This window comes from Taudactylus pleione, unplaced genomic scaffold (assembly GCF_031769625.1).
Source record: "Taudactylus pleione unplaced genomic scaffold, aTauple2 ptg000093l, whole genome shotgun sequence".
NCBI lineage: Eukaryota > Metazoa > Chordata > Amphibia > Anura > Myobatrachidae > Taudactylus > Taudactylus pleione.
In genome coordinates this window covers 15328256-15400344 of record NW_028284495.1, presented here as the reverse complement: position 1 = coordinate 15400344, position 72089 = coordinate 15328256, and the positions used below count along the sequence as shown (strand labels likewise).

Genomic DNA, 72089 nt, shown 5'->3' with positions numbered 1-72089 from the left:
ATTACGATTATGGTTAGTCTAGAATTAGGGTTAAGCTACAATTGAGCTTATGGTTAGGCTGCCATTATTGTTAGGGTTAGGTTACAGTTCGGTTAGGGTTATTTTTATGCTAAAATAGTACTGTCAATAGTCTGACTCTCAACAGTCTGAAAATGTTGAACTTTTGTCCATGTTGAGATTGTGGATCTCGTGTCAACATGCCATCTGTCAATTTTTTGAACATGTGAACCTGACTGAGCTTGAGATTAGAATTTTGGATTGGCAGTTTTTGGAACAAACACAGATGTTTTGGCATTTTCATTATTTTTCTAAAGGTGCATACACATGTAACGATTTTTTGAACGATTTAACTATAACAACGTCGTTATCGTTCAAAAAATCATTCAGTTTTTGAGTTATAACGATGAACGAAAATCGTTCAAGCACGCTCCCGTTTGTAGTTTGTAGTTAATTTCAGACTGTCCAACATAACGATTTTCATTAAGGGAAGGAACATTTTTCGTTCATCGTTGTAAAAATCGTTCATTACACTTCAAAAAATTGTTCACTTTTTCAAGGGAAAATCTGACAGAAAATTTGACAGTTAATCATTGGTTACAAAATCGTTATGTGTGTATGCACCTTAAGTCATAACTTTGATTTAGAAGTATTGATTTTATTATGGCTGTTTGCAGAAGATGTTTCTTTATACAAAGAAATCATATATAATTGTAATAACAATACCAAGGTACTGCATTTTATCTTATTAACTTTGTATAATATAAATTATAGCTAATTTTAGATTAGTGAGGATTGAAGACTCTTGAGCGGAGATTCAATTAGTTTTTGCACATCCAAATGTAATTGGCGCCTGGCAGAGCTATTCAATTGTAGTTCCAGCGGGCACGAGTGCCATAAGCGCCCATTACTTATCGTACTTGTTGCACCCAAATGCATTGGGTTCAGCTGCGTAAAATGGCAATACCCGTCTAAACTACTGGTCGCAGTGCCAAAATTGCCGACTCTTTGCATATTTATTTTTACCACCTCAGGAGGGTTATATAAAATAGTTAATCTGACTCAATAACCAGGCTGTAAGTGTAAGGCCCCTGAGATAATTCCTCTGTGTTTATCTGTATTGAACCAGTACTTACACCAAGAGACTTTGTCAGACAGTGTCAACTCATCTAGTAAGGAGGATTTATTTCAAGCTGGTATTCTTGTAATTATGCATAACATAGTAGGTGAAAAGATGATAGTTTACCAGAGCTCAACAGGTACGACTGCAAGCTAAAATGGCAGACACACACTGAGCTAGAGACATGAAGAAATGAGGGATGATGACATCAGATCCTAGCTACAGAGAACCAGGAAGGACAAAATCAACAAGATGCTAAGCCTAGCAATATTAACATGACAGAAACTAACAGCATATGAAACATATATATCATGGGACATGACATTCCCTGTCTGAAATCTTTAGATTTCACAATAAATCAAACATTATAATAATGTCCTTAAGTGATGTCCAGAATTGAACTCGGGACCTGTAACCTATAACAGAAGGGAAATATTAGATCAAGTTCCAAGTAATAACCCATCTTCGGATTGTGGAAGTCGCAACTTGCAAACACTTCCACCAACCCACAGTATAATCCAAATAATAAAGTGTCAATGGTATATCATAGCTGGAAGTTTGTGGTAGAATACTCTAATGATGAGCTGAATCTGGTGGCCAAGTCTTTTTTTACGTGATATCTTCTTTTGGAAGAAAAAGCACTAACTCTGTGATTGGATGGAGGAAAACTTCGGCAGAAACTCCTTTGGTCACTTTGACCTCCACCTTACAAACCTTTCCATCGTCACTAGGAGCAAGCTTGGTGATAAGACCCATTGGCCATTAATTGTGATGGGCCTCCTTATCTCTAAAAGAACGAGGTCACCGATCTGGAGGTTTGGTTTTGACATCTGACATTTGTGACAACTTTGAAGCATGTGTTAATACTCTGTCTTCCAGCAATGCCAGAGCACATTGGACAGGTGTTGAACCTGTTTCCACTGACGCCTGTAAATGTCACTGTGGTCTAGGATTTCAGGAGGAATTGAAGCAGGTCCAATCTTCTGGGTAAGAAGAGTGGCTAGAGTAAGAATGTTTGGAGAAGCAGGGTCTGAGGATACCGGGACCAGTGGTCTTGCATTGATTATGGCAGATACTTCTGCAAGAAAGGTAACTAAAACTTCATGGGTGAGAGATGACTTGTGGTCCAGCAACATGAAATCAAGAATGGTGACTGGGGCTACAAACCCAAGAGGATCATAGATATTGTTTATGACAGCTAAAATTCCTTGTTTGGTGAAAGGTTTGTCATAGGCTGATTGGAATGTAAATATGTCCTGTTTGATGTCCTAGAGTAAGCCTAGGCTGCGTTGTATGTGATGAACATCAGAACCAAGATTAAGATCCTTCAAGTTGGTGGCATGATCATCTGAGGGAAATGCTTCCATTACCCTATGGCTGTTGGAGATAATCTTGTGAAGCCTGAGGTTTGCTACAGAAAGCATTTCTTGTGCTCTGGTGAGGAGATCAATTACCTCTTTTGTCATCAACGTGGAAGTTCTTTTCAACAAAATGATGAGTGTCAGAGCCATAGTCCTTCTCACCCTCCTGGGCTGTTCTCCTGAGTCCATAGATTGCTACCGCAGGAGAAGGGCTGTTGCTAAATACATGCCCTTTCATCCGATAATCTTTTACTTCATTGTTGTCCTTGTGCCATAAGAACCTCAGATAGTTCTGATTGTTTTCCCTGACTATGAAGCAATGGAACATTTGCTGTATGTCAGCTACTACTGCAACAGGTTCATGTCTAAAATAAATTAGCACTCCTATGAGGCTGTTGTTTAGGTTTGGCCCAGTAAGGAGCAGGTTGTTGAGGGAGACACCTTCATACTGAGCGCTGGAATAAAAAACTACTCTAATTTGGTTGGGTTTCCATGGGTGATACACTCCAAAGGGTGGAAGGTACCAGCATTCTTCTTCTTCCTTTACTGGTGGTGCGGTTATGCATGATCTCTGTCAAATATGTTTTGCATGAAATCCACAAAATGTTTCTCCATCTCTGGTTTCTTCTTTAGGGTTCGTTTTAAAGAGGAAAATCTAGCAACCGCTTGCTGTAGATTGTTTGATAGTTTCACTTTTGGAGAGTGAAAGGGTAAAGGTGCTACCCAACTGTTGGAATTGTCTTGGGTGAAATCTTTATCCATTACCTTGAGAAATTCTTTATCTTCTCTTGCAGATGCTAACTTGTTGTCATCACTCGTTGAATTGAACACTGTCGATCCAAGACTGTTGTCCCAAGACAGGACTATGTTCATCTTATCTTGACGGTCATGCTGCAATTTACTGCTGTCCAGCCTTTCTTTCACCCAGTAATGATGTGGGCATGGCTGAAAATGAGTGCTGCGACCATTAGGGAAGATGTTTGTCTTAAATGAGGATATCCTGGTGGGGTTCTTCATCTTGTCTATACAGACATTGCCTATGGTAACCCAGCCTAGATCAAGACGTTGGGCAAATGGAGCTTCATTTGGTCCATTGATCTGCTGGCATACTTTGTGTACCCTGAGGATGTCTCTACTGAGCAGAAGTAAGATCTTTGCATTTTTGTCAAGGGCTGGTATTTCATTGGATATAGGCCTTAGGTGAGTGTGATGAAGAGCAACCTCTGGTGTAGGAATCTCCTCTTTGTTGGATGGTATCTGGTTACACTGAACAAGTGTGGGTAAGGGTATCTCAAGGTTGTCCTTGAGAGAAGCTACAACCAGTCCACTGGCTCTTCTTCCAGAGACCTCTGTAATTCCACTACAGGTACCCAAGGTGTAAGGGTAAGCATCTCCCTTTAAGTTAAACAGATCAAAGAGTTCTGGTCTTGTGAGTGATCGGTTGCTCTGGTCATCCAAGATGGTGTACACCTTTAGAATCCTTTCTGGCTGTCCCTTGGGGTATACATTGACAATACATATCTTTGCACAAGACTTGTCACAAAGATCTTCCACACAAACTTTAGAGTATGAAGAAGATACAATAATAGGACTTGCTGTTTGATCTGCATTCTCCCCGCCATGCCTTGGTGCAGAAGGGAAATGTGCAGGCGGTGTAGGATTGTATTGAGATGGGTGAAGCGCCTCCACGTGGTCCTCACAGCCGCACTCTATTCACTTAATAGTGGGTTTACAGTCCTTGTTAAGTAGAGGCACAACATCTGAAACATACCCCAAATTTCCTTAGAAGTTCCCTGTGTTCCTGGAGAGGTTTCTTTCTGAAACCAATGCATTTCTTGAGGGGATGAGGCTTCTTATGAATGGGACACAGGCGATTGGGGTTTTCAATCCTTTCACCTTGGCTGCTCTTGTCAGGAGCTGATGTTGGAGTGTGAAGGATTTCAGTATTTTTTTTACTGACACAGGACCTTTGTGGTTCTTGTTCCTGACAAACTCACAGAAATAGGAAAAGGGAGGAAAGGAGACTATATTTCCCCTTTTTGTATCTTGAACCAAGTGTAGTCCACTTTTCTTGAATACCATGGCAACTTGGAAACTATTGGGTTTACCCCATGAGCTGTGTTCAGGTAACTAAGGCCAGGTAAGTGAGTATCCATTTTGGCCAGCTGGAGCTCAAAGAATAGGTCACTGAGCTCTTGCAATTTCTCATTGTCCTTGCCAGATACTTTTGGAAAATCTCGCAGCTGTTTGAACAGAGCATTCTCTATGGCTTCAGGACTTCCAAAGCTTCGTTATAACCTTTCCCAAGCAGCAATGAGGCCTGCCGCAGCATTATCAATGTGAATGGATCTGAGTCTCTTTACACGTTCTATAGACTGTGGGCCGAGCCACGTGATCAGCAGATTTAGTTCTTCAGCAGCAGTATTCCAAGATCAATAATTGCAGTTCTGAAGGCACATTTCCAACCTCTGTAGTTCTGAGGCTGGTCGTCGAACCTAGTGAGGCCGGTCTTAGTAAGTTCACAGCAAACCATATATCTTGCAAAGCCTGACATGTCTGTTTTCTCTGACTTTGGGCAAGGAATTGCTGGCTGAGTAGTGCTGTTCATAATATTTGTGGTGTTCTGGGTAAGAGACAAAGGGAGGTATGGTGCTGCGTAGGCATTCAGCCTAAGAGCTGGTTTAAAGTCCATAGGTCTCACTGCATGTGGGACTGTGTGGTTGCCAGGTACCTGGTGACTTTCTGGCATATTGGTTTGCGACCAGGTGTTTGTATATTGGGCTTGCTGAGGTGTTGGGTCTTGGTGCACTGTGGTGTGTGAAAATGGGTCAGGATGATGAAATGGTTGTGCATTGTACTGACTTGGATGTGGCATATTGCATAGGGATCTGAGTCCCTTTGTTCTGGGAAAATGTCCGCACTGTTAGGAATGTCTGCAGCAACCAGGGGTTCACTGTTTTGGCTTAGAAGGTGGTCTCTTGTGCGCTTAAGAGGTCCTCTGTATCCACTTCACTTAAACTGATGCTGTCCCTTTCACTTCCACTGGCAGCTTGTTCCGAAACCTTTAACCATACCATTGCTGTGGCGTGCTCACATTGTTTCTCTAAAGCTTCTATTTCTGCCTTTTCGCACGCTGCACTGGCTTCAATTTCTGCCTTTTATTGTGCAAAGTCGGCTTGTATTTTGGCAGTCTCTGCATCTGCACACGCCTTTATAAGTTGCTCGCTGAGCATGGAATATTTTGAACATCATGACTTAGATGATCGTTTAGACCGCCTGGTGGACACAGAAATATGTGCAATAATTGTGCGATTCTTGCCACTGTCCTAGACTTAACTTCACGTAATAAACTGTCTCAATCCAAATTAAGATGATTAAAGTTTTGCAATTCTTCTAACGAATCCTGAGTATTAAGTTTTATCAGGATGCTTACATATTCCTGGCCTTTGACTGTGTAAAGCTCATATACTGAACAAAGCTGTCCTTGGGCTGCCTCTAGTGGTGACACATCAGAAACATAGAGAGGGTGTACATATGATTTAGCAACTTTTGCCACAAGTTTAGAACATTGGAAGAAAATTCATGCTTCCTACCTTCAAGATCCTCTTTAACATTCCATGTAGGCTTAGCAGGGCATTTAGACTGCAGGTTGGGATCCAGTACTTCTCCTTGTTCTGATTGCGGATATTGTTCATCTTCAACAAGCTGTGCAGTGTTCGCTTCAGCCATGATATCACACGGGTAGAATGGATCTGAATAATGCTGGAGTGAGTTTGTAGCTTGCTATAAGAATCTATGCTGTAATGTGTAGCTGCACACACTGATGATTTCTTCTTACACTGTATGCAAGCTTGTTATTGCCTTTGTATCTGCAGAAGCTGCTACTGGCTTACTGGTGTATATAACAGTTTTTAGCAACCATCTTTTCACTATTCTGACTCAATAACCAGGCTGTAAGTGTAAGGCCCCTGAGATAATTCCTCTGTGTTTATCTGTATTGAACCAGTACTTACACCAAGAGACTTTGTCAGACAGTGTCAACTCATCTAGTAAGGAGGATTTATTTCAAGCTGGTATTCTTGTAATTATACATAACATAGTAGGTGAAAAGATGATAGTTTATCAGAGCTCAACAGGTACGACTGCAAGCTAAAATGGCAGACACACACTGAGCTAGAGACATGAAGAAATGAGGGATGATGACATCAGATCCTAGCTACAGAGAATCAGGAAGGACAAAATTAACAAGATGCTAAGCCTAGCAATAATAACATGACAGAAACTAACAGTATATGAAACATATATATCATGGGACATGACAATAGTGGCTGCTCAGATCAACTTAATGGTCTTACACAGGTGCTTGAAAGGGAGGAGTTTACTCTAGACTTTTGCAAATATATGCAGCAAAGATCTCTGGATTTCTATTATCATGTAGTATTCCAATTGTATTGCTTGTCTTTTGCAGTGTACTAGGGGGGGAAATGTTTTTATTTTTTTCCACCTCAGGAGGGTGCAAGTAGATATAATTGGTACTCATAGCACTTTCGCCAGATCGGAGCAACAATTGAATAGCTCCATCGGATGCCCACAAAATAATTGAATCTCCCCAATAGATGGTAACTTGACCAAATTAAAGTAGTTTAAAATATTTTCCTTCTCTATTTTCAAATATCACGTCCCAATGGTCTTTAATTCCAAGGCCCCTGATGCTACAGAGGGGATGTGGCCAAGCACAGGGGTATGGCCAAGGCCAGATTTCCAACTAGCCAACCTAGGTGCCTGCCTAGGGCCCAATGGGCCCCTTTGTTCCATGAAATCCAGCCTGTCCAAAACTTTCTCATTGGAGCACTGTGTGACTACCACTTGATGTCATGGTCACCTATTTGTTTATGTACTTTGTAATGCGCTGCAGAACACTTGTGGCACCATATAAATAAATGATAATAATAATAATTAGTGATCACTGTATATATCTGTGTGTGTATGTCCCTCACTGATTGTAGCAGGCAATGGTCACTAATGGCCCTGGCCCCTGGGTGTAACAATAAGTACTAAGGGCTGGGCACCACTGCCGGCTCCCCCCCACACACACACACACACACACATATAGGAGCAGGCCCCATCTTCTATACAGTATTTAATACCAGCTAGGAAATCATTGACATCCAGTCACCTCTCCCCCTTTCCCCTATATAGTACCAGTCCCCCATCTCCTATACAGCAGCCTCCTGCACTCACACTCACTCTGCTGCTCATCATTCACTGTGCGTCATGATGTCACAGGCACACACACAGACTAGTGTGCGCACCTGGAGCCAGCACCTGGCACGGCAGGCTATCAGTGTAGCTGCTGGAGTATTCAGCCAGCCAGCGCAACTCACCCATTGACATTTTCAGTGGAGTTCGCGATCTGCTGGAAATGCCCTGCATATAGCTCTGGCCATGGGCCCCTAGGACCCACCGGGCCCTAGATGGGTGCCTTTATTGCTTAGTGGGCAATCTGCCTCTGCCCTCATGTTTCTCCATTTACATTTACACCCTCCATGTCTCTATATTTGCCCCTCCCTATGCCTCCCTTACTTACTATCGATACCTCATAAAAACCTCTGTACAATCCTGCCTATACCTTCTACACCTTTATATGATCCTGCCTATACCTTCTAAAATTATCGCAATTAGCGTAATGAGTCATACAGTAAATAAATGCCTTCAGACTTTGAATGTGTTTCCAACGCACAAAAGGTTATTATTCAACATAAAAACAGTAGGTTACACGCTGTGATCTATAGACAATTTAGCGCAAATAAATCATACAGACCCAAGGTACAGTTGTTACATATGCACGCGCTCTGGGATCAGATACCGGCATCAGCAAGAAACCTCCGTCAACAGCATCAGCAAGAAGACTCCCGATTCGGGTCGGAGATCGCACAATTATACTTTTACAGGGATAGGCAATACAATAGGCAAGTTTGGCATGATTCCATTGGTTCTCCGTCACGATGCTTCCGTTACAGGACAGTTAACAGGTAAATTTAAATGGGCACAGGTCAGCCTCCAACAGCCTTTTGTCTACTTTTTCCTGCTGCATGCAAATCTAAGCTGCTAATATTACATAGTACATTTTAGTGTTTTAACTCTCTACAGTCCATAAGTTGTGGACGCATGTTGCGATCTTCTCGCCGATGACACCAGAAAGCTGTTGAGACAGAGTAGATCAGTACAACACCAAACATGGTCCGCTTATCATGTACTAAACCTTAGATACCAAATAGTCTTTATTTCACAACATTAGTAATAAATGAATAAACCTTGAATATTACACTTTGAAGCTATGGAACCTTTTATGTAAGTGTGCAGTGTGTAAGTATTAGGGGTTTGGGAAAGGACGCTAGTTAGAGTTCACCATGGTAAGTGACTATCTGTATTTATGTAGTAAGGACTTTTAACTTGGGGAAGATGCGTATGCATGAAACTAATAAACAGCGTTCGTACGCGGGGTTTTATGCATTCGCAAGATGGCGCCGCTCCAATCCAATTTTTAACTGATCCTGTCTCAGCCAATTATCTGGCTTCGACATTACCTTTAGTTGTGATGGTCAGCGCCGATCTGCAGCATCGCTCCTCAGATCAGATGAGACACTTCATGTCTGTTCTCCCACAACTCGCTGCATTGTAGGACTCCATTCAGCAACAGGCAGCCTCAAGATTCACTGTCTGTTGATTTACAGTGACAGCTCTCCCTTTGATCATCTCATCTCCCCCCCCACTCTACTCCTATCCTCTCCCACCCATGCAGAAAAAAAGGCCACTGGCCGCCATGACACCCCAATGACAGCATTGTGGCACCCCAGGGAGCCACAGCACACAGTTTAGGAACCACTGGGTCAAGGATTCAGGGTTAGTTTTAGGGTTTGGTTTAAGGTATTAGGGATAGGGTATTAGGGTTGGTGTAGAGGTTGGGTTAGGATATTAGGGATGGGGAATTACGGTTGGTGTAGCAAATTGGGTAGGGGTATTAGGGTTAGTTTAGAGATTTGTTTTAGGGTATTAGGGTTGGTGTAGCAGTTTGGGTTAAGGTATTATGGTTAGTTTAGGGGTTTGAGTTAGGGTATTAGGTATATAGGTAATTGTTAGGGTGAGGTTTGGGGTTAGGTTTGAGTTACTGTCAGGATTAGGGTAGTGTTAGGAATTGAGGCATAGTCCGGGAAGGTTAGTCCTGCAACAGCCTTGAGGGCTGGTAATGCTTGGCTTGTTGCGGTCGTGGAGCAGCTTTGAGAGCTGGAAGAGCTTGGCTGGTTGTGGCCTGTGGGCCGTGGAACAAGATGCGGCCTTTTGGCCGTGTAGCAGCCTTGAGGGCTGGTAAGCCTTGGCTGGTTGTGGCCTGTGGGCCGTAGAACAAGATGCCACCTTTGGGCCATGTATCAGCCTTGAGGGCTGGTAAGCCTTGGGTGGTTGTTGCTGATGAAAGACTTGTGCCACCAAATTGACACAAGTGACGGTACACTGGATTGCGGCCTGTGCCACTGGGTTGACACAAGCGGTGGTACGCTGAGTTGTGTACTTAGGATGCTGGATTACGACCTGTGCCACCGGGTAGACACAAGCGGTGGTACGCTGAGTTGCGTACTTTGGACGCTGGAGTGTGGCCTGTGCCACCAGGTTGACACAAATGGCATGAAGCAGGTATGCGAATCATGCCGCCTAGATGACACAAACGGCAGGTAGATGTTATGCGGACCGTGCCGCCTAGATGGTACAAGTGGCAGGCAAGAAACAAAGCTGACAGGATAACTGGGTTCTCGACTGGAAAACAGGAGACTTTGGGCCTGATTCAGAGCCGCTCGTAAGCGGCCGCTCGTTCACTCCGAGCGATGTTTGCCCAACTGCGCATGCATACGGATCGTTATACGCATGCGCGAACCAGTCAATGCGGTCGAAATTCATGTGCTCGCAAAATAGCGAATGCCTGAAAATTTGAGTGACAGAAAGAGGCGTATGTGGGTGGTAACAGGGGAAGGTGCTTGAAAACGGGGAGTGGAGATTCGAACGCAAGCGTGCTTAAAGGTCAAAACGGGCGTTTTATGGGTGTGCATAATTAATACAGCAGCGTCATTGACCACGTCACTGGGTTATTTTATAGCCAGAACTGCTCGCAAAATTGTGGTAGCAAAAACCAACCACAAGAATAGCGACCCTGGTCGATGTACTCGATTAATCTAATAAATAGCGGACATGACGTAGGATGCGAGCGGCCAGGGGGCGTAGTTTTCCAAGAAACGACTGCAAGTTTTGTTCGCTCGTTCAGACATAGAGGCGTGAACAGACCGCAAAGAGGAAACGGTTCATTTGAATAGCCACCCCTATTTTCTGAACGAGCGAGCGCAAATAGCGTCCGGCTCTGAATCAGGCCCCTAGCCAGAACCGGAAACACGTGAAACGCTATCAGGGGCATCGGAACAGCGTTCGCACCATAAGGAAATAGATGCATGAGCCAATCCAGAACAATCACGGAATGAAGGACAGGAGGTAGGAGGAGTTCCAGCGAACACTCGCCCGGTGTTCATCTCGTCCTGCTTTCGCAGTGTGGTGGCTTGTGACAGGTAGGAATAAGAAAATAGTGCTATGGATTGTTTCAGGGAGGGAGGCCCCAAACCGGTATCTTGTCTAGAGCCCCATGAGGTTTAAAGTTGGGTACACACTACGATATGTCGTCCTACCCCACGGATCAGAGCAACATATCAGGTACATCATCTAGTGTGCACCCATGATATGCCTGCTCCAGCGGGTTGTTAGCGACATCCCCAACTGGCCTTACTGCAGAACTGATGGGGAATGTCGCAGCATGGCTCGTCCCTCCTCCCATTGGACCCGACATCAGAAGTGTGTATGCACTTGATGCATGCCGGGTCCTGTTGCTCGTGACATCAGGCTGGGTACACATCACCTGATGTGTGCCCAGCTTAAAGCTGGCTCTGGGCATGGCCATGCCTGCTTGGAAAACTATTGACTGAGAAAATTGTGCATTGCGATGGGACGGGCCAATGGGGGGTATTGCTCTGCCTCCATGGTTCGCTCAAACCCTCGCCGAGCACCTGAGATAAATCTGGACCAAAGTAATCTTTCCAACACAACCCTGCCCCCCCTCCCCCGGCATCCCTGTTCGATTCCTACTTATACAGTAGTGTTATTTATATTGTTCTTTCATAGCAAGGATTATATTGGGATAGATACAATGCTGCAACTATATTTTATACTGGATGATAACAGGGCTTATCAGCGCCTTGTGCCAGCCACACTCCCTTTGTGCATGACATTGTGCATAGAGGGCTGGGCCGAGAGCACTTGAAAGTGCAGCAATGCCTGGAGCATCTTCAAGATGCTTCAGGAAGCTGTACTTTTGGCAGGGCGGTAGGGAGCCTTGTGGGTCCCTTGCAATTGCCCCACAAGGTGTTGCCACACCTCCTTTAATAGAAAAAAAATAGTATATGCTGACCCCGACAGCGGGTCACCATTTGCCCCTTAAGAAGGAGCAAATGCAGGGGGGGCATGAACAGTCTGATTGCTCACCCTCTCCCGCCTCCTGCTTAGCCAGAGGAGTCTGCTGCTGCCAATCAGCATCCGCGGCCTCCTTGATCCCACTGTAGCCCAGTATACAACAGTGTATGCTGAGCCAGAGAGACACAGGCTACTGCAGCTGACAGATAAGGGAGAGGGGTGGGTGGAAGACCCAGGCCCCCACTAGGCCCCTTTATCAAGCCTGGGCCATGTCCCGTTCAGTTTTCCTGAAATATGAACACACCCAGGCCCGCGAAGAGCCGTGGCGGGCCCGAGTAACAGGAGGCGTGGCCTACTCCCCTTTCCTAAAAAAAAGCTTTGCAGCGTGAAGGGAGGGGGGGGCGCTCTGAGCCCCCTCAGCCCTGCTCAAAGCCAGGGGGGCGCGATCAGTGTGATCGCTCCCCCCCACAGGCATAGGAAACTGCTGTGGATGCTGCTCAGCAGCCACAGCAGTCTCCCACTGCAGCTCAGCACACGCTGTGTGCTGGGCTGCTGTGAGGGAGGGGGGGGAGTGGCGCCGGGTCCCTCAGGAAGCCCGGGCCCAAGTAATCTGTACCCGCCCCCCCCTCTCGGCGCCCCTGAACACACCCGAACTTAGGGACTCAGAGTCAAATCGAGTCCCAGTTCGAAATCACTTTGGGGTTTTGAGTGGAATCGAATCCCAGCTCGGGTCCACTGTCAGTTCAGAACCGAGATTTAAAAAACAAGCTCGGGTTTTAGATTGCATATACACAGGTCCAAATTACATGATTTTATCTGTTTTTATTAAAAAAACTGACCCAAAACCAAATGCGAACCAAAACACTTGAGGGTGATTTTGCTAAAATCAAAACTCGATGATAAACTAGAACCAAAAACAAAACTTGGGGGTCCCCGCACATCCCTAATAATTAGAACCCCCTCCCTCCCCTTCTCAGCACCCCTGACTGCTGCAGCGATACTGGCTGCAGGGTGCCATTCCAGAAGCAAGGGCCGTGGGTTAGCTGTAGTGCCACCTACAGAGCCCTGAGCTCTGTGGGCACCTCTGGTTGCAAAGCCCTAGTTACAACCCTGAATGTACATAATAATTGTTATGCTTTTTCTGTCCTTAATATAAAGGGAGTTGTAGGTCTAGTCCTCATTTTCTGTTATTTGTCACTACTGTTTTCTATTATTTGTTATTATTATAATTTGGATTACCACAGGTATGTGCGCTCCTGATACCGGCGATATTCAATAACAAAAGGGTCTCGGGTTTTCAGCTCTGAAAACCTGAAAATCCTGTGCTACATAAAAATATAAATTAAAAAAATGTCACTTACCTGCCCGGGGGTCTCTGGTAGTCTCCGCGGCTCCCGGTGGCCAACCCCACCATCTTATCACTGGGGAGGGGGCTGCTGGGAGTCCCAGGGGCTGCTCGGAGGCTCCTAGGGCTGGTGAGAGGAGCAAGAGCTGCTGGGAGATGTAGTTCTCCCAGTGCCCATTACAGGGGGGCACACTGACACTGTGGGGGGCACTCACCAGGGGTCACACACACAACACTCATACACACACACACTCATACACACCTACAAACAAACACTCACACACACACTGCATACTCACAGCAGTTGCAGACCCGACCCTGGATGCAGAAGACAGCGCTGTAGAAGATAAGTAATTAAGGACTTAATGACCCCCCAATTGTTTTTTTGACTCTCTGGGTTGATAATGAAGGGAACTTCTGATCTCCTTTTTATGAGGGTGTAAGGAGGGGAGTCCAGCCGACTGCGTCCGGGGAGAGTACTTTCTTTTTATATATAAACCATGTTATTATATGTCTGATTGCTATATATTATATGCGACATCAGTTTGAATTGTGATATGTTCGTTTATGCTCTGATGAATGAAGAAAGGTTGAAGAAAATTAAGGACTAATTAAGCTAATTGGAAACATCCATTTGCTTAATTAGTCCTCGTTGGGTGTGTCGCCGCGGTCTCAGAGCAAGTCCCACTGATTTGTCATAAAATTAACAATTTTTTGAAAAATCGGACTTACTCTGGAGGTGCTCAACAAAAAACCTCCCGGTGGGCAAAACCTGAAAAACTGTGAACCTAATCGAATAGCAAAAATCTTGTACCTGCAGGAAGAACCTTGCAGATGTGGGATTTTTGCTATTCTCACCCCCAATTGAATATGCCCCAAAATGTAGCACTAAGATAAAGAAAAAAGCAGTGTACCCTTATCCACCCGTTCTACCTGGATAGACGATCTTTATACTCAGCAGGCATTTTCAGCCAGGCAAACCACTTCAAACTCCTGCTGTCTTTTCTGACTGGATAGAGATTAATCTTCCATATCTATATCTATTCTGTAAAGCCAAGCAGATATCGGGGGCGGGCTCCAATCAATCGGAATTGCGGCTTTTGCTGCACTGACAAAGTGTTAGACTTACCTATCTCTAGATATAAGAAGTCAATTAGGTTAAGCATCCAGGAACCAGGATCAGATGGCGCCCACTCTCCAACAACAACCTTGGTGATCCGAATAATTGTATTCCAGAACTCCTGGAGCTTAGGCCAAGTCCACCAAATTAGAAGGGGGACCTTGGTGTATGTCCACAGCATCAACAGGAATTAGGAAGACCAAGGAACATTTTACACATAATGCATTCTCTTATAGTAAGGACTAACTTGGAATGGATGCAATACTGCTGTCCTCTGTAATCTTAAACATCCTGCAGTTTTATTTCACTAGTTATTACACTATTTAAACAAAAGTGATTGGACACTGACAGCAGATACTTTAGCAAGATTTTATTGACGTCAGTACCTTGTAGGTCCACCACGTGCAGTGATTACTGCAGACACCCTTCTTAGCAAACTGCCCACAAGTTCCTGGACAACAGCAGGCGGTGTGTTTAGCCAATCAGCCTTAAGTCAGTGACCAACTGTGACACTGGAGAAGGTCGAGTCAGCCTAGAATGCACCCATTGCTCCAATTCGTCCCAGAGGTTCTCCGTGGAGTTAACAACCGGACTCTGAGTTGGCCAGTCCATCCGTGTTACAGAATTTTCTGTATACCAGTCCAGCGTCGCTCTGGAAACATGACAGGTGGCATTGTCATCCTGAATAAAACAATTGTTTCCGTAGAACTGCAAGTGCATTGCAAATTGTGTCCAATGGTATGCATGGTATGCTTTTCGCTTCACAGGGGAGTCCAATCACTTTTGTCTACATATTGTATTTTCAGGCAGGTCACAGACTATTCCATTCACTTAATTAAATACAATGCATTAATACTAATTCTCATAAGTGACAGTTTTTCACATTCGCTTCTCCTTTACATGCAAAGAGTTTGATCTACACTAACCGTACACATCACTAATCCATATAAATACTTTAAATAGACCTCATATTCCTAGTATTGCACAAGTATACACAGAACTATGAACCCACACAGCTGGGTTCATGGTCTGTTGTCTAGTTAACCACCCATTCTACAAATCAGGGAGCTTAGTGAGCAACAGCATTGTGTACATCTGATAATTCTTTGTTTGATTAAAATCCAAGTTATCATGAAGATCATAAACTTTAATGGCAATGCCCTAGAAAGACTGACCTTATACTCCCATCTGTATGCAGTCACTAAGGTTTATAAAGTTCTGCTCACATGAATATGTGCTCACAGTGTCCTATATCTATTGGTTACATTGCTTCATTCTAAAATTCTTGCAAATGATGACATCCCCCAGCTGCTGGGTGCTATGCCATGCTCCTATGAGTGGGTGCATCTCACATGCTAGACCCACTCACAAATGGGTGCAGCCATGCCCAACATGATGTGGTCCCACAGGATGTTGCAGTACCCGGGCCCAGAATTTCTCTTGGCAGCCCTGAAGGTGACAGGCAGAACCAGGAGGGCATAGTGTTGGGGTAACAAGGCCATGGAGGGAGGGAGTTGGTTGAGAGTGGAGGGACAGGAAAGGTGAGGGAAAGAAGCAGATATCGTGCTGATCGCATAGTGTGTATGCTGGATCCCGTGTGCCCTCGGTAGTTCATCGCATCCTCTAATCTGCTGCACTGCTCAGCAAATGGGACATGCGAAGATTGATACCATGACGCTATATGCAGCATGGAATGATTCATTGCTCCTTCGTACATTGCATCAGGCAGTCCAGACGGCGCAATGTATTGTTACATCAGACCATCCCATCGGCTGGGTACAACATCATGTAGTGTGTACCCAGCTTAACAGCCTATGGGGAGATTTAATAAAGCTGGGATAGAGATAAAATTGGAGATAAATAGCACCAACCAATCAGCTCCTAACTGTCACTTTACAGGATGTTTTTGAAAAATGCCAGTTAGGAGGTGATTGGTTGGTGCTATTTATCTCCAATTTTATCTCTCTCCAAGCTTTATTAACGTAAGACCAAATCCAGATAAAGTGTCTGACATTTGTAAATTGCATGTTGGGGTACAAAAGTTAGTTTTTTCATGCAGTGAAAGTACTGACTACTTTGCATGTAGCACACAAATCTTGGGCAGCGATTCAGAGTATTTAGTAATGTGTTCCTCACCCAACTCTAAATCTGTCGGCACATTTTACACTGTCACCTGCAGTCAACATTGTTTTGCCAAGGAGCAAATTTTCTTTAAAAAAAAATAATGTGCCATGGTTGTCCATGTATAACTGTATGTTCCTGCTGCTATCACTTACCAGAGTTGCCAGAAGCAATGAAATCCATGATATGACATCCTGACTCACTATGCATCTTGAGGAAATAGTCAGACTCCTAGTAATTCTATACATTCATCCGTGTCAATCACTTGATCAGTACATCCCCCCACCGACATCAAAACTGGTGAGACACAGGCATGCATGTAATGCGATGATTGATGCCATAATAAGTTGTTTTGACCCTAGTAAAATCAGGAACAGATTGAATATTATTTAAGTAGGGCTTTGTTCTAAGAGACACATGCTCAACAGCTTGGAAACAGAAATCTTGGGATCTGGTATGCTGTCTTTGCCCCCCCTCCCTGATCTCCCAACCCCCACATATTCGATCACCACCAACATCCTTGACCCCACCATTCTTGACCTCCGCACTTACACATCCTGGACAAGTTAAGGTTCACATGGGCTTGGAGTTCAACTGGGGGTGTGTTCAATGCCACAGGGGTGTGACTAGTGATGCTGGGGGGCATGACCAATGCTGAGGGGGTGTGATATGTACCATAGGGCGTGGCTAGTACTATGGAAGGCATAGCTATCACCTCCCTCCAACCAACTCAATCTCCTTCCCCTCTTTATCAATGGTGTAATGTGAGAGTCTACAATTTAACAAATTCAAACACCCCTTGTTCACATGACCCTGATATTACAAAAAAGAAAAATGGCAGCAACCTTGACCACTAGTCATGATGTCTCTCCCATAGTTCAAAGGACTCAGAGCAGCCAGGCAGACTGGAAGCACGCCGGAGCGGGGCTTAATGTAAGTATTCTTTTTTTTGTGTGTAAGCAGCACTATAGAGGGCATAACGTCTGGGTGCACTACTACAGGGGGCATTACTATTGGGGGCATTACTACAGGGGGCACCACTCCTGGGGCACTGCATAAGGGGCACCACTCCTGGGGGCACTGCATAAGGGGCACTACCACTACTGTGGGCTCTGTATAAACGGCACCACTACTGGGAGCACTGAATAAGGGGCACCACTACTGGGGTCACTAAATAAGGGACAATACCACTGTTGGCACTGCATAAGGGGCACCATTACTGGGGTCACTGAATAAGGGACAATACCACTGTTGGCACTGCGTAAGGGGCACCATTACTGAGGTCACTGAATAAGGGACACTACTACTGTGGGTACTGCAAAAGGGGCACTACCACTACTAGGGGCACTGCATAAGGGGCACCACTCCTGGGGGCACTGCATAAGGGGCAACACCACTACTGTGGGCTCTGCATAAAGGGCACCACTACTTGGAGTACTGAATAAGGGGCACTGCATAAGGGGCACCACTACTGGGGTCACTGAATAAGGGACACTACCACTGTGGGCACTGCATAAGGGGCACTACCACTACTAGGGGCACCACTACTGGGGGCACTGCATAAGGGACACCATTATTGGGGGCACTGAATAAGGAGCACTACCACTACTAGGGGCACCACTACTGGGGGCACTGCATAAGGGACACCATTATTGGGGGCACTGAATAAGGAGCACTACCACTGTGGGTACTGCATAAGGGGCACTACCAGTACTGGGGGCACTGCATAAGGGGCACCTCTACTGAGGGCACTGCATAAGGGGCACTACTACTACTACTGGGGCCACAGAATAAGGGGCACTACCACTACTGGGGGCACTGCATAAGGGGCACCACTGCTGGAGGCACTGCATAAGAGGTACCACTACTAGAGCACAGCATCAGGGGCACCACTATAATGGGCACTGCATTTGTATAAGGGGCACTACTACTGTGGGCATTATGTGTAAGGGGTACTACTGCTGTGGGCATTGTATAAGGGGCACTACTACTGTGGGCATTGTATATAAGGGACACAAATGTGGGCATTGAGTAAAAGGGGTACTGCTGTGTGTCATACATGAATAAGGGACACTACTATGTGGTGTAATGTGAATCGGGTGAATCAAGATTGTGCTACTGTGTGGTGTAATTTGAATTGGGAATACCATTGTGTGACCACGCTCCTTTCTTTTGAGACCACGCCCCTTCTTACAGCAAGCGTCCCTATTTTTTAAAAGCGCTGGGAGGGTGAGTTCCACCACTTCTATAGGACCACTTTAAGCACTGCCCCCAATAATGGGGTCCCCCTCTCCAGGGCACCCCAGGCCTAGGCTAATAGCCCGGGGCTATCCCCGGCACCCCTGGTGTGGTGGGTGCCGGGTTGATTTGTATAAAAATGTGGTGCAAGTAAAGAGTTAAAATATTGTCTTTAGCAGTAGAACTACAGGTCCCAGCATCTACCCCCCCCCACATGCTAGTACTTGGAGAACCACAAATATCAGTAAGCGGGGCCTTACGGGCTCGCTGGTACCTGTAGTTCCACTTCAAAAGAAATATAAAAAAAGACAGGACGCACACACCGTGAAAGTAAAACTTTATTAGAAAGAACATATATGAACACACACATGCACACATACTCACCTATGTATCCAGGGCCAGTCTGGGACTAAAAATAGGCCCTGGCATTTAAATCACACAGGCCCACCTCACGTCAGAATCTGGCTCCTGATATAGACTCCTCCCCTTACTACTCCTGACTCCTCCCACTTAGCTTATGCCATTACAAATATAATTAATATTAGAACATACAAGTGTACATAGTGTTCACTCTAGGTCTGGCGGCAGGCAGGGCGCCAGACCTAGAGCTAGGGCACTTTTGTGCGCGCCGAAGGTGCGCCTGAAAAGGGGACATGGCCAATGAAAAGGGGGCGTGTCTTTATGACGTGTCCCCTGTTAGTCACTCTTGGGGGCGTACCAGGCACTTACGGACAGTCCCCAAGTGCAGCAGTCACTGTGAATGGATGCGCCCGGCATCTACCTGTATTCAGCGACGGTGACTGCTGCTCTGCCGTTTTCCCCACCTGTGGGCCACAGTGGACAGAACCCGCAGGCTGTTTCAGCGGGTAGAAATGCTGGAGGGCAGGGTGCTTTCTGCCCTTCAGAAATAGGGCAGAGTGCGGTGCCCAGCTGAAACAGCCTAGCGGGAACACTATGTACATCAATCTCTATTAAAATACACATACAGAGCGGAGAGCTCACCCTGCAGGGGATTCAAACATGTCCCATAGTCAGACATTTAGTTGGTTCTGTTAGGTAAAACTGGCACTTCATTGGTGTAAGTCACTGGTTCTCAAACTCGGTCCTCAGGACCCCAAACAGTGCATGTTTTCCAGGTCTCCGAACAGAATTACAAGTGAAATAATTAGCTCCACCTGTGGATCTTTTAAAATGTGTCAGTGAGTAATGAATACAGCTGTGCACCTGCTGGGTGACCTGGAAAACATCAACTGTGTTGGGTCCTGAGTACCGAGTTTGAGAACCACTGGTGTAAGTCACACAAACACAAGGGAATGCATTTTCCAAATTGACCAAGCCCTATCTTAGCAGTTGTTGAGGATTAGATGGTTATCACTGTAGGAATTGTTTAGAAAAGGAATGCTGAACACAGAGGAGGACACGTCTGTACACACCAAAGCAGAGCTGTAATGCCACATTCTGGTGCTTTGTGTGCATAAAGACCATAGGTGTCCCCATTCACAATTTAAGTAGGGAAAGACAGCGGCGCATGGAGAGTGCGCGCCGTAGGCGCGCGCCAAAAAAATCTGGTGTGGTCTCATTGCGAAGGGGCCTGATCACACAATAGTACCCCCAATTCAAATTATGCCACACAGTAGTGCCCCTTCATCACATTACCCCCATACTTGTCAGCTCTCCATTGTCAGGGAGACTACTTGAAGCAGTAGAAATCTCCCTGATTGCACCTTACCCTCATTATGTAGCGGTTATGTAAAGAAAATAAATAAATCAGATATATAAATTCAAATGGGTAAAAGGCACAATGATCCCTATGGGATGTAGTTGGCATCCTGGCGTGTGGGATGCCGACAGTCTAAATACCGGCGCCTTAATCCCAACAGCAGTATCCCCACCGCTAGCATCAAGAAGGTAAGTATCGCCAGTTAGGGTGAGGAGTTAGGGTTAGGCACTAGGCGTAGGGTTAGGCACCGGGGAGAGTTAGGATTAGGGTGCGGGGAGGGGGAGGTTATGTTTAGGCACTAGAGGGGGGAGGTGGTTAGGTTTAGGCACCTCTGGGGGGGTAGGTACTAATGGGGGAGGGTTAGGTTTAGGCAAGAAAGGGGGGAAACTTAGGTTTAGGCACTAACGGGGTGTGGGTTGGGGAGGGTTAGGGTACAAGAAGGGAGGTTTAGGGGGAGAAGGGTAAGTATACTTACCCTACCCCTGTTGGGATACCAACCATCGGGATGCCGCTGTCGGTATTTTGACAGGAGGCATCCCGACAGCCGGCATTACATACCCATTCCTTCCTATAGATTGTAAGCTTGTGAGCAGGGCCTTCTTACCCTTATGTATGCATGCATGTCTTTTACAACGCAGCATAATGTTAATGTTGATTCAAATTGTAAAGCGCAACGGAATTTGCTGCGCTATATAAGAAACTGTTAATAAATAAAATAAAATAAATAAATAATCTTGCATTGCATATTTGTATGTCCAGCCAGCAGCAACCAGAAACAACCCCTACCCTCCCAGCTTCTCTCATAGAAGATGAGAACATATTGCACCCCTGCAGAGACCACCCTCTTGGCCAGCAAATCTATATTCACTATAAAAATTGGTTAATTTATATAAATATGAGTGCAGGTATATCTGCTTGAAATGTACATGAGAGAAGAAAGAAATAAGAGCAAGGATCTAAAACAAGTGAATTGAAATAATAACACAATCAGGTATAATGAGCAAATATAAATGAACAAGTTCCAGTGTTGTTAAGACATAAGACCAGATCTGGTTAATATTTTAAAGTTACTGGTACATTACATGTACTGTACGGCGTCGGCGTGTGCAGATAGCATCCAACGGGTGTCCATCCATCAGGTGTCTCTGAAGTAGGCTTTGCTCAAAATCCGCCCCCGCCCGCAGTAGGCTTTTCATCTTCATAATCACTGGAGCTGTTAGAATGGCGTCCAGCCAGATTACCCAAGGGACCCCACCCCCGCCGCGCGTCCTCATACCTGGCCGCATCATGACATAATTACATGGGCGCGTAAAGACGTCACTACGTCATGACACGGCCGCACATAACACCGGGTGGCCCAGATCTTCCCAGCTCACAGGAGCTGTCTGAATAGCGTGCTGCCGCCCGCTCACCCGCCTAGATTGCAAATGCCCCAATGTAATACTCACACACAGCCGCGGGCCACGTGATGACGTCATGACGCGTCCGCGCCATGACATCATTACGGCCGCGGCACATAGTAAACAAACATGGTTCTGCAGTGCCGGGTAAGCATACGCTCGGCCGGACCGGCCCATTTGACCATCGGCCCTTCTGGCATTTGCCAGAAGTGCCCGATGGCCAGTCCGGCCCTGTATGTATCCCTGAAGCTATCATGTCCTCTTCACCATGTAGATAATCCATAGAGCACCGGTAATAAAAAAAATCCATACTCACCTACTCCTATGCATGGATCGGGTCCTCTTCGGTCCAAAGTAGGCGAGCCACCGAACTTAGGCCCTGACTCAGACTCGCTGCCACAGGCAGCTCGCAGGGTCTGTGGGCGTTTTTTTTGTTGTTTTTTTTTGTCTCCAGGCCGCTCGCAAAGCTGTGGGTGTCAGTAGGTCCTCCCACAAATGCCAGGTGTTCCTAAGGGAACGCCTGTGTTTGTGCAGCCACCCCCCCTACCCGCCTACAAAACGGGGCAAGCTGTCACTCACCATCGACAGCCACCCTGTCTTGTAGCGAGCCCCATAGCAACTGAAGTTCAGTTGCTCAGTGGGGCTCGCGCATGTGCACGCTGGACGCGGCGCATGCGCAGTGGCCAAACATTGAGTCGTTTGCGAGCGCTGTGCGCTCGCGAGCGGCTCTGAATCAGGCCCTTAGTACTGTCCTTTAAGGACAGTACTGCCCAAATGACCACTCAATGGTGGGATTTCACTATAGAAAGTGCTCATTGGCTCATCGGGGCACTCCATTGAAGTCAATGGTGAGAACCGCGAAAGTAACCTTAAGTTATTTTTGCGGTTCTCACCATTGACTTCAATGGTGGGAACGCTCATTGGCTGAGAGGCAGAAGGCTCGCCTCTCTCAGCCAATGAGCGCTCAGTGGCGGGGTTTCTATTTTTATTCCATCAATCGAGAAATGGACTTTAAGGGAAGGTAATTTCAAAACCTTTCTCCCTTTTCAGCAACAGAATTAGTTGTCACAATGAAGTTGTGACTTCATTGTGACAACTAATGAGGGGGCATTCGGGTAGTACTGTACTTAGAGGACAGTACTAAGGACCTGAACCAGCAAGGAACACATGGATGCAGACGCACGCAATCGTCCGCTGAGACAATATGCTAATCAATGCACACGCACGGAGACCGCAGCACAAGATGCAGACCCCCAGCCCCATATTAAGCCACCCATCTCCCTTTATTCACAGCCTAATCAGCAAGCAAGATAGCGTAAACATCGGTAACATCGAGAACCATCGAACTCATTAGCATAATAGTGGTCGACCTGACCTGTCGCAGGATTTTGCCCGCTTCATGTTTACAGCTTACGGTATGGCTGTGTATGCCACTGCACTGGCTTAATTATGCACGCCGCTATAATGGAGTTATACGACACTTCCTGTCAATCAATTTCGGAAGGGTCTGCGTACACACTTTGTGTAGTCTGCGTACCATAACCCAATCGTACTGGCTAGTTAACGCACGCATAGTGCAATGCATACGCATGAACAGTGCAAAAACATTGGCCAAGTGCGTGTGTTCTCTCCTTTGTTTCCTTGCTGAATCAGGCCCTAAGTTTGGTGGCTCGCGCAAATCGCTTTTTTGTTTTGCCAAGACCGGGGATGCCTACTTTGGATCAAAGAGGACCCAGTCCATGCATAGGAGAAGGTGAGTATGGATTTTTTTTTTTTACAGGTACCCTATGGATTCTACTTGGAGAAGAGGACGTGATGGCTTCAGGGATACATAGGTGAGTATGTGTGCATGTGTGTATACATGTATGTTCTAATAAAGTTTTACTTTTACAGGGTGTGTGTCCTGTTTTTTTATGTTTCTTTTGCAGTGTAACTACAGGTATCAGCGGGCCTGTAATGTTCCGCATGCTGGGACTTGTGGTTCTCCAAGTACCAGCATGTGGGAAAGGCTTGCTGGGACTTGTAGTTCTACTGCAAATGACAATATTTTAACTCTTTACTTGCACCACATTTTTACACAAATCAACCCGGCACCTATCACTCTAGTGGTGCTGGGGATAGCCCCGGGCTATCAGCCTAGGCCTGGGCTGCCCTGGAGAAGGCAACCCCTTTATTGGGGGGTCCCCAGCTCCCCAGGGATCCCCAGCCTGGGCTGAATAGCGGTCAGGGTTGATGCTTCAGCCAGGGGACCCAGTGAAAGGGCTCCCCTGGCTGTGGCATTAGCCCCCCACTAGAAAAAGTCCGGTGCTGGTATTGGATAATATAGGGGAACCCTACGCATTTTTTCCCCTGTATTTTCAGAACCAGGACTGGCTCAGAATCCAGTGCTGGTTGTGCAACATACGGGGGACCCCTACTTAGTTTTTCCTCTGTATTTTGCACAACCAAGACTGGGTGTTCATTTGGGGGGCGGGGCCCATGCTGTTTTTTTTTTTAATTGTAACACTTTTATTCATTCTTTTTAACAGATGCACTGACTGTTCTCACTGATCCGTCCCTACATCTGTGTTTATTTTATTAAAGACAGATGCATGCATCACGGATCTATGCGTGCATCCGTCTTTATTTTTTTTACAGACAGAAACATGTGTGGCTTCTATGTCATTGATCATTCATCTCATACACACTAAACGATATCGTCAACGAAATTGGCCAAATTGGGCTGCAGGTACGGACGACAAAAGATATTGTCAATGACCGGTTGGTCGGTCACCGCATACACACTGGATGATATCGGCCGTGATGAATGATAACGATGTTGTTATCGTTCATATCGGCTGACAAATTGTCTAGTGTGTACACTGCTTAAGTTCGGTGGCTCATGTACCTCTGGGCATCCAAGTCCAGAGATGCCTGCTTTGGACTGAAGAGTACACGATCCATGCATAGGAGAAGGTGAGTATGTATATTTTATTTTACAGGTACCCTATGGATTCTATTGGAGAAGAGGACCGATAGGCTACAGGCATACATAGGTGAGTATGTGAGATAATGTGTGTACATGTGTGCATGCATGTATGTGTTAATAAAGTTTTTCTTTCTACGGTGTGTGTGTTCTGTGGTCTTTTAATATTGCTTTTGCTGTGGAACTACAGTTACTAGTGTACCCGTAATGCCCTGCATGCTGGAACTTGTGGTTCTCCAAGTACCAGCATGCGGGGGAGGCTTATTGGGACCTGTAGTTCTACAGCAATAGACAAGATTTTTAACTCTTTACTTACACCACACTTTACATAATCAACTTGGCACCCACCACTCCAGGGGTGCCGGGGATCGCCCTGGGCTATAAGCCTAGGCCTGGGTTGCCATGGAGAGAGGTACTCCTTTATTGGGGGGGTCCCCAGCTCCCCAGGGATCCACGGCCTGGGTTGACTAGTGGTCAAGGGTAATGTTTCGGCTGGGGCACCCAATGAAAGGGCTCCCCTGGCTGTGGCATTACCTGCCCGCTAGAAAAAGTTTGGTGCTGGTTCTGGAATTTACAGGGGATCCCTATGTTTTTTTCCCCTGTATTCCCAGAACCAGGACCAGCTCAGAGCCCAGTGCTGGTTGCGCTGAATACAGGGGACCCTTACGTCATTTGTCCCCTGTATTTTGGCAACCAGGACTGGTTCTGAAAAGCCCGGTGCTGGCTGTGCTAAATACAGAGGACCCCTATGTCATTTGTCCCCTGTATTTTCACAACCAGGACCGGCTGTGAAAATCATGGTGCTGGTTGTGCTTAAGGGAGGGTGCGAAACATGCAATAATTTTTTTGTAAAATTCACTTTTTTTCATTTTTTTTAACACAGATGCATGGATGGATCTCACTGACCCCATGCATCTGTGTCTTATTGATTTTTTTTTACTCAGATGCATGCCGCACATATTGCCCTTATCCGTCTATCTTTAGATCTTGCATGATAGTTCTTATATCAAAATGTGCTGTTTAAGCACGATATCGTGTCCTGGAGTGCTGGGGAGAGTTCAAGGGAAATCATTCATGATATTGCATCATCAGCAAATCGTTTCATGTGGAGGGGCCTTAAGAAGAAGTTCAGGGCTGGGACCATTAGCGCCAGTGAGCTCCTATGTCCCCCGCTGCTGCCCCTGTGCACTGCTTCACACCACTACTGCTGGCCCTGTCAGCCTAGGCCTGGGCTGCCCTGGAGAAGGCAACCCCTTTATTAGGGGTCCCCAGCTCCCCAGGGATCCCCAGCCTGGGCTGAATAGCGGTCAGGGTTGATGTTTCAGCCAGGGGACCCAGTGAAAGGGCTCCCCTGGCTGTGGCATTAGCCCCCCACTAGAAAAAGTCCGGTGCTGGTATTGGATAATATAGGGGAACCCTACGCATTTTTTCCCCTGTATTTTCAGAACCAGCACTGGACTCTGAGCCAGTCCTTGTTCTGAAAATACAGGGGAAAAAATGCGTAGGGTTCCCCTATATTATCCAATAATATGCATCACGGATGCATCAGGGATCAGCCCCACTTCTGCCACTACCCAGCATGCTTGCAGCCTGCCCCCTCAGTCGTCTCTCCCTCTGCACCCCCGAAACACCTCCTGTGTGCTGTCTCCCCCACCACCAGCTTTAGTTTAACATTTTGTTGCCCTTCTCCCCTGCAGGTGGCCCGATTTGCTGCTCCCGTCCCTGATGGTTAATAAATTATAGAAAAGCAATGAAATTCCATAGACAAAAAAACTTACGGTTTCACATCTCTCATTAAGGCTTCTTAGACATGATCTAAAATTTCACAAAGCCCACTGAATTTCTGCCACTCACACTTAAAAAAGCAATGAAATTCCGATCATTATGGCTGACGTCTTAATGGACGTATTCCTTGTGCAGTACAGATATGGTATGCCATCACACCCTGTGGTTAACTGCAAATTCAGAACTCTCACAGAGTGAGATTGCTGTCACTCATAAAATGGTGGAGCTGCTATGATTGTGCAGAGGGACAGTCCCAAAAGAGATGCATAGATGTTTCCTTGTGGTGGATGCACCAGGAGCAATGTCTGTACCTACACAGGCTTCTTGAGTGAATGAACGACCAGAGGGGAAGATCCCACTCAAACTTGCTTTGCTCTTGCAAATGGGAGCCCTGGAATAGACTCCACTGTGGTCTTACCCTTGATGAGCTTGTGAATTGTCTTAGGTTTCCAAAAGTCTAACTCCTTCTACTTGGTGCTTCCTCACAAACTTGGCCACTTCCAGGTAGAACCAGGGAGTATCCCAGTTGTAAGGAAAGAATCTCTCCCACTTGTCCCAGCTGAGGCTCCTCCAAAGGGGTAGGAGGAAGAAGCAAGACATGAAATTACCTGCAGAGCTGTTGAATTTTTCATGAAGAGTACTGTGGATTCATTCGCAGACGAAGAAGGCTTTCAGCATGGTGGGATGTCCAGAAATCCCTTTGCACCTTTGAGGGGCTCCTGCTCATCTTGAAGCACTAGATGAAGTGAAACACTGCCCTTGTGATGGCCCTGTAGGTGTCCATGCCTGCGCTGTGTACTGCAGTTCAGGAAGGATCTCATTCGGTAGCACAAGTGTTTTCCCAATCTTCTGTCAAACAATCTCCAGTCTCTCATCCCAACATTTCGGTGCTCCACCCTCTCCACAAAACCAGACTCCCAGGGGTAAATTTACTAACATGAGAATTTTTAGAAGTGGAGATGTTGCCCATGACAACCAATCAGATTCTACTTAACATTTATCTAGCACCTTCTAGAACATAATAACTAGAATCTGATTGGTTGCTATGGGCAACATCTCCACTTCTAAAAACCCTCACTTTAGTAGTTTTACCCCCCAGGGTTTTGATGAAGTCAGGCTTGATAGTGAAGGGGAATGGAGAGAAGGATGACAGATGTCACTGCCGTAAAGCGCATTGCCTCCCGCATTTGATCTTTGCCCCTAAAGCTTGGCCAAAGTTCTCACAGGTCTGGAAGAGTGCTGTCATCAAACATTTGTTTTTATCTCTGGATTCTGTCTGAAGCATACAGCAAGGAGCTCTATAACACAAACAAAAAGAAGAGGTGAAAAAGGGCAGCCTCGTCTGACCCCAAAAAGGACTGGGAAGTGGTCATTCTTCCAGCCATTCACAAACACAACAATGTCAATGTCAAGGTACATCAGGTTAAGTGATGAACAAAACAATTCACCAAGGACAAATCTCTGCAGGACCCTACCCCCATAAACTCATGTAAACACGGTGAAAGGCCTCCTCCTGATCAAGGCACACAAACAATCCTTGATGTAATTGACCATGTCCCTGAGTAGGGCAAGGCTATCTGCAATCCTGGTCCTAGGAATGTCACAGGTCTGATCCGGGTGAACAATCTGACTGATGATAGCCTTTAGCCTAGGCAAGTACCTTGGTGAGAATCTTGTAGTCCACATTCAGGAGAGATATGGGCTGCCAATTTTTAAGTACATCTCTATCCCTTCCGCTTATACAATATCATGATCATTCAGTCCCTCAGCGAAGGAGCCATCTTGCCCTCCACCACCATCTCCTCATACAGCTCTAGCAGGTACAGGCCAATGAGGTCCCACAGCTCTACATACAGCTCCGTTGGAAGACCTTCACTGTTCTAGGTCCTGCCATGCCTAAAGGATTTTGGGGCACATGTATCAAGTCGTATTTTACATAAAATTATGCAGAAACTGCAGTTTTCCTATGTACTAATGACACAATGCAGGAAATTTCACAGAAATCTCCTGCAAAGTGGTAATTAGCCCATCAGATCGCAGTCCCCATTATTATCAATGGGGACTATGATCTGACCCCTATGTACTAAACTCCAAAAAGCGATGTTCTTTGGAGTTAAGCCTCGGTAGTTCACACCATTTTCTGATGGTGTAAACTACTGTTTGCCTATGGGGGCTCCAGGGGCAGGAGAGAGATCTTTCGATTTCTCCCCTGCAGCCCCGGCCAGTCCAAGAAGCTGACGCTGTGCGCATGCGCAGTGTCACCTTCCCCTGGGGAAGTCTTTCAGTGAAAGGCTTTTACAAATTCCAGGGATATAACTCACGGGGACAGTGGTTACCACAACCCCTGTCCCTGTGAGTTCCCAGTAGTACATAGCCGGGATATTTATATTAAAAATGATTATTAATACTTAGACCCCTTAGTGGCAGAGTGCACCTCATCCAATGCCAAGGGAGTGTCCACAGCTGCTTTACTTGCAGGATCAATAGTGTTAGTGTTACCTGAAAGGAACTGATCAGTTGCATCATTGTCAGTTTTCTTAGAGAAGTAGAGGTCTCTGATGCCCTCTTTCCCCTGTCTAGGAATACTCATCTCATCTCGCAGCTCAAACAGGAGCATATGGCTGGAGTGGCATTTCAGGCTCCCCTTTGGCGCCTGTCAAACACCTGTTGTCCACCTTTGACCTAAATGAAACTGTGAATGTTGACCTTAACATATTCCTACCAGTCACTCAAACAGTCAAAATAACATTCTATTCATGTGAGGTAGGCATACTTCTGCTCTGCTAGCACATCCTCCCTTTCCAGCAAAGCACAAAAAAACTTCCGGGAGCCCAGGCCAGCAGGAAAACCATTGCCCAGCACTCTGGAATGGAATGGCCCTGTGGTCAGAAAAGAAACAGGGAACCATGGCATGCCTATTCTGCTTCACTACCCTAGAGGTAAACACAAAGTCAATATGTGAACGCATAGAGCCATCAGGGTGGCTCCAAGTGTAATTCACAGAGCCAGCGCACATGGGGCCCACAGCATCTTGCAATGATGTATCAGTTACCATTTCCTTGAGCAGGTTAGATGTCATGTCCATCTTAGCAGTGTTGCTGGTACTGCACCCATCCTCCTCTGTGGGGCAGTTGAAATCTCCTGCCATTACTACTACCCTAGTCATTGCAAGCTGCAGCTATAGAGTCTGGAAAAGCTCCAAACCTTTATTCTTAGCAGGGATGGCGTAAACGCAGATTAGCCTGATAGACTCACTTGCCCAGGAGTTGTCAACGATAAGCAATCTGCTGAAGGCACAGAAGCTAACGTGAAGAGGCTTCATCTAATAAGACCCTACAGACTTACACTCATCAACACCAGACCAATAGGAGGGCTCATGAGACCACTGCCTGCCAAGATGTCTGTAGGACCTTGAGAAAGGAAGAAAGTATTCCAGCAACATATACACATCACATTTCTGACTGTCTAAAAAGTTGAAAACTAACTGTCTCCAAAATGTTTCCTTAAAACTCCTCACATTATTGGTGACAAGGGAATAAATTCCATTACCTGGGAGAAAAAGAGGTTAGGTTAACAGTACAACATTCAGTTACCACTCCTGTTTAGAGGGGCTTCCTCTGGCTCGACTGCTGGATCACCTTGTTGGGGTGGCAGCATGCCGTTCTCTTCTAGTTGGCTGATAAAAAGATGGTTGGCAGTTATAGGAATTTGTCAACCACTAACTCCTCACTTTTAGAATCCCCATCTACCACAATACTATCCACCAGTGTTTCCAGGTCCTATGGGAAGGAGTCCTGGGCAGGCTCAGCCGCCTGTTTCTTGGAAGGGTCGGGGTTGGCAGCTGGGCTGTCTAATTCCTTCCACCACAGTTCCTACAGTTCTGCGGTTAGTTGGAGTAGTGGCCCCATTTGATTGGGATTATAGATGGAACAAGTGACTTCCTGTTGTTCACAATCCCCATTAAGATGATGTTCCTGTACCAGCTTTGCAAGGGACTGCAGGCCTGATTCAGAGATGGATGGATTTGCAGAGCTGCACACAAGTGGCTGTGCAAATCCGTCCATCTCCAATGCAAATGCAGAAGGAGTTGTCAGACACCTCTTTGCTGCATTTGCTATCCCAGTACTGTGACCGACATTGCAGGCTGGGAACACCATTGTGACTGATGGTCGCAATAGTTGCTCCTTTGGTCATTCTGTGGGAGCTGAAGCTTCCATGCAGCCTGACCAAGTGCTGGTCACATAAGAGGCTAGGAATCTGCATCCGTGCTCGCAGACCCTGGCCTCGTCCCTCCCAGAAAATGGGCTTTACACACCTGTTTCCAGGAATGGACACCAGGCAAGCCCCTGCGCCGCCGCTCAAGCACTGCAGCATGTCAGTCATGCTGTGGTTTGGGGGTGCTGCGAGCGAGATTGCAGGACCCATTCTGCACATGCCCAGAATGGGTCCAGCACATATGCAGACCCCTAACAATCTCTGAATTGGGCCCTGCCTACGCAGAGGGGCACATCTCAAGAGGTCTTGAGATTCTTCTAGATGGCAATGCTTCTTGCCTGTATCTCTGCAAATCTATTCAACAGTAAAGTTGCGTACACACTGGGCGATATTACTGAGCGATTGCACGATTTGACATCGTAATCGTGCAATCGCTCAGTAATCGTGCACAAATCAAGCACTTTTATGTTGGAAACGACCAGCGATGCGTGCTTCCGCTGGTCATTTCCAACATTGTCCATCGCCTCAACATGCAGGCCAATATGCCGGTAACGACAGATTGGCATGTTCAGGAATGATGGACTGTGGCTGCACTGAACGACTGATCGTTCAGTGCAGACACTACAGGTGATCAGGAACGATGGTACGATTACGATGTCGTAATTGTCTGTCTTTCCTGATCGCCCAGTGTGTACGCACCTAACCCAGTTAGATTTACCAGATGGCCATTATTACTCTACTAATCACTGAAGGAAGCATTTCTCCTTGTTATAACTTATCTATAAATAATCTTAACCATCATTAAATGTAAAGAATCAAATCTGCAGAATAGTTAAAATAATTTTCTCTGGTAGCTTATCTCTACAAACAAGGGCAATGTCTGAGTTACTTATTTTCCCATTGATTACTTAGTAAATAATTTGAATCAGCAGGTTTGTCATTATATAAGCACTGGCTTGTACCTTCTCAGCATACATTCTATAGCTTGATTGCGTTATTTTGGTATAAGTTCACAAATCACAGCAAGAATGGCTTATTTTAATATTGTAGCTTTATTGGCTGCAATTTTAGTTTTTTCCGATGTTGTCCAACAGGTAAGTTATATAACAATATTTATATTAAAACGACTATGTGGGGAATATAGATTTGGACACTGCATAAATATGACTCGGATAAAGCGCACAGCTTGGTATTTAGAGCTGCTTGAATGTGACATTGCACAATCCCTTGTGCTTAGAGATGGCTCAGAAACATTCACGTGCAGATACAGAATATTATTATTACCTGGGGTAACACTTATATTTAAAATATATTATTTATCTAGTGTAAATTCTGCACAAGATGATGATTGATATAGATTTGCACTAGACACAACTATATGTTAGATAAAGATGTGTGTGACTCAAACCACCTACATTGTAATGATATTGATCACTGGCTCATGCGTGCAAATTTAAATCAACCTCTATATGTGGCTGTAACGCAGACTTGGGCACGTGTGGACCTCTAGCTGTTTGAAACCACAAGTCCCAGCATGCCAGAGCATCTTTGGACCTCTCCTGTTGGGGAGTAACAGGCTGCTTACAGCTCCTTGAAAAAAAAACATGTAAGAGATGTTTAAATATGTAGGAAAATATATATACGTTTTGCATTTTATATATTTTATGTAACTTAGCATTAATGTTTTTTTTTCTAGAGAGTACAACATATTCCTGAATTTATGTTGCTTGTATTATTATAATGATTTTTAAAATCAGAAGACAGTGTTTATATGCCAGTCACATTATACTATGTCTTGTACTATTATAGTGTTTTTGTATCTTGTGTGATTACAGTGTGTCTTGTGTTTTTGCAAATTGTATAATATTTGTTTATGACAGGGCTGATTCTGAGTAGTCGCTGCAGGGTCCTTTGTGCGTCTTTTACCGGTATTGCTTCTGCGACTCTTAGCAAATAGCTCTACAAGTCCTTCGCTGGTGTACATTCATGCGTCTGCATGAGCAAAGACAGAGATGCCCATTTTAAGCATCTTCAGACACTCAAATACCGCTTGGTGCCTCTTTAGACGTCACTATTGGTCGCACTATCAAAAGTTGCACCAGCCCAGGTATAGATTTTCAGTCTGAATATGGCCCCTATGTGAAGGACTCTGGACCTCATTCAGAGTCTCTTGCTAGATGCGATCGCTCGCCCCCAGCGTATGCAAATTTGTCAAAGTGACGCCATGGGAAGTGATTGTTCGCCAAGGCATAAGCACGCCTACCATGTCTTAGCGAGTGGCCACTTTGTGTATGCGTATGCCCAATCGCACAGGCAGAGCCGCCCACCAGCACACGTCATCTCCAGGAAGTGTATTAAAACATTGGTACATCGAAGACAATCGGAAGCGATCGCAGCGCTTGTGGTTGACTTACCCTACCGCAAGCACTGCGAGGACTTCAGTGTAAAAAATAGGCATGTGATATGTACTATGACACTGCCTGTTAATTATGCATGCCTCTAAAACAGCATTGAAACACTCAGGCACGCCTGTGTTCGCACCTCCACGCCCCCGTTATTAGTGTCCTGCCCCTGTTACCGCCAACAAACGGCCTCTCCTGTCACTAATTTCACTGGGCTGTCTTTGCTGGGCGAACGAGTGGCCTGTGATCACACAGAGTAGTTCACGCACGCGCAGAATGATGCATGCGCATACGCAAACCATTGGGCCGCTTGCGAGCACACATCGCTAGCGAGAGACTCTGAATGAGGTCCTCTGTATGTAACCACTATCAGCGACACTCCAATAATACACCTTTAACACAGACCATCTCCCTGAGTCCGCTAAGCCACCGCCCTGTCACCGCCCAGGAATGCCTGATACAGCATTTCTGAGACTGTGCGTCTCCTGTGCACCTCAATCGCATCTCCAACTCCGCACACACGCTATCTTGATGCAAGCACAGTGCGACTTAGATACATGCGCTGAAGAAAAAATGCTCCACTGCGTCCATCATCACTACTGCGTCCATCATCACCACTGCATCCATCATCACCACTGCGTCCAGCATCACCAATGTATCCAGCATCACCACTGCATCCATCATCACCACTGCGTCCATCATCACCACTGCGTCCATCATCACCACTGCATCCATCATCAGCACTGCCTCCATCATCAGCACTGCCTCCATCATCACCACTGCATCCATCATCACCACTGTGACCATCATCACCACTGCATCCATCATCACCACTGCGTCCATCATCAGCACTGCCTCCATCATCACCACTGCATCCATCATCACCACTGTATCCAACATCACCACTGCGTCCATCATCACCACTGCATCCATCATCAACACTGCATCCATCATCCCATCATCACCACTGCGTCCATCATCACCACTCCACTACGTCAACATCAACACTGTGTCCATCTTCACCAGTCTGCGTACATCATCACCACTGCGTCCATCATCACCACTGCATCCATCATCACCATTGCGTCCATCATCACCACTGCGTCCATCATCACCACTGCGTCCATCATCACCACTGCATCCATCATCACCACTGTGTCCCTCATCACCACTGTATCCATCATCCCATCATCACCACTGCATCCAACATCACCACTGTGTCCATCATCACCAGTCTGCGTCCATCATCACCAGTCTGCGTCCATCATCACCACTGCATCCATCATCCCATCATCACCACTGCGTCCATCATCACCACTGCATCCATCATCACCACTGTGTCCCTCATCACCACTGTATCCATCATCCCATCATCACCACTGCATCCAACATCACCACTGTGTCCATCATCACCAGTCTGCGTCCATCATCACCAGTCTGCGTCCATCATCACCAGTCTGCGTCCATCATCACCACTGCGTCCAACATCACCACTGCGTCCATCATCACCAGTCTGTGTCCATCATCACCAGTCTGCGTCCATCATCATCAATGCGTCCATCATCACCACTGTGTCCATCATCACCAGTCTGCGTCCATCATCATCACTGCATCTGAGTCAGAATCAGGCCCTATTTTTTATATGCTGTTTGCAATTTTACTTTACATATGTTCTGCTATATAATAACCAAAATGCTGTTTGCTACTGTGTCAGTGAGGTTATTTTACATTCTACGACACAGTTTAGTGTTATTTTTTTTACATCAAGGCTGGCATTATTTTTGGATTACAGCTTTTAGAGGTCTATTTACTTAGCTTTGTTAGGAGATAAAGTGAACAGTGATAAGGTACCAGCCAATCAGCTCCTAACTGCCATTTTTCAAACACAGTCTGTGACATGGCAGTTTGGAGCTGATTGGTTGGTACGTTATCACCGTTCACTTTATCTCCTCCTAACAAAGCTTAGTAAATAGACCCCTTACTTTATTAACTGATTTTTTCTCAATGAGAAATTTTACATCCTACTAAGTCACAGATTTCTTAAATTTACTGTTTATATAGAAACATATATGAGTATAATTTGATATTACAATTTTTATGGGATGTAGTTATGTGTATACACACGTAACAATTTTGTAATCAACGATTATATGTCAGATTATCTGTCAGATTTTCCCTTGAAAAATAAACGATTTTTACAACGATGAACGAAAAATGTTCCTTCCCTTAATTAAAATCGTTATGTTGGTCAGTCTGAAATGAACTACAAACTACAAACGGGAGCGAGCTTGAATGATTTTCGTTCATTGTTATAACTCAGGAACTGAACGATTTTTTGAACGATAACGACGTCGTTATAGTTGAATCATTCAAAAAATCGTTACGTGTGTACGCACCTTTAATGTTTAAGAAACAGCAGCTTCCAGTGTACAAAAAACAGTCGCCAATTATAAATGCAGTGACCAGAAATCTACACCCATATGCACATAATGACCCACCTGTATACATCAGGTGTAAAGCTGTATATAGTCGTAATGATGTTAGTAACCAACGATTTTCGTTCAGATTTTACCATGAAAAAGTGAATGAAAACCGTTTACAAAAATCGTTGGTTACTAAATTAATGAACGATTTTGTGAACGATTTTCATGAACAATGAACAATTTTTTAATCATGCATACAGTGAATGGACATCGATCATTGTTCACCGTTCATTCTGTACAACATGAACGATTTTCTGAACGAAAATAATTATGTAGGGCAATCAGAATGGATGATGAACTACAAACTACAAACGGGAGAGCGCTTGGACGATTATCGTTCATCGTTCACCCAAAAAAAGTGAACAATTTTTTAAACTATTTAACGATAACTACGTCGTTATAGTTAAATCGTTCAAAAAATTGTTACGTGTGTACGCACCTTTAGTGTTGCAGATACTGTGCACATGGGTTTCAAAAATTTTAAATATTAAACATTTTCAAAAGGTTCTGATCTACTTGTCGTCTTCCTCGTATGAACAAGCTGCACTGCATCCTTTTATAACAGTTATATATTTCTTCTTGACTTTTAAAGGCACATGGGCAAACAGATTCTAAGTCTCCTCTGACAATAAAGGTATTAGATGCTGTAAGAGGGATTCCAGCAGCTAAACTACGTGTGAAATTGCTCAAACAGAAAGAGGACAAAACCTGGGATCAGCTTAATTCGGTGTAAGTAACTGACACCTACGTTATGTGTCAAAATTAGTTTTATATCATGTTATTCAACAAATAAAACCTTATAAGTTTAAAATATTAAAAAAGTTTAATGTAAAAAATATGGTAAAAAATATGCTGACATTTATGTAAAAACAGTGGGCCTGATTCAGACCCAGTCGCAAGCGCTGAGCGCTCGCAACCGGGTCGATGTTTGGCCACTGGGCTTACGCACAACGGAGTCGGCTCCGTCGTGCGCATGTGCGAGACCCGGCTAGATGGTGAGTGACAGCTCGCTCTGTTTGGTGGGCGGCCAAACTGAGGCGTTCCCAACGTCAAGACCATCACGACCATCATCCTGGCCGCTCGCTATAGCTGTGGGTGGTAACCCACAGCTATGTGAGCGGCCAGGAGGTCGCTCCAAAAAAAAAGAAAAAACGCCCAGATTCAGAGCGAGTGCTCTTTCAGAGCGTCCGGCTCTGAATCAGGGCCAGTATTTGTAATGAAGCCATTCCCTCAACAATGCCTGCTCCTAGGGAATATAGAAGTGTTGCAACCAGTCAGATAGGAACTCCACTTGTCCGCTTTAGAAGATTTGATTGATACATCTCTCTGAATTCTACATTTCGTAAAAAAAAATGGCCATAGCGCTGCAGAAGACACAGCAATCTCTCCACATTACTCATATTTGAAATAAATACTTACAGTATCCTGTATATACATAGAATCGATTTTACTTCCATATCCTTCATATTTGTCTCTTTTCTAGTCAGTGTTCAGTCTGTCTTCTCTATTTCCTATATTATTTTATATACTTAGATCTTCATTGTCTGTGTCTCCACAGTTCTTGTTTGCCCCACATGTTGCTCTATTGTGCGTTTCCCTGTGCCTATTTTAGTGGGAAGTTTAGGTGATTTCTGCCAGTGGCGTAGACCGCTTTTGACATAAGGGGGATCTGTGTTTTCAAAATTCAGCTATCAGCATCCAAATGACATCAATAATTACTCCTGACATTGCATTAACACACGCAAACACCACATACTACAGGAACAGCATAAGGCAATACAGCCAGACAGAACCATAACAGGGCTTAACCAAAACCCTGTGCCAGCTCTACCCCCCTTGTGCATGATGCGTGCATAGGGGGGCGGGGACGTCAGCACCTGAAAGTGCAGCAGTGCCCGGAGCGTCTTGAAGACCCTCCGGGCAGCTGTGCACATGGCAGGGTGCCTGTCTGTATTGTCCAGAGTACTCCACAGGTGGTACTGCCGTAATGTTCCTGGCTGCAGGGTACTGTGCCAGTCATATATTTCACATAGTTATTAATCACATACAATGAATAATAATCATCTTCACAATATAAAATACAGTTAAGTAACAGTATAACAGTTATATTTCCCCCTCCCCTCTTCCGCAATTAATTACCATTAGGCAGTTAAGTCATTAGAAGCATAGGGGTAGATGTATGAAGGGGCGAGAAGGGGGAAATCGGTAAGTCCGCACGTTAAGTGCTGCAGATACCGCTTCCCTGCATGTAATAGTACGGGTAAGAAAGCAGAATTATCTACTATCTAGAAGATAGCACGCCGATATGCTAGGCAATGTATGAATGGCCAGTCAGGGACGTAACTAGGTAATTGAAGGCCCCATAGCAAAAGATGGTAAGTACCCATATGTACCACCCAATGGTGAGAAATGCATATAACCATGTAACTTTGACAAGGAAGATGGGCACTCCAAAGCTCTGGACCCCATAGTACATGCACCCATTGCACCTATGATAGTTATAAATCACCCCCTTTCTGGCACCAGAATTCATTATTATTAATGCAAAGTGAGTTTTGCGATTCATTTATTAGAGGATGCTTACTATTTTATATACAGAAGTTTAATGATTTAAAAATTAAAAAATTGCATTGTTAAGTAAAGAAGTAAAATGGAATACATAAATGTGGAGGTCTTTTCACAAATATCTAACTAAAAAAATTCTATTTTAAAGGTTAACATGTCCCGAAGGAGAAGTCCGTAACCTCACCACAGAAAAACAGTATGTAGAAGGAATATATAAAGTGCAATTTTTAACCAAACCTTTTTGGAGCAAGCTCGGTCTTTCGCCATTCCATGAATATGTTGATGTAAGTGTGTAATATGTAGCAAATAATATATAATCCATATGATTACAAATGAATACATTTTTAACCCCTTCGCTGTTGAGCCTATTTTGACACTTTTGGGGCTAGTCACATTTTAACTTCAATATCAGTAATAATGTATGTGGTATCCACACATATTACATAACTTGTTTTATTTAGAAAACCTTGAGTGTGTAGGTGCCAGGATGTGAGAGATCATGCACGTTAGGTGCCGCCGCCTTCTCCACCGGCTCTGCTGGTATTTTTATAGTATAAGTTGATATTGTTGGGCCACATCACTGGAAGTGGGGACTATTCTCTTTCCAATAAGGATGAACTTGACTTAGTTGAATTCAAGATGGGAGAGATATTACTCTACCCCTGGACTTCATACTGATTTCTGCAGTACAGAGATGTCCTCTGGTTATCACAGAGAATAACTTTGGAGGGTTCACATCATTTGAAAAAGGGGGACCATTATTGACCTTTTAATGCTGCCTCTCCTATTTCCTAGTCTATAAAACTTTTGCAGTTTTGTTTTTTAGTGACTCATTAATCCCTGCCTTCACCTAGGTCCTAGTGACAGCATCTATAAGAGGGAAGTGGCTTTTATATGAGAAACCATAAAGTCCTTTGGATTAGCCCCAATCATAGTTAGCATCTAAGAGGTTAATAACTTCTAAAAACAGTTAAAAAGAGCACATCTATACTAATATTATAAGAATGTTGTGTCTGTCTGTGTGTTCCAAGCTAGAGCAAAAACTACTGAACTGATTTTCATGAAAACTGCATCATTTTGTAGTGGAAACTCATAGAAATAACCTGCACATTGTTTCATCTCAATCCGTTAAATCTGAGCAGTAGCAAAAACAAAATATATTGACATTACCAATGCAAGATATAGGTGTGGCACTATGCGCAAGGTGGGTAAGCGATGGGAAGAGGAGCTCTGGACCTGCGTTCTATTGAATAGGATAGGCTACATAGCAGTCTGTGCACAGGGCACACAGTGACATTGGTGTGAGTGGTGGATGAATAGGATAGGCAACATAGCAGTCTGTGCACAGGGCACACAGTGACATTGGTGAGAGAGGTGGGTGAATAGGATAGGCTACATAGCAGTCTGTGCACAGGGCACACAGTGACATTGGTGTGAGTGGTGGGTGAAAAGGATAGGCTACATAGCTGTCTGGGCACAGGGCACACAGTGACATTGGTGTGAGTGGTGGGTGAATAGGATAGGCTACATAGCAGTCTGTGCACAGGGCACATAGTGACATTGGTGTGAGTGGTGGTTGAATAGGCTGGCTACACAGCAGTCTGTGCACAGGGCACACAGTGACATTGGTGTGAGTGGTGGGTGAATAGGATAGGCTACATAGCAGTCTGTGCACAGGGCACAAAGTGACATTGGTGTGAGAGGTGGGTGAATAGGATAGGCTACATAGCAGTCTGTGCACAGGGCACACAGTGACATTGGTGTGAGTGATGGGTGAATAGGATAGGCTACATAGCAGTCTGTGCACAGGGCACACAGTGACATTGGTGTGAGTGATGGGTGAATAGGATAGGCTACATAGCAGTCTGTGCACAGGGCACACAGTGACATTGGTGTGAGTGGTGGGTGAATAGGATAGGCTACATAGCAGTCTGTGCACAGGGCACAAAGTGACATTGGTGTGAGAGGTGGGTGAATAGGATAGGCTACATAGCAGTCTGTGCACAGGGCACACAGTGACATTGGTGTGAGTGATGGCTGAATAGGATAGGCTACATAGCAGTCTGTGCACAGGGCACACAGTGACATTGGTGTGAGTGATGGGTGAATAGGATAGGCTACATAGCAGTCTGTGCACAGGGCACACAGTGACATTGGTGTGAGTGGTGGGTGAATAGGATAGGTTATATAGCAGTCTGTGCACAGGGCACACAGTGACATTGGTGTGAGTGATGGGTGAATAGGATAGGTTACATAGCAGTCTGTGCACAGGGCACACAGTGACACTGGTGTGAGTGGTGGATGAATAGGATAGACTACATAGCAGTCTGTGCACAGGGCACACAGTGAAATTGGTGTGAGTGGTGGGGGAATAGGATAGGCAGCATAGCAGTCTGTGCACAGGGCACACAGTGACATTGGTGTGAGTGGTGGGGGAATAGGATAGGTTACATAGCAGTCCGTGCAAAGGGCACATAGTGACATTGGTGTGAGTAGTGGGTGAATAGGATAGGCCACATAGCAGTCGGTGCACATGGCACACAGTGACATTGGTGTGAGTGGTGGGTGAATAGGATAGGTTATATAGCAGTCTGTGCACAGGGCACACAGTGACATTGGTATGAGTGATGGGTGAATAGGATAGGTTACATAGTAGTCTGTGCACAGGGCACACAGTGACACTGGTGTGAGTGGTGGATGAATAGGATAGACTACATAGCAGTCTGTGCACAGGGCACACAGTGACATTGGTGTGAGTGGTGGGGGAATAGGATAGGCAGCATAGCAGTCCGTGCACAGGGCACACAGTGACATTGGTGTGAGTGGTGGGGGAATAGGATAGGTTACATAGCAGTCCGTGCAAAGGGCACATAGTGACATTGGTGTGAGTGGTGGGTGAATAGGATAGCTACATAGGAGTTTGCACAGGGCACACAGTGACATTGGTGTGAGTGATGGGTGAATAGGATAGGCTACACAGCAGTCTGTGCACAGGGCATATAGTGACATTGGTGTGAGTGGTGGGTGAATAGGATAGGCTACATAGCATTCTGTGCACAGGGCACACAGTGACATTGGTGTGAGTGGTGGGTGAATAGGATAGACTACATAGCAGTCTGTGCACAGTGCACATAGTGACATTGGTGTGAGTGGTGGGTGAATAGGATAGACTGCATAGCAGTCTGTGCACAGGGCACATAGTGACATTGGTGTGAGTGGTGGGTGAATAGGATAGGCTACATAGCAGTCTGTGCACAGGGCACAAAGTGACATTGGTGTGAGAGGTGGGTGAATAGGATAGGCTACATAGCAGTCTGTGCACAGGGCACACAGTGACATTGGTGTGAGTGATGGGTGAATAGGATAGGCTACATAGCAGTCTGTGCACAGGGCACACAGTGACATTGGTGTGAGTGATGGGTGAATAGGATAGGCTACATAGCAGTCTGTGCACAGGGCACACAGTGACATTGGTGTGAGTGGTGGGTGAATAGGATAGGCTACATAGCAGTCTGTGCACAGGGCACAAAGTGACATTGGTGTGAGAGGTGGGTGAATAGGATAGGCTACATAGCAGTCTGTGCACAGGGCACACAGTGACATTGGTGTGAGTGATGGCTGAATAGGATAGGCTACATAGCAGTCTGTGCACAGGGCACACAGTGACATTGGTGTGAGTGATGGGTGAATAGGATAGGCTACATAGCAGTCTGTGCACAGGGCACACAGTGACATTGGTGTGAGTGGTGGGTGAATAGGATAGGTTATATAGCAGTCTGTGCACAGGGCACACAGTGACATTGGTGTGAGTGATGGGTGAATAGGATAGGTTACATAGCAGTCTGTGCACAGGGCACACAGTGACACTGGTGTGAGTGGTGGATGAATAGGATAGACTACATAGCAGTCTGTGCACAGGGCACACAGTGAAATTGGTGTGAGTGGTGGGGGAATAGGATAGGCAGCATAGCAGTCTGTGCACAGGGCACACAGTGACATTGGTGTGAGTGGTGGGGGAATAGGATAGGTTACATAGCAGTCCGTGCAAAGGGCACATAGTGACATTGGTGTGAGTGGTGGGTGAATAGGATAGGCCACATAGCAGTCGGTGCACATGGCACACAGTGACATTGGTGTGAGTGGTGGGTGAATAGGATAGGTTATATAGCAGTCTGTGCACAGGGCACACAGTGACATTGGTATGAGTGATGGGTGAATAGGATAGGTTACATAGCAGTCTGTGCACAGGGCACACAGTGACACTGGTGTGAGTGGTGGATGAATAGGATAGACTACATAGCAGTCTGTGCACAGGGCACACAGTGACATTGGTGTGAGTGGTGGGGGAATAGGATAGGCAGCATAGCAGTCCGTGCACAGGGCACACAGTGACATTGGTGTGAGTGGTGGGGGAATAGGATAGGTTACATAGCAGTCCGTGCAAAGGGCACATAGTGACATTGGTGTGAGTGGTGGGTGAATAGGATAGCTACATAGGAGTTTGCACAGGGCACACAGTGACATTGGTGTGAGTGATGGGTGAATAGGATAGGCTACACAGCAGTCTGTGCACAGGGCATATAGTGACATTGGTGTGAGTGGTGGGTGAATAGGATAGGCTACATAGCATTCTGTGCACAGGGCACACAGTGACATTGGTGTGAGTGGTGGGTGAATAGGATAGACTACATAGCAGTCTGTGCACAGTGCACATAGTGACATTGGTGTGAGTGGTGGGTGAATAGGATAGACTGCATAGCAGTCTGTGCACAGGGCACATAGTGACATTGGTGTGAGTGGTGGGTGAATAGGATAGGCTACATAGCATTCTGTGCACAGGGCACACAGTGACATTGGTGTGAGTGGTGGTTAATAGGATAGACTACATAATAGTCTGTGCACAGGGCACACAGTGACATTGGTGTGAGTGATGGGTGAATAGGATAGGCTACATAGCAGTCTATGCACAGGGGCACACAGTGACATTGGTGTGAGTGGTGGGTGAATAGGATAGGCTACATAGCAGTTGGTGCACAGGGCACACAGTGACATTGGTGTGAGTGTTAGGTGAATAGGATAGCTACATAGCAGTCTGTGCACAGGGCACACAGTGACATTGGTGTGAGTGATGGGTGAATAGGATAGGTTACATAACAGTCTGTGCACAGGGCACACAGTGACATTGGTGTGAGTGGTGGGGAAATAGGATAGGTTACATAGCAGTCTGTGCACAGGGCACACAGTGACATTGTGTGAGTGGTGTGTGAATAGGATAGGCTACATAGCAGTCATAGCACAGGGCATACAGTGACATTGGTGTGAGTGGTGGGTGAATAGGAGAGGCTACATAGCAGTCTGTGCACAGGGGGGCACATAGTGACATTGGTGTGAGAGATGGGTGAATAGGATAGGCTACATAGCAGTCTGTGCACAGGGCACATAGTGACATTGGTGTAAGTGGTGGGTGAATAGGATAGGCTACATAGCAGTCTGTGCACAGGGCACACAGTGACATTGGTGTGAGTGGTGGATGAATAGGATAGGCAACATAGCAGTCTGTGCACAGGGCACACAGTGACATTGGTGAGAGAGGTGGGTGAATAGGATAGGCTACATAGCAGTCTGTGCACAGGGCACACAGTGACATTGGTGTGAGTGATGGGTGAATAGGATAGGTTACATAACAGTCTGTGCACAGGGCACACAGTGACATTGGTGTGAGTGGTGGGGAAATAGGATAGGTTACATAGCAGTCTGTGCACAGGGCACACAGTGACATTGTGTGAGTGGTGTGTGAATAGGATAGGCTACATAGCAGTCATAGCACAGGGCATACAGTGACATTGGTGTGAGTGGTGGGTGAATAGGAGAGGCTACATAGCAGTCTGTGCACAGGGGGGCACATAGTGACATTGGTGTGAGAGATGGGTGAATAGGATAGGCTACATAGCAGTCTGTGCACAGGGCACATAGTGACATTGGTGTAAGTGGTGGGTGAATAGGATAGGCTACATAGCAGTCTGTGCACAGGGCACACAGTGACATTGGTGTGAGTGGTGGATGAATAGGATAGGCAACATAGCAGTCTGCGCACAGGGCACACAGTGACATTGGTGAGAGAGGTGGGTGAATAGGATAGGCTACATAGCAGTCTGTGCACAGGGCACACAGTGACATTGGTGTGAGTGGTGGGTGAAAAGGATAGGCTACATAGCTGTCTGGGCACAGGGCACACAGTGACATTGGTGTGAGTGGTGGGTGAATAGGATAGGCTACATAGCAGTCTGTGCACAGGGCACATAGTGACATTGGTGTGAGTGGTGGTTGAATAGGCTGGCTACACAGCAGTCTGTGCACAGGGCACACAGTGACATTGGTGTGAGTGGTGGGTGAATAGGATAGGCTACATAGCAGTCTGTGCACAGGGCACAAAGTGACATTGGTGTGAGAGGTGGGTGAATAGGATAGGCTACATAGCAGTCTGTGCACAGGGCACACAGTGACATTGGTGTGAGTGATGGGTGAATAGGATAGGCTACATAGCAGTCTGTGCACAGGGCACACAGTGACATTGGTGTGAGTGATGGGTGAATAGGATAGGCTACATAGCAGTCTGTGCACAGGGCACACAGTGACATTGGTGTGAGTGGTGGGTGAATAGGATAGGTTATATAGCAGTCTGTGCACAGGGCACACAGTGACATTGGTGTGAGTGATGGGTGAATAGGATAGGTTACATAGCAGTCTGTGCACAGGGCACACAGTGACACTGGTGTGAGTGGTGGATGAATAGGATAGACTACATAGCAGTCTGTGCACAGGGCACACAGTGAAATTGGTGTGAGTGGTGGGGGAATAGGATAGGCAGCATAGCAGTCTGTGCACAGGGCACACAGTGACATTGGTGTGAGTGGTGGGGGAATAGGATAGGTTACATAGCAGTCCGTGCAAAGGGCACATAGTGACATTGGTGTGAGTGGTGGGTGAATAGGATAGGCCACATAGCAGTCGGTGCACATGGCACACAGTGACATTGGTGTGAGTGGTGGGTGAATAGGATAGGTTATATAGCAGTCTGTGCACAGGGCACACAGTGACATTGGTATGAGTGATGGGTGAATAGGATAGGTTACATAGCAGTCTGTGCACAGGGCACACAGTGACACTGGTGTGAGTGGTGGATGAATAGGATAGACTACATAGCAGTCTGTGCACAGGGCACACAGTGACATTGGTGTGAGTGGTGGGGGAATAGGATAGGCAGCATAGCAGTCCGTGCACAGGGCACACAGTGACATTGGTGTGAGTGGTGGGGGAATAGGATAGGTTACATAGCAGTCTGTGCAAAGGGCACATAGTGACATTGGTGTGAGTGGTGGGTGAATAGGATAGCTACATAGGAGTCTTTGCACAGGGCACACAGTGACATTGGTGTGAGTGATGGGTGAATAGGATAGGCTACACAGCAGTCTGTGCACAGGGCATATAGTGACATTGGTGTGAGTGGTGGGTGAATAGGATAGGCTACATAGCATTCTGTGCACAGGGCACACAGTGACATTGGTGTGAGTGGTGGGTGAATAGGATAGACTACATAGCAGTCTGTGCACAGTGCACATAGTGACATTGGTGTGAGTGGTGGGTGAATAGGATAGACTGCATAGCAGTCTGTGCACAGGGCACACAGTGACATTGATGTGAGTGGTGGGTGAATAGGATAGACTACATAACAGTCTGTGCACAGGGCACACAGTGACATTGGTGTGAGTGGTGGGTGAATAGGATAGACTACATAGCAGTCTGTGCACAGGGCACACAGTGACATTGGTGTGAGTGGTGGGGAAATAGGATAGGCTACATAGCAGTCTGTGCACAGGGCACATAGTGACATTGGTGTGAGTGGTGGGTGAATAGGATAGGCTACATAGCATTCTGTGCACAGGGCACACAGTGACATTGGTGTGAGTGGTGGTTAATAGGATAGACTACATAATAGTCTGTGCACAGGGCACACAGTGACATTGGTGTGAGTGATGGGTGAATAGGATAGGCTACATAGCAGTCTATGCACAGGGGCACACAGTGACATTGGTGTGAGTGGTGGGTGAATAGGATAGGCTACATAGCAGTTGGTGCACAGGGCATACAGTGACATTGGTGTGAGTGTTAGGTGAATAGGATAGCTACATAGCAGTCTGTGCACAGGGCACACAGTGACATTGGTGTGAGTGATGGGTGAATAGGATAGGTTACATAACAGTCTGTGCACAGGGCACACAGTGACATTGGTGTGAGTGGTGGGGAAATAGGATAGGTTACATAGCAGTCTGTGCACAGGGCACACAGTGACATTGTGTGAGTGGTGTGTGAATAGGATAGGCTACATAGCAGTCATAGCACAGGGCATACAGTGACATTGGTGTGAGTGGTAGGTGAATAGGAGAGGCTACATAGCAGTCTGTGCACAGGGGGGCACATAGTGACATTGGTGTGAGAGGTGGGTGAATAGGATAGGCTACATAGCAGTCTGTGCACAGGGCACATAGTGACATTGGTGTAAGTGGTGGGTGAATAGGATAGGCTACATAGCAGTCTGTGCACAGGGCACACAGTGACATTGGTGTGAGTGGTGGATGAATAGGATAGGCTACATAGCAGTCTGTGCACAGGGCACACAGTGACATTGGTGTGAGTGGTGGGTGAAGGTTCTGCTGCCACCAGTCTATATAGTGCTGGTAGTCATGTGGGCCACTCCTGCAACAGAGTCCCTAAGCAAAGCAATATAACTATAACTAGAACAAATAAAAAAATGTTGGCAGGAGTGATTTCATTGTGGGCACAGCTGCGGGCAACAGCTTTTTATTTTATATATATTATATTGGAAAGCCACTAGCCATCTACTCCTTTGAAATATATTATCATCATGTTATCATTTAATAACATACCATATTTATCGCTCCTTGCACCCACTAACATTACCCATAGCATATAGGCAAGGGAGGTAAGATCCCGGGAACAGGGCTGGCTCCAGTAGGAACCGCTCCCTGTTCCAAAAGAGACAGAGGTGCTCATTATCCCTGCACGTGGTTGGAAATTGGGTGTGGCCTTATTAACATAGGACACGCCCCCTACATGTCATTATGGTATGCCTACCATATAACGTCAGGCTGGAGGCGAGCCAAGCACTCTGTCCGTAGCATGGCTTCCACCAGCCCTCTCCCTGCACTGAATGGAGGCGTGTGGAACAGCTGGACAGTGCCCAAGCAGTGGGATTGCCCCACTGAAACCGGGATGGTTTAGAGGGGTGCCCCCTCTATGGGGTGGTACCCCTGTTCGACCGCACTGGTCAAACATGCCTCTAGCCGGCCCTGCCTGGGAATAGACTCAGGGCCTAATTCAGAGATGTACGCTAATGCAATTGCAACTTCATTCTCTCGTGGATCGCAGTTGCTAAAATATGCTGATGCCTTCCAAAGCATAGCCGAACATAGGGGCCCGCACTGTTGCCCTCTCATGTCTGTCCAACGGCGTACAACAGTGTAAACATCAGTAACATAGAAAGAGATCGGGCTGCTATGCAGAATATGCATCATCTGATAAGCCGCAAACACTGCAGCTCTCCTAACATGCAGAGTGTCACACGCCAGCTTGGAGACCCCAGAATCAGACCCCGTCGCTTACCTGTGCGGGCGCTGACCCGCGCTGTCTTCCGGCTCCCGCGCTGTACGCTGTTGTCCTCTGGAGGGTCCCGCTGCTGTGCTACTCCCACGCCGGCTCCTGCTCACCGCTGGTCCCCGCTGACTACCTCCAGGTAGCGCTGTCCTCCGGTCCATGGGCGCGGCCATCTTGGATTGCCCATGTGACCCCACTTCCACCAATGAGGAGCCTTCTCCTTCTCTCTCAGCCTGTCAGCTCCCAGTGTCCACTATAAAAGGATCCCCAATGCTCACACAAGTTGCCAGTGCAACTAGTTTCTTAGTTTAGCTAAGTAGCCTTCCCACTGCGCTCCAGCCGCTCCACGTAGCCTCTCAGCTACCAACGTCTACCCATGGCTATCCAGCCGCTCCACGTAGCCTCTCAGCTACCAACGTCTACCCACGGCCATCCAGCCGCTCCACGTAGCCACTCAGCTACCAACGTCTACCCACGGCTATCCAGCCGCTCCACGTAGCCACTCAGCTACCAACGTCTACCCACGGCTATCCAGCCACTCCACGTAGCCTCTCAGCTACCAACGTCTACCCACGGCTATCCAGCCGCTCCACGTAGCCACTCAGCTACCAACGTCTACCCACGGCTATCCAGCTGCTCCACGTAGCCACTCAGCTACCAACGTCTACCCACGGCTATCCAGCCGCTCCACGTAGCCACTCAGCTACCAACGTCTACCCACGGCTATCCAGCCGCTCCACGTAGCCTCTCAGCTACCAACGTCTACCCACGGCTATCCAGCCGCTCCACATAGTCACTCAGCTACCTACGTCTACCCACTGCTATCCAGCTGCTCCACATAGCCACTCAGCTACCAACATCTACCCTAGGCTATCCAGCCGCTCCACGCAGCTTCCTAGCTATCTCGTTACTGCCGCATTCCTCAAACCCTGTCAGTTCGCTGCACCCTCTCATGCGGAGAAACTTCATAAAGCCAAGCCTCCTCCAGCGAGCATCTGCGCCAAATAATACAGATCCAAGGCCCAGTCCGGGAACACAGCTCCTAAATTCCACGGTTGTGACAGTTTGCACTGGCCAGATGGACTCGGCAAGTGGTCAAGGATCTGGGATAGAAGCCTCGCAGGATGTACTATCCCATCTGGAAAGACAGGAGACCTCTCAGGCTCAGCTGATCCAATTTATCCAAGATATGTCGTCACACCTGGACAACATCCAGTCCTTACTGGCTCATCCCGCTCCCGCTGGCTCACAAGCCGCCTCTCCTCCTGTGGTGTCACCTGCTCCTCCGGTTCTACCTCCTGCTCGTCTTCAGCTCTCCCCTCCGAGCAAGTTCGATGGCAACCCCAAATTATGCAGGGGTTTTTTAAATCAATGCGAAATCCAATTCGAGCTACAATCCGCCAACTTTCCGACGGCCAGAACCAGGGTGGCATATATCATCTCTCTACTCTCTGGCCAAGCACTCGATTGGGTCTCGCCCCTTTGGGAGAAGTCGGACCCCCTGCTCTCCAACTACCCCGAATTTGTTGCTACATTTCGCAAAATCTTTGATGAACCCGGAAGAACCACCTCCGCATCAGCTGATATTCTACGCCTCCGTCAGGGCAGCAGGACCATCGGCCAATACGTAGTCCAGTTCCAGACTCTGGCTTCAGAAGTCAATTGGAACGAGGATGCCCTCATCGCTGCCTTCTGGAGTGGCCTTTCTGAAAGGCTCAAAGACGACCTAGCTTCCCGTGACCTTCCAACCAGTTTGGATGGGTTAATCTCCCTCTGCAACAAGGTGGATCTCCGTCACAGGGAGCGTGCCTTGGAAAGAGGCAGATTTGATCGTGGAAGGCCACGTCCAGTTTCCCGCTTACCCTCTCCTCCTCTGGGCGAAGAACCCATGCAGGTCAACCGCTCTCATTTATCGGCTGAGGAGCGTCAGAAAAGGCGGAGGCAGAACCTCTGTATGTACTGCGGATCTCCGCAACATTTAGTTAAAACTTGTCCCATTCGTCCGGGAAATGCCTCCTCCTAACTTATGAAAGAGAGGTTAAGTTAGGAGTTGCCATTGAATCACCAAGGAAGTCTGATTCCACCATCCAGGCTCATTTAAAGTGTCCTCGAGGTTCCAAAGCTGTATTAGCTCTCCTGGATTCTGGAGCGGCAGAGAACTTTGTCACTACTGAATTTGTCCAGAAGCATCAAATCCCCATGGAAGCGTTGCCTCGAGTCATCACTTTAACCGCCATCGATGGTAGTCGCATTTCTAGTGGAACCATCACCCATCGTACAACACCACTTAAACTTACCATTGGGGTGCTCCATTCCAAACAACTATCCTTCCTAGTGATTCCCAAAGCCTCTCATTCTTTAGTCCTCGGATTACCCTGGCTACAGAGACATTCACCTCAAATCAATTGGACCACCATGCAAATAATCTCCTGGGGTTCCAATTGCTTCAAAGGTTGCCTTCAGCGGGTAATACCTATCAGATCTTCCGTTGTACGGGATTCTACAGACCTGCCCAAAGCCTACGATGGGTTTCAGGACGTCTTTTGCAAACAGAGCGCAGACCTGTTACCTCCCCATCGTGATTGGGACTGTCCCATAGATCTGATTCCCGGGAAGAATCCTCCTAGGGGCCGAACCTATCCTCTATCTCTCCCTGAGACTCAGGGCATGTCGGAGTACATTACGGAAAACTTAAATAAAGGCTTCATTCGACCTTCCACGTCTCCAGCAGGGGCTGGCTTTTCCTTCGTAAAAAAAAAAGATGGTGGCTTGCGCCCGTGTATTGACTACCGGGGTCTTAATGAAATAACTATTAAGAATCGCTACCCTCTTCCTCTCATCACAGAGTTATTTGATAGAGTCAAGGGAGCCACAGTTTTTTCCAAACTCGACCTAAGAGGAGCCTATAATTTAATTCGTATCCGTCCAGGCGATGAATGGAAAACGGCCTTCAACACCAGGGATGGGCACTATGAGTATCTCGTTATGCCCTTCGGCTTCTGTAATGCTCCGGCCGTCTTCCAGTTTTTCGTCAATGAAATCTTCCGGGACCTCTTGTACAAGTGTGTGGTCGTTTACTTAGACGACATTTTGATTTTTTCTCAAGACCTCCAAACTCATCGAGACCAGGTCAAACAAGTCCTTCTGAGGTTACGGTCCAATCAACTGTTTTGCAAATTAGAGAAGTGTCTGTTTGAGGTCTCAAGTGTACCATTCCTAGGATACATTATCTCCGGAACAGGCCTTCAAATGGATTCGTCAAAACTACAAGCCATTCTTGATTGGTCTCTTCCTTCTTCCTTAAAATCCATACAAAGATTCCTAGGATTTGCCAATTACTATCGCAAGTTTGTAAAAGGTTTCTCGACTCTGGTAGCTCCGATTACAGCCCTCACCCGCAAGGGAGCAGATCCAACTATATGGCCCGTCGAAGCTACCTCTGCATTTCAACTTCTTAAGCAAGCCTTCATCTCCGCTCCCATCTTAAAGCAACCAGACTCCACCCGGCCCTTTATCCTGGAGGTGGACGCATCCTCTGAAGGTGTCGGTGCAGTGCTCTCCCAGCGATTTAAAGATGAAAAACTTCATCCCAGTGGTTTCTTTTCCCGGAAGTTTTTGCCTGCAGAGAAGAACTACACCATTGGAGATCAAGAGTTACTCGCCATGAAACTAGCCCTCGAAGAATGTCGATATCTTCTAGAAGGAGCTCATTACCCCATTACCATTTTTACTGACCACAAGAACCTCCTTTATCTTAAATCTGCAAATTGCTTGAACCCTCGTCAAGCCCGGTGGGCAATGTTTTTCTCCAGATTTAATTTCAAAGTCTCCTATCGCCCCGGTTCACAAAACCTCAAAGCCGATGCACTCTCCCGTTCCATGACGAGCAACCCTGATCTACCCATGGAGCAGCCCCAACCAATCTTGAATTCCGCTTCCTTCGCCTCTACTCAACTATCTTCTATACCCCTGGTTGGGAAGACTTTCGTCGCTCCGGAACTCCGCAAGAGGTTACTGCATTGGGCTCATGCTTCCCGGTTCTCTGGTCACCTGGGTATGGATAAAACCCTAGAATTTATCCAGCGGTCCTATTGGTGGTCTTCAATGAAAAAGGACGTCAGGTCTTATGTGTCTTCATGCATCAAATGTGCCCAACACAAGATACCTCGGCGGGTTCCACACGGTCAACTCCAACCTCTTGCAATTCCATCTAAGCCATGGACTCACCTATCTATGGATTTCATCTCTGATCTTCCTCCATCTCGGGGCCACAACACAATTTGGGTTATCGTGGATCGTTTTTCTAAAATGGCTCATTTCGTACCACTTACTGGGCTTCCGTCTGCACCTCTACTCGCCCAGAGCTTTATAAAAGAGATCTTCAAGCTCCACGGCCTTCCTCAAGAGATCATCTCCGACAGGGGAGTACAGTTCGTAGCGAAGTTCTGGAGGTCACTCTGCTCTGCCCTTTAGGTAAAACTCAAATTTTCTACCGCTTATCATCCCCAGACCAACGGTCAGACCGAAAGGGTCAATCAAGACCTGGAACAGTTCCTGCGCACTTTTGTCTCCTCCTCCCAAGATGACTGGATTGAACTTCTTCCTTGGGCCGAATTTGCCCACAATAATCATTATCACACATCCACCAGCTCAACTCCGTTTTTTACAGTTTTTGGTCAACATCCTCGAGTGCCAGATTTCCCTCTTCTTCCCACATTAGATGTGCCTGCGGCCAAAATGTCCCTTCAACGATTCTCCAACATCTGGGAAAAGGTTCGTTCCTCTCTGACTAAAACGTCAGCCCGGTACAAGATATTTGCTGACCGCCAAAGACGAGCGATTCCAAATTTCCGACCTGGGGATATGGTCTGGCTCTCTACCCGAAACCTAAGACTCCGAGTACCCTCGATGAAATTTGCTCCGCGATTCATTGGTCCATTCCCAATCATCAAAGTCATGAATCCTGTGGCTTACAAGTTAAAGCTTCCTCCATTTCTTCGCATTCCAAGTTCCTTCCATATTTCTCTTTTAAAACCACTAGTCTTAAACCGATTTCAGAAGGTCCTGCCTAAAGCTTCTAGTGTTCAAACACAGCAGGGAGAGGAGTTCGAAGTTGACAGAATCTTAGATTCCCGTTGTCGATACAACCGTCTTCAATACCTTATCGACTGGAAGAATTATGGTCCGGAGGAACAAATCTGGATAAATGCCTCCGATGTCCATGCACCCCTTCTGGTCAAAGCGTTCCATGTGAAGTTTCCTCATAAACCAAGGAAGTGTCCGGTGGCCACTCTTGAAGAAGGGGGTACTGTCACACGCCGGCTTGGAGACCCCAGAATCAGACCCCGTCGCTTACCTGTGCGGGCGCTGACCCGCGCTGTCTTCCGGCTCCCGCGCTGTACGCTGTTGTCCTCTGGAGGGTCCCGCTGCTGTGCTGCTCCCACGCCGGCTCCTGCTCACCGCTGGTCCCCGCTGACTACCTCCAGGAAGCGCTGTCCTCTGGTCCATGGGCGCGGCCATCTTGGATTGCCCATGTGACCCCACTTCCACCAATGAGGAGCCTTCTCCTTCTCTCTCAGCCTGTCAGCTCCCAGTGTCCACTATAAAAGGATCCCCAATGCTCACACAAGTTGCCAGTGCAACTAGTTTCTTAGTTTAGCTAAGTAGCCTTCCCACTGCGCTCCAGCCGCTCCACGTAGCCTCTCAGCTACGAACGTCTACCCACGGCTATCCAGCCACTCCATGTAGCCTCTCAGCTACCAACGTCTACCCACGGCTATCCAGCCGCTCCACGTAGCCACTCAGCTACCAACGTCTACCCACGGCTATCCAGCCGCTCCACGTAGCCTCTCAGCTACCAATGTCTACCCACGGCTATCCAGCCGCTCCACGTAGCCACTCAGCTACCAACGTCTACCCACGGCTATCCAGCCGCTCCACGTAGCCACTCAGCTACCAACGTCTACCCATGGCTATCCAGCCACTCCACGTAGCCTCTCAGCTACCAACGTCTACCCACGGCTATCCAGCCGCTCCACGTAGCCACTCAGCTACCAACGTCTACCCACGGCTATCCAGCCGCTCCACGTAGCCTCTCAGCTACCAACGTCTACCCACGGCTATCCAGCCGCTCCACGTAGCCACTCAGCTACCAACGTCTACCCACGGCTATCCAGCCGCTCCACGTAGCCACTCAGCTACCAACGTCTACCCACGGCTATCCAGCCGCTCTACGTAGTCACTCAGCTACCTACGTCTACCCACTGCTATCCAGCTGCTCCACATAGCCACTCAGCTACCAACGTCTACCCTAGGCTATCCAGCCGCTCCACGCAGCTTCCTAGCTATCTCGTTACTGCCGCATTCCTCAAACCCTGTCAGTTCGCTGCACCCTCTCATGCGGAGAAACTTCATTAAGCCAAGCCTCCTCCAGCGAGCGTCTGTGCCAAATAATACAGATCCAAGGCCCAGTCCGGGAACACAGCTCCTAAATTCCACGGTTGTGACACAGAGAGCTCTCATGCTGCGAATGAGATGGCAATGGGTAATTTATGCACGCCCATGAAACGGTCAAATGGTCAGACATGCCTGCCTGTGCCTAGTCACCCCCCGTCACCTCCACAAATGCTGACTACCTGTCACTCACATTGCGAATGGATCCTCAGTGCAGCTGTAATAACAAAGCAATCGCTGTGTGTGCACAGAGAGGCTGACACACATGCACAGTGGCAAACAATTGCTCAATCTGCGTAAAAATCGGCATTGTGTACATCTCTGAATCAGACCCTCAGTATAGGTACCCATCTGAATGAGGTCTCCTTATCATAGTAGATGGGCACCTACAATGTTCACTAAGAACCTTATGTTTATTTAATATAGATTACTATAGAGCATGTTGCAGAGTGTATTAGCATTTAATATACATATATTTCCTTTTGTGATTGATATGTTGTTAGGCTATGCCAGTGTTGTATTCAAGAGTTTCTTGCATATAACACAGCTCTGCTGAAAAATCTAGCTGTTAGGCACACAGAGAAGGAAAGGGAGCAGCACACAAAGGGGTATCGGGAGAGTGATGGGACAAGATTCTGATTACCCAGGCACAGGCTCGTCTGGAGGGACGCGGTGGGGGAACCAAGCAGCCACGGACGTCAGCGATCTGCGCACAGGGGACTATCTGCAGAGGGGGACAAATGTCCCACATTGCAGCACTCAGCAACGATTCCTTGCTCAGCGCATAGTACAGTGTGTCCCTAAAGTCTGGACACATAGGCAAAAAAGCATATTTTCAAAAAATGAAATGACGTGCATTAAATTCATCTGCGATCTTTCCATATGACCATCCTTCACGTCCACTGAGAAGTACCACTTCAATTCTTTCTTCTTTCGACAAAGCCATATTTAATCTGAGTTGGTAAAAAAAATATAGTTAATGAGATTTCCTATGTGTCCAGACTTTAGGGACACCCTGTATTTTAGTTCCTCGTCCCTTTCTCTGTAAGTGTATTGAATTGGAAAAGCAAATAGCCCGATCCCTAAAACTATTACATGTAGTATATGGGCAAATTCCACAGAGAGAAGTAAATCCATGCTCTCGGAAGAGACCTTTAATCCATGGGACAAATGTCTTTTCTTGTACTAATATAGATTTGTTGCTTGTATTATAGGTGGTGTTTACTGCTAATGATGCCGGTCACCGTCACTACACAATTGCTGTGCTCCTCACACCATATTCCATCTCCACAACTGCCATGGTCAGTGAGGAACAGGAAGACCATGTCTGACTTACAGTATAAGTGATCGTCTTTGCTTCTACTCAGCGTTCTGCACATGTCACATGTTTGGTAGCTAACGTTATTCTTTTTTTTTTTTTACTTTTCAAACCAAGCTGATGTCCAAAGGTTATGTTAACCACAATTTTAAATAAAGTTTTCTTCTAACATTACATGTTTGCATTAGTTTTCTGCTATATTACTAAGGGCTCTATTTACTACAATCCGCATATTGAATGCGGATTGTAGTGTGATATAACCGAGTGAATTCGCATTGCGAATTCAGGCAATATCACAGGGATTTACTATAAATTCCTTGCAGGGACAGAGCTTGTGATAAAGCTCTGTCCCTGCGGATCCCATCCGCACTCTAGTCGCGGTATTTTTGGAAAAAATACCGTGACTAAGAGCCCGCGCATGCGCCGTCCCACCGTCGCTGCTACCCCCCACCGATGCTAAGCCCCGCCCCCCATAATCACGGACCCTTTTTCACTTTATTTTAGTAAAAATAATGTTAATAAATAGAGCCCTAATATCATTATAAGCAGTCATCACTGGACCTCATTTATGAGCAGAAATCAGCTAAGGTGCAGCACAAAACCTCCTTGGTGGGGTGTTGCAGTTCCTATTTATGCAGAGCTAGATGGTGATTGTTGGTAAGCAAAACATTGCACATGCAAATGGAGTGAATTGGATAGGATGACAGTATCCTATTTATGTGCAAAAAAGCCACAGCGATATGTCTAGTTTTGGGGAGCAGTACTAAAACAAGATTTCATTTTGTGGATTGAGGGACAGCGGTGGGTTAGGAACATTCTTAGTTGTGATGGGGTACACAGCTGTTTTCACTCAGCAAAATGATTAGATTTTTTTCAACACCTATGTCTGTATCAGGAGGATATCAGGTCTCGTCTCATACTGGCCAGGATGTACTAAAGGAAAAATGCGGTAAAAACCCTGTTTTCGGGGGATTTACTGCATTTCCATATGTACTAAGCTCCGGCCGCACTTTTATCGGTGCAGAGAGTAACGGCAGAAAAACCTGGCATTACCCTATAGAAGCTTGTGGGCTTCTTACCGCACCCCGCTGCCGCCGCCCCGCCGTCGCCCTGCGCTGGACCCCACTTGCCTGCTCTCCATGGTTGTCGGCCAGCGCTCCTCCTGGGTCCTCCGCCTCCTCGGGGCTTCCTGCACAGGTGACCAGCAGGAAGCTTCCGGGGCTCGGAGAGGGCAGGGTCCCACAGAGGCCCCTCACCCGGCGTCAGCTGCTTCACAAAGGGCAGCTCTTATCGCAAGAGCTGTCCTTTGCAATACTAATCGCATATGTTAGTACATATGCAATTAGTAAGGTTGCGGTGACTGGCAGAATGGTCATCGCAACCTTAGTACATCCCGGCCACTATCATTTTCTTGGAATCCGTTTTTGTGCATGCATGTTATTCTTGGAGGGTGAAGTATCTGTGAAATTGGCAGTATGGGGAACATAATGCTGTGAATCGCAAGTCCATGGAGAGGGGATGCAGCCAATATTATGCGATTCTCAAAGAGGGGCCTGATGACAAGAAGCTCCCAGCCATGCCGCCATTGGTAATCAGCTTCATATGAATGTAAGGGGTGTGTGTTCTGTTTTTTTGTTTATAACACAGTGCATCTCTTCAGAGTGTGCTGCTGTTGTCCATAGGGGCTGTGTCCACTACTCCAAAGTCCATAGGGGCTGGCTGGACTGTGTTGTATAGTCAGTTGTCCATAGGGGCTGTGTCCACTCCAAAGTCCTGTGCAGTGTCCCAGTCCTAAAGGGGTGCTGTAGTGTTGTCCAGGGGGTGCTCTGTCCATCAGGGGTGCTCCCCCCAAGTGCAAAAAAAATATATATTTTTCTGTGTCTGTGAATTGTGTGCACAGTAGCCGCAAGTGCATCAACAAAGTAGCGCCAAGCGTGCGCCTGTGTCATAAGTAAAGGGCCGGCTGGCCTGACCGTTAAAGGGTGCTGTAACCCCCAAAGTGCACTCCAAACCAAATAAAAAAATATTTTCTGGCTTTGTGAATTGTGTGCACTGTGGCTGCACGTGCATCAACAAAGGAGCAGCGCCAAGCGTGCGCCTGTGTCCCATAAGTAAAGGGCCGGCTGGCTTGTCCATTAAAGGGTGCTGTAACCCCCAAAGTGCACTCCAAAAAAATAAAAACATATTTTCTGAGTTTGTGAATTGTCTGCACTGTACGTGCATCCTCAAAGCAGCAGCGCCAAGAGTGCGTCTGTCTGTTAAAGGGTGGTGTAACCCTCAAAGTGCGCTCCTCAAGGGAGGGAGCTCCGTCGTGCGCATGCGCGAGACCCGGCAAGCGACGGGCTCTCCATCGCTCCGGGTCTCGCACCAAAGGGGGCGTGCTGTTGATGTTGATTGACAGCACGCCCCCTTTGGTTGGCGTGACGGGGGCGTGCGTTCCCATGGGAACGCCTACCGTCTGAAGCCGGCCCCACTGACATCGCTAGTGATGTCAGTGGGAGTAATTTTGGCTCTGATAGAGCCAAAATCACTCCAGGGCTTGCGGCAGCGAGACCCTACCGCAGGGTCTCCGTCGCAAGCCCGATGGTCTCGATGGTCAAGACCATCGCGACCATCATCATGGACGCTCGCATATGCTGTGGGTGGTCACCCACAGCTATGCGAGCAGGCAGGAGGCCGCTCCATTTTCATGGAGGAGGGCACTGATTCAGAGCGAGCGCTCTGGTCAGAGCGTTCGGCTCTGAATCAGGCCCAAAATCCGTACACAGATGGAATAGCGTGTGACTGTAAATCAGGCACATTTCAATCAAATGTTTTTACTGTAATATATAGACAATTATAAATGTTCGTGTGTGTATGTTAGAGGTTCCCACATGCTGTCCTCAAGGGATGCAGTCAGGAAGCCGGCGGTCGAAATGCAGAGCGCCGGCTTCCGGACTTTCAAATCCCGGTAGGGTACTAATGACAGGCGTCGAAATCCCGAGGCTGTCATTATACCTACACCGGGAGCCCGACGCCCGGCATACCGAATAAAGGTAAGCCGGGCAGCGGGTGCAGACAGCTGCATGGGTAGACGGGTAGGTTAGGGGCTCCCGGGGGGACTTAGGGTTATGCACCCCCCCCAGGAGGGTTGGGCTAGGAGAATTGGGTGCTAGAATTAGGAACCCCCGGGGGGAGGTTAGGGTTAGGCACCCCCCCAATGCCCCCCCCGGGGAAGACTTAGGTTTAGGCTGCAGGGACGGGGGTTAGGTTTAGGCGGCACTTGGGGGGGTAGGTTTGGCACTAAGGGGGGAGGTTAGTGTTTAGCACCCCTAAAGGAGGGTTAAGGGGGGAGTACGGTTAGTAATACGTTCCTTTTTAGCTGTCGGGATCTGCACTGCTGCCGGTCTTCCGGCGTCAGATTTGATACCGATCCCGTCCTCAAGGTATCGCAGCAGTTCAGGTTTTAGAGATATCCATGGTTGAGCACAGGTGAAGTCAAGTTCATTGAGGTACTAATTAAGTCACCTGTGGTCAAGCATAGATATCCTTAAAACCTGGACTGTTAGGGTGCGTTGAGTACCGAGTTTGGGAACTTCTGGTGTATGTATTTGCATATCTCTGTCCCTTGACCCCTTGTGTAGTCAAACAACTTTTTTTTTTTTTTTTTATATATATATATATTTTTTCATCAGGAGCATAACTACAGTGGGTCCAAGGGGTACCGCTGCTATGGGGCCCCTCCGGGGCACTCCTCCCCTGTATCCAGATAATGCAGCTGCAGGCAAACTGCTTATAGAGACCCAGATTGTTCATGGTTTCCCGCTCTGACTCCCCTGCTGTGTTGTGTGTGCACTAAATGCCTGATATGCACAGAAGTGAATCCATGTGGGATCCCTGTGCCAGAGTATAGAGAGGCACAGACAGGGCAGCTACTGTGGATCACTACTGAGGAGTAGGAGACACAAGGCCATGGGTGGGATACATGATGCACCGTTAATTACACCGGTATGCATGCAGAAAAACACAAAGGACAGCTCTCCCGATAAGATTTTCCGGGGTTGGATTGTACTTCTGAAGTTGTTGCTTGAATATGTACTAAGTCTTGCCGAGAGATAAAGTGAACGGAGATAAAATACCAACCAAATCAGCCTGTAAAATTATAGTTAGGAGCTGATCGGTTCACAGTTTATCTACGCCCACTTTGTCTCCCTCAAAGGCTTTGGGCCTGATTCAGAGACGGACGGATTTGCAGAGCTGCAATCAGGTGTCTGTGTAAATCTGTCCATCTCCAATGCAAATCCAGATGGAGGTGTCAAACCCTTCCTTGATGCATTTGCAATCCCAGCACTGCGTCCGACGTCGCAGGCTGGGACCACCATCACAACCATCATGACCGATGGTCGCTCCCTTGGTGAGGCTGCAGCCTCACTGGGTGCTGGTCACATAAAAGGCCAGGAATCTGCATCCACAGAAACAGACCCTGGCCTCGTCTCTCCCGGAAAACAGTGACTAGCAACGCCTCCGCTCTGCCCTCCAAACGGCGCAACATGTCAATGCTACTAGTGTAAATGCAGGATCCGTTCTGCGCATGCTCAGTGCGGGTCCTGCACCGGCGGAGACCCGGAAACATCGGAGATGTACGTTCATCATTGGATGAACGTACATCTTCTGAATCAGGCCCTTAGTACAGTACATATACCCCACAGCGAGGTAGAGAGCCAGCAATGATTTAAGCCAGATGAGTGAAGAGCCACCGGGAGCCACTGAAGTAAGACAGTGCTGCAGGAGCACAACGACTCTGATCAGCTTAAGCAGTGGAGGCAGCAGACTGCAGGTATGAAGTCAGGTAGTATAATAGGCAGAGAGATGCTTCTCGGTGTTCTACCAATTAGGTCTCATAGCTCAGACAGATATTTCAGATTGGGAAATGCAGAGTAGCTAGCCAGGGCTGCAATCCGATGAAACAACAAGCAGAGTACTGCAGGGAAGTCCAGAACTATTTGCCTTAGTGATTGAGTAACGCTCACAAAAGCAAGGAGGTGTCTATCTCTCCTGTATTGTAAACAGACTCTCTATCATTACCATCTCTGATTTCATAGGGATCAAATATTGTATAATTGTTCCTATTATCAACTGCATTCTACAACTGGTTTATGGGCCCGATTCAGAGATGAATGCAACAGTGGCGTCAACAGGGGGGGTGCGGGCCGCACCACAGTGTCACCTGTCGAGGGATGACACCAAAGTGTTGACTCCTCAGTGACAGAAGCTGGGTGCTGCACTGTAGCAGCACTCAGCTCCTGACATAGTGAGGGAGCCGGCACTGCACACAGAGTGGTCCGCACCTCCGGGACCCCCTAAGTCATTGCAATGGGGGTTCAGGCCACAAGGTCACACCTCCTTTTTTGCACTACAACCCTCCCTGCACCGGGTGTCACTGTGGGTTGGGAGGCCACTGGGACACAATATTGATATTTTCACAGAACGAGCATATGCCGCACTGCGCACGAGCAGCGTAGTCAGCGTTTGGGGGAGGTAACAGTAGGTGGTTAGGAAAACGCAGGCATGTCTGACCATTTGAACGCCATAAATTAGCTACTGCGATCACCTTCAGAGTATGAGAGCTTTCTGCGAGTCATGAGAGTTGCAGTGTTTGCGCCTGACCAGACTTAACTTACATGCTGCGTGACTGCCTGTTGTGCATCAATGGTAGCGATGTTTATGCTGTTGCATGTCATCACACGGATATGAGAAGGCAACAGTGGGTGTCCCTATGCTTGGCTGTGTTTTGGAAGGCATTAGCATATTTGAGCAACTGCGATCAGTTAGATTACGCAATTGCATTTGCATTATTGTCCAAGAGATTAGGAGCCTGGCAAGGACAGACACAATGTGAACTGGAGACACTGCAATATGGCATAAGCTGTACTAATGGCATAATAGGAACAGGAGCACTGTGTGGTATAATGTGAACAGGAGCTCTGTGTTATACAGTGTGGGATGCATTACGCATCGCATTCGGGATGCGATGCATCCTGCCAGTCTTCGCATGCATGTCGGTGTCGGTATGCATGAAGAACACCATAAAGACCTGCTCTCTCGGTAAGAGCAGCTCTTTGCGATGGAGGGACTTCTGGGTCTATGATCCAGAAGCCTCTCTGCGCATGTGCAGAAGGAAGCACGTGCCGTGGGGGGTGGTGGGAGGGATCCGATTGGATCTCTCTCTCAGAACTCTCCCGATAGAACCCCATAGGCATCGCATTCTGAGGCTTGGAGCATATGAGAAATGCGGTGAAACACGTATTTTGGGGGTTTGACAGCATTTTTCGCTTTGCTGCATCCTGCCCACAATGTGAACAGAAGCTCTGTGTGGTATAATGTGAACAGGAGCTCTGTGTGGTATAATGTGAACTGGGAGCACTGTGTGGTATAATGTGAACAGGAGCTCTGTGTGGTATAATGTGAACAGGGAGCTCTGTGTGGTATAATGTGAACAGGAGGTCTGTGTGGAATAATGTGAACAGGAGCTCTGTGTGGTATAATGTGAACAGGAGCTCTGTGTGGTATAATGTGAACAGGAGTTCTGTGTGGTATAATGTGAACAGGGAGCACTGTGTGGTATAATGTGAACAGGAGCTCTGTGTGGTATAATGTGAACAGGAGTTCTGTGTGGTATAATGTGAACAGGAGTTCTGTGTGGTATAATATGTACAGGAGCACTGTGTGGTGTAATGTGAACTGGGAGCACTGTGTGGTGTAATGTGTACAGGAGCTCTGTGTGGTATAATGTGTACAGGAGCTCTGTGTGGTATAATATGAACAGAAGCTCTGTGTGGTGTAATGTGAATAGAGAGCACTGTGTGGTATAATGTGAGTAGGAGGTCTGTGTGGTATAATGTGAACAGGAGCTCTGTGTGGTATAATGTGAACAGGGAGCACTGTGTGGTATAATGTGAACAGGAGCTCTGTGTGGTATAATATGTACAGGAGCACTGTGTGGTATAATGTGAACAGGAGCTCTGTGTGGTATAATGTGAACAGGAGCTCTGTGTGGTATAATGTGAACTGGGAGCACTGTATGTAATAATGTGAACAGAAGCTCTGTGTGGTGTAATGTGTACAGGAGCTCTGTGTGGTGTAATGTGAACTGGGAGCACTGTGTGGTATAATGTGTACAGGAGCTCTGTGTGGTATAATGTGTACAGGAGCTCTGTGTGGTATAATGTGAACTGGGAGCACTGTGTGTTATAATGTGAACAGGAGCTCTGTGTGGTATAATATGAACAGGAGCTCTGTGTGGTGTAATGTGAACAGGGAACACTGTGTGGAATAATGTGTACAGGAGCTCTGTGTGGTATAATGTGAACAGGAGCACTGTGTGGTATAATGTGAACTGGGAGATCTGTGTGGTGTAATGTGTACAGGAGCTCTGTGTGGTCTAATATGTACAGGAGCTCTGCATGGTATAATGTGAACAGGAGCTCTGTGTGGTGTAATGTGAACAGGAGCTCTGTGTGGTATAAAGTTAACTAGGGCACTACTATGATACATAACATTAACAACTGCTGCAATGATAGGTGTCTCTGTAGAAACATTGGGTCAAGGGCCCCTTCAAAATGTTTCTAATGGGCCCACAAAGTTCTAAATATGTGTGTACCTGCACAAACCATGTTGCACTGCAAGGGTGCAAATACATTTATTCATTTAATTATTTTTGAATGCAGGGTACACTCGTACTGGCTGCTTTTTCCATCTAGCCCACAAATACTGGACAGCTTTATTTTTACACTGCAATTTAGATTTCAGTTTGGATCTTACATGCCAATTCTCCCTGATTGTCAGGGAGACTCTCTGAAACAGTAGCAATCTCCCTGACTTCCCTGAAGAGTCTAGCAATCTCTCTGATTGCATCTTACCCCCCTGACTATATATATATATATATATATATATATATATATATATATAGTCAGGTCCATAAATATTGGGACTTTGACAGAATTGTCAGATTTTGGCCTCTATTCACCACCACAATGGCTTTGATATGAAACAAACAAGATGTGATTTAACTGCAGACTTTCAGATTTAATTTGAGGGTAATTACATCCAAATCAGGTGAACGGTGTAGGAATTACAATGGTTTCTATATGTGCCTCCCACTTTTTAAGGGGCCAAAAGTAATGGGACAAACTAAACAATCCTAAATCTAACTTTCACTTTTTAATACTTTGTTGCAAATCCTTTGCAAGCAATTACAGCCTGAAGTCTGGAACACATAGACATCACCAGACACTGGGTTTCATCCCTGGTGATGCTCTGCCAGGCCTCTACTGCAAATGTCTTCAGTTCCTGCTTGTTCTTGGGGCATTTTCCCTTCAGTTTTGTTTTCATCAAGTGAAATGCATGCTCAATCGGATTCAGGTCAGGGGATTGACTTGGCCATTGCATAACATTCCACTTTTTAGCCTTAAAAACTATTTGGTTGCTTTTGCAGTATGCTTCAGGTCATTGTCCATCTGCACTGTGAAGCGCCGTCCAATGAGTTCTGAAGCATTTGACTGAATATGAGCATATAATATTGCCCGAAACACTTCAGAATTCATTCTGCTGCTTTTGTCAGCAGTCACATCATCAATAAATACAAGGGAACCAGTTCCATTGGCAGCCATACATGCCCACGCCATGACATTACCACCACCATGCTTCACTGATGAGGTGGTATGTTTTGGATCATGAGCAGTGCCTTTCCTTCTCTTCTCTTCCCATCACTCTGGTACAAGTTGATCTTTGTCTCATCTGTCCATAGGATGTTGTTCCAGAACTGTAATGGTTTTTTTAGATGTTGTTTGGCAAACCCTAATCTGGTCTTCCTGTTTTTGTGGCTCACCAATGGTTTACATCTTGTGGTGAACCCTCTATATTCACTCTTGTGAAGTCTTCTCTTGATTGTTGACTTTGACACATATACATCTACCTCCTGGAGAGTGTTCTTGATTTGACTAACTATTGTGAAGGGGTTTTTCTTCACCAGGGAAATAATTCTTCTGTCATCCACCACAGTTGTTTTCCATGGTCTTCCAGGTCTTTTGGTGTTGCTGAGCTCTACGGTGCGTTCTTTCTTTTTAAGAATGTTCCAAACAGTTTATTTGGCCACACCTAATGTTTTTGCTATCTCTCTGATGGGTTTGTTTTGATTTTTCAGCCTAATGATGGCTTGCTTCACTGATAGTGACAGCTCTTTAGATCTCATATTGAGAGTTGACAGCAACTGATTCCAAATGCAAATGTCACACCTAGAATCAACTCCAGACATTTTACCTGCTTAATTGATAATGAAATAACGAGGGAATAGCCCACACCTGTCCATGAAATAGCTTTTGAGTTGATAGTCCCATTACTTTTGGCCCCTTAAAAAGTGGGAGGCACATATTGAAACTGTTGTAATTCCTACACCGTTCACCCGATTTGGATGTAATTACCCTCAAATTAAATCTGAAAGTCTGCAGTTAAAGCACATCTTGTTTGTTTCATTTCAAAACCATTGTGGTGGTGAATAGAGGCCAAAATCTGAAAATTCTGTCAATGTCCCAATATTTATGGACCTGACTGTATATATATATATATATATATATATATATATATATATATAAACAGAGAAATATACATCCAAATTAGGATCATTAGTATCATTGCCCTGCAATGGTTATAAGGCACAATGATCCCTATGGCTACATGCATTCTCTGAAATGTATCAGTGTGTTTTCATCAAAAGTAGATCTTACTGACTGCTTTGGGGCTCATTTACATTTGGATGTAGGTCAATTTTAGGAAACGCCTCTTAGATGTAGCAGTACACATCCACTGTACCACCGTGCTCATAGGTAATGCTTTCACAATCTCCCTGAAATGCTTTTTCAAAAGTAGGCATGTATGGTTTGGACACACTCCTCCCAAATGTAAATTTAAATCTGCCCCACCTACAGTGCAATATGTTTTTACCAAGGTGCAAAATACATGCTCTTTTTTGTGTTACTCCCACCTCAGGACCAGGTCCTATATGTGGGGGTACAACTGAGAGTGAAGTAGAGGATGATGCCAAGACAGCAGGCTTAGGTAACAGGCAGTGGTGGGCTGGTCAGGGTGGCATGTGCCCTCTGGGTCGATACAATATTTGCTGATTTGGACCAGCTGCCAACATCCATGGGCTGGTGTGGACTATGCCTGCAGCCTTAGAGAGGTAGGTAGCGTGTTCCGCAAAGCCATTTACACAGGCATGCCACAGCCTCTTGTGTCCCAGGCTCCACCTCCTCTTCCTCCATTGGCTGAGCAGCCTATCACAGTGTGCCAACAGTCTGGCTGTAGTCTGTCAGTGTAAGCATTAGGCAAGTTTCCTCTGATCTGTGCTGTCATCACGGACCACCAGAATAAGACTAAGGAGAATTAATCTAAGATTCTGCAGAAATGGTGACTGTAATTTCAGTACTGCATTAAAGCACATTGATAAATACTGTACAGGTGACACAAATTGGTGGACCCTGTTTGTATAGAAGAATGCATCCTACAAGCGCAACACATGTTTCCTTTGCCAGAACACTCCTAAAAAGTTCTACACTAATATTATTGGGACTGTAATAAAGTACAGATGTATCAGTTAACCCTGTTACCCTGCACACTGTTCTAGCTTGGTTAATAAACCTCTCCTGGTTAAGTTCTTCATGTGGACAAACAACCATCTCACACTGCTGACATCTAACAAGATGAATAGGTTCTGAAAAGACTCCAGGGTTTGTGGAAAGCAGATGTAATACCCTGGTGTGGTAAGTGTGTGGGGATGAGCGTACGGACCACTGATTTATATGAACATCAATGCTTTCTAAATTCAATAAAGTAAATACAGACAATTTAGTATTAGCATATTTCTATCTCACTATCTCAGTCTATCTCGCGATTCCTAATTCTATTCTAAGGAGTAAACTCTATCCTATCTTATAAGCAATATTACAATCTGAGTTACTTTGATAGACAGGCCTGTAGTGTGTAACTCAGGTTATTAAAAGTTGGCTTAAGATATACATTGGAACCCAGTTAGCTTGTTGGTATATAAATAAAGCAGAAGGTCTCTTTCCACAAGTGCAATAACCATTCCAGTGCTGAATGTTACAGATGCATGTAATCAGTGCCAGATTAAGGTTCACAAGGGCCTGGAGCTGAAATTTATGAATTTCTGTGTTGCGGCAGGGGGTGTGACCAATATCAGGGGGTGTGACTGGTAATATGGGGATGTGGTCTGTACAGGGAGTGTGGGGTGTGGCTAACACTGTAAAGAGCACAGCTAGCACTAATATAAATAGTTGAATGTGAGAGTCTATTAATGAATAAGGGAAGCACCCCTTGTTGATGTGACCCTAGTATGCAAATCTTGATTTTGTTGTACTAAGCCTCCTCCCTGTGGGGCCTATTCTAGATGTTAATTATCGGGGTACAAATGGACCCCGATAATTAATATACCGACTCATCACGGCTACTGGAGTAATTCATCATTGCTCCGGCATGGTGACAGCTGATGCGATAGCTGTCCCCACGAGCAGCTTCACTGCTCCTTTTCGGAGCAGTGAATCTTTTCACTACTCCTCCCGTAGCAGTGATGTATGCGCACAAGAGGCCTGATGTTCGGCGGAAGGAGCCGGACAGGGGTGGCGGGATCCGAAAGGATCCCTCATCGCAACCCAGACCTCCTTCCCATAGGAAATGAGCGGGCTGCGATGCAGGAGCATTCGCCATCTGAAGATGGCGAATACTCCCACAGTCAAGCTCCGAAAATATTATATTTTCAGAGCTTGAAGAATTCTATCCCCATACTAGTGTATGGGGGCAGTGGGCCATTCCACAAGACGAAGGTAAGTAGGAGATATCTGTGACACTAGTGTATGGGGACAGCAGGCCATTCCGCAAGACGAAGGTAAGTAGGAGATATCTGTGACACTAGTGTATGGAGACAGCCGGCCATCCGCAAGATGAAGGTAAGTAGGAGATATCTGTGATACCAGTGTATGGGGACAGTGGGCCATTCCGCAAGACGAAGGTAAGTAGGAGATATCTGTGATACTAGTGTATGGGGACAGCGGGCCATTCCGCAAGACGAAGGTAAGTAGGAGATATCTGTGATACTAGTGTATGGGGACAGCAGGCCATCTGCAAGATGAAGGTAAGTAGGAGATATCTCTGATACCAGTGTATGGGGACAGCAGGCCATCTGCAAGATGAAGGTAAGTAGGAGATATCTGTGACACTAGTGTATGGAGACAGCAGGCCATCCGCAAGATGAAGGTAAGTAGGAGATATCTGTGATACCAGTGTATGGGGACAGCAGGCCATCTGCAAGATGAAGGTAAGTAGGAGATATCTTTGATACCAGTGTATGGGGACAGTGGGCCATTCTGCAAGACGAAGGTAAGTAGGAGATATCTGTGACACTAGTGTATGGGGACAGCGGGCCATTCCGCAAGACGAAGGTAAGTAGGAGATATCTGTGATATCCTGCTTTACGTTCTTGATGAATGGCCCGAAAACTTAATTTTTACAATTGTAGGTGAAAATGTGCATTTTCACCTGCTTCTGTGAAAATTAAGTGAGGATGAATAGACCCCTGTATGTTTTGTATTGTGCTACCCCTTATCTGTGTATTCTGTACTTTGCCTTTCACCCTTTTCATCTGTATGTCTGGCAGTGTGCCTACCCTCCCCCATCTGTATGTCCTATGACTCCTACATTGTGCTGTCTGTCCCCCATACTGTATGTATGTCCTGCATTGTGCTGTCTTTCTCCCCATACGTATGCTCTGCATTGTGCTGTCTCTCCCCCATATGTATGCCCTGCATTGTGCTGTCTCTCCCCCATCTGTATGCCCTGCATTGTGCTGTCTCTCCCCCACATGTATGTCCTGCATTGTGCTGTCTCTCCCCCATCTGTATGCCCTGCATTGTGCTGTCTCTCCCCCACATGTATGTCCTGCATTGTGCTGTCTCTCCCCATCTGTATGTCCTGCATTGTGCTGTTGTGATACCCTATACTATGAGTTTATTCACAATGTAATCAGACAACATAGTATAACAATAAAGATGGCAATAGTGAATCCTTTCTTATGTTTATTTTATTTTTCAGGAACCTGCAGATCACTAGCGAACTCTGGACTTTGAACCTGCAAACTATAAATGGGTAAGTATGCTCTAGTGGAAATTAACAAATGACTAATTTTGCAATTCCCCTAACATCTCTAAAATATATACAAAAACCTCACGTGAGTATGATAAACGGACAAGGTTACATCAAGAATACAATTGCAAAGTTTTCTATACACCTTTTTAGGAAAATGTTTTCCTCACACTACTGCACTTGACATGTCTCATACAATGCTAGTTCAGTGCTGAAATAGTTAATAGGGTGCACCCTTCGTTGCCCGGGATATGAAGAACAGTTCTTAAACTGCTCCAGCTACAGTACTTGTCTGTATTTAATACAATACTGTAATCCTCTGTAAATGATCCTGCTGCGATGGTGTTGGTATTACAGTCAGTTCCTTCTCTGCTTAGCAACCTTAGTTCATAGTATTACAAGTGCTGGCACTGAAGTGTCGCCCTAATACTGCTGGTAACTGTTGTACCTAACCTCCAATATGCGGTATCAGGGGGTTCATTTTACTATTATGAATGCAGTCTATAAACCCCATGCTGATCTCTGAAGGGACTGCTGTGCATATGTCACGGTGGACAACTGTAGGCCTCCAGTTAATAGGCGCTAATGTCACTGAGTGTCTGTGTGGGAGGTTGCAGCAGTTTTCTTACCCCTCCAGTATCAGCTCTCAACCTCCGGCTCCTTTACAAGCTCAGTCTCTCTCTATTTCCGCAGCTCCGATTGAGGCACTCCCTTAGGGGTCATCTGACACACCCCTCTTAGGCTGATTGTTCTCAGGAACCTCTCTGGATGACACAACTTGGTCCCATCGGATGTTCCCCACCTCAGAGACCTCCGCTGCTCTTCCCGGAGTACTGCTGCAGCCCTTAGGTAATCATCAAGGCAGCGCAGCCCCTTCTCCTGTCCAACTACCTCACCAACTGCACACACCAACTGCCATTTTCCTCTAGTTCAAATCGTTGAGCCTACTACAGTACTCACTGGTCCCCTAACACCCACCACCACTGAGGGGGCAGTGCAAATAGTCCCTGAACCTTAATGAAACCAGTTAAATCATGCCCTATATTAGATAATGGCAGCAGTCACATTAATATTTTACATTTTCATAGAGGCACATCAGCATGGGTAGGAACACAGGGTGTTGGTGGGGTGCCACACTGTCTCTCCCCCATCTGTATGTCCTGCATTGTGCTGTCTTTTCCCCATCTGTATGCCCGCATTGTGCTGCCTGTCTCCCGATATGTATGCCCTGCATTGTGCTGTATGTCCCCCCATATGTATGTCCTGCATTGTGCTGTCTGTCTCCCCATATGTATGCCCTGCATTGTGCTGTCTCTCCCCCATATGTATGCCCTGCATTGTGCTGTCTGTCTCCCCATATGTATGTCCTGCATTGTGCTGTCTGTCTCCCCATATGTATGTCCTGCATTGTGCTGTCTCTCCCCTATCTGCCTATCTGTATATCCTGCATTGTGCTGTCTTTCTCCCCATATATATGTCCTGCACTGTGTTGTCTGTCCCCCCATATGTATGCCCTGCATTGTGCTGTCTGTCTCCCAATATGTATGGCCTACATTGTGCTGTCTGTCTCCCCATATGTATGTCCTGCATTGTGCCGTCTCTCCCCCATCTGTATGCCCTGCATTGTGCTGTCTGTCTCCCCATATGTGTGTCCTGCATTGTGCTGTCTCTCCCCCATATGTATTCCCTGCATTGTGCTGTCTGTCTCCCCATATGTATGCCCTGCATTGTGCTGTCTGTCTCCCCATATGTATGTGCTGCATTGTGCTGTCTGTCTCCCCATATGTATGTCCTGAATTGTACTGTCTCTCCCCCATCTGTATGCCCTGCATTGTGCTGTCTCTCCCCCATCTGTATGCCCTGCATTGTGCTCTCTGTCTCTCCATATGTATGCCCCGCATTGTGCTGTCTGTCTCCCCATATGTATGCCCTGCATTGTGCTGTCTCTCCCCCATCTGTATGCCCTGCATTGCTCTCTCTGTCTCCCCATATGTATGCCCCGCATTCTGCTGTCTGTCTCCCCATATGTATGCCCTGCATTGTGCTGTCTGTCTCCCCATATGTATGCCCTGCATTGTGCTGTCTTTCTCGCCATATGTATGCCCTGCATTGTGCTGTCTGTCTCCCCATATGTATGCCCTGCATTGTGCTGTCTCTCCCCATCTGTATCTCCTGCATTGTGCTGTCTTTCTCCCCATATGTATGCCTGCATAACTGTGGGTTTCGTTCTGATCGAAATGAAATTGTACACACATGTGACCAATATGAGTGAGGTAAAAATGAACACACTTTATTTACAAGTAGCAAACAAACAATAAACAAACAACATACAAAGTATAGAGTATACTCAAATTTGTCTATGTATTCAGATGACACCAGTAAATCAACATCTACAGCATAAGATGTACTTCATCTTATCTTCTTCTTCTGGGGAGCCCATCGCTGATTACATTCCACCCTGATTTCTACATATCAACATATAAGGAACATAATCCCCATTGCAAAATCTAAACCTCCATTGTACTTTCACTACTTATCCTTACACACTATGTAACAACATATAATATAACAAGGTTAATACCATGATTACATATAACAAATAATATAAAATCACTAAAGCAACATTTCCAATCAGGACTTGACCACTCTGGCTGTATAATAAAAATCTGTCAATATGCATCACTGAACTTTTGTTTAATTTCTAACTCTCTACATATATATATTCCTTTATATCATGTGAATACTCTAATAACACAGTGAATAATACATATGATTATATCAAATATATCAGCTACTTATAAGATAATATCAGTGAAGTAAAGCAAAGTTCAGTTCAGTTCAATGGAATCTCAAAAAAGTCTTGAGAATATTGGTGAGTGTGGATCCAACCAATATAAGGCACAAGTTCAGTTTTGCAGAATACACACAGATGTATGTAATGGTTGTGCTGTCAGATCTTATATCTCTGTTGTCCTCCTGGACTCTCTCTCTCCTGTATAAGAAATCACTCTCTGGCCATCGTCATCTTAGACACACCTCTAGCGACATTCTCTCACCTCCTGTTCCATCCATCAACCTGTTGGCTTAAACAAAGAAACAGTGTGAGATAAACCATAA

General features: G+C 46.4%; 1 protein-coding gene across 1 annotated transcript; it reads left to right on the top strand.

Annotated features, from left to right (window-relative positions):
• Positions 1-31887: 31887 nt before the first annotated feature.
• TTR (transthyretin) lies at positions 31888-55930 on the top strand. Its single transcript, XM_088469780.1, has 4 exons — positions 31888-31982; positions 36366-36502; positions 38487-38622; positions 55678-55930. Exons 1-4 carry the CDS (start codon positions 31917-31919, stop codon positions 55792-55794), a joined length of 456 nt encoding a protein of 151 aa, XP_088325906.1. The 5' UTR covers positions 31888-31916; the 3' UTR covers positions 55795-55930.
• Positions 55931-72089: the final 16159 nt, after the last annotated feature.

Bases quoted from the DNA above. Each gene is read 5' to 3' on its own strand.
- TTR (XM_088469780.1), top strand. From the start codon at position 31,917: ATGGCTTATTTTAATATTGTAGCTTTATTGGCTGCAATTTTAGTTTTT. The intron at 36,503-38,486 runs GTAAGTAACTGA...TCTATTTTAAAG, and splicing joins TGGGATCAGCTTAATTCGGT to GTTAACATGTCCCGAAGGAG. The intron at 38,623-55,677 runs GTAAGTGTGTAA...CTTGTATTATAG, and splicing joins CATTCCATGAATATGTTGAT to GTGGTGTTTACTGCTAATGA.